A 72089-nucleotide genomic window follows, 5' to 3' on the forward strand; every position below is an offset into this window, starting at 1 on the left:
AATACTCGGGTCGGTGACCAATTAAGTGGACGGCTATTACGCTTTTAAACTTGTTCGGTGTTCGATTTAGGTCGAGGAGCAAGTTCGAGTTCATGGACTATGTTCTAGTAAGGACAATTCGGTTTGAGGATCAATGGATGGAGCTCAGAGCCATGCAACTATGGCTAAACTGATTTACCTGCCAACCAAATACGAGTAGCTTGTGAACTAGAAGGGGATAACATCATCTTTGCATATTTCAATTGTGAGTGGAGAATCTGGTGGGGCTTGGCTCGACTTCACCATCTCCACAGAGAATGACCTTCATTGCTGAAAAGTTCCTATCGACTTCTTCGAGTGCCTATACCACAACCAATACAAGCAATGAGAAGATGTACTTCTATCTCATTTATATTGCCCCCATTTTCCCTTTGGTCCATCCCAGAAAAATTGGCGTCGTCGTTCTATGTCTAGTAAATTAAAACCTAACTTATTCTGTCCCTAATTAAGTAACATGATGGCAAAGCTAACCTATATTCTTTTTAAGTCGTGGGATAGAGATGATACTTCCACTAATTCCTGAATAGGGGACAACAAAAATGGTATGGAGAGGGATCACTGCTATAGTGAACGCCATTTTAATATTTCCGTAGTACACCAAAGTTAATGTTGTTAATGGCCCACTTTTGTCACACATGCTCTTGAGCATTGGCCGGAACTCATTCACCGAAAAAAATGCAGTGTCAAGATGAGTTCGGCATAAACAATAGCTTGCTACTACATAAGACATTTCGAGATGCAACCACAAATTTGAGCTGAGACTGACAATTAAAGAGCCTGCTCAGTGTTCGTGATCCAGATGCAGGGCTTGTACTCTCTTTTATGTTGTCTACCTATCTTAATGTTTCATGGTTTGTTTAAATATTTTAAATTCTCTATACTCTCAACATTGAACTTCCTACACCATCTAAATTTCCAGTAAGAAATTTTGACAAATTCATGTCCGTCTTTAGATGACCATAGAGCTTGAAAGCTTCCTCTTTTCTGATTTATTATCTATAGTCATTAGTCAACCATTTTCAAATTTGCAAGTTAGAAACTTAACAACAAAAGCCGTCACAAAATACTCCCTGTTTAAGCAATGCCATTTACTCCCTACATATTCTCTCTTTCATATCTCACGTCAGGTGATCAATTAGTCGGACTCAACTAATGTACAAGCCAACCATATAAATCTTAAGAACTGCAAACTAAACTCATAAGCTAAGTTTTGAATAGACCATCCAAAAAACAAAGAGAAAGTGCGCATTATATTTCAATATCAATAGTTCAATACAGCTAGTCATAAAATCCCATCAAAAGAGATGGGCTACACAACATCATTCAACAAGCTACATTATATTTCAATATATAAAATGAAAATATACAACAGTACAGTCTAATGGCAGGTGAACAAGCAGTACGTGAAATAACAGGCTTGTTCAGGGAATGACCTTTAACTTCACAAAAATGCACATTGATTTCTCAGAGATTCCCAACAAATGATGATACCCAGGATAACCATCAAGAAACATAATCTCATGTAATTGTCTGAATTTCCCTGGATCTTCTCCCTTCTGCATCCACAACCAACGCAAATAAAAGTTAAATAAAGACAAGTAACAGATGAATATAAAAAACAAGAAACGGAGAAAGGGAGAAAGGCAGTCAAACATCAATCACAAACATAATTTTATCCTAGGATCAAGTTCCTATTACAATGGCTAGTAATATGCACATTAAAAGTCGAGAGGTCATTTAACAAAAGAATGAGGTACAAATCAATACGAAAAAAAATGAATGGAAGGGCGCCATAATCGATAAAACTCAAAAGCGGTTATTATTTACATTGAAACTAACATATACACTAGGCTAACAACAATACTACCGTAGTTGAGCTTGAATTTTACGAATTAATTAGGTCGATTGAAAGTTAGTGTGAAAAATATGGAGTGAAAGGTCAGCGATAATGGCGAATACGAGATTAATCGAAAAGACGGAATGAACGAAGATTTCCACTCAAATCGATCAAAACCTCCCTGAACAAGAACGAAAATCAGTAATCAAACTACTTGATTGAGAATTTAACAAAGTAAATAAATTGATCGAAAATTATTGTGAAGAATGAGGAATAAAATCGGGATGAATTGAAATAAAAAGTAGGTGATTGAAATTACCTAACTTCCGGATGTTAATGGAGGTCAAAAAGCTTAGTGATAATGGCGGAGGGAAGCTCAGGGATAAAATGGCGTCGAAATCTGAGTGAATGGCGAAGACAGAGCTCTGAAAAATGGCGAAGACGGAGCTCTGGAGAATGGCGAAAACGGTGCTCAGATGAAGACGAGATAGAGAGAGAGAGGGTGAGTAAATGATTTTGTTTTTGAGAAAAGGTGCGATTAGTCAGGGACACGTGTCAATATCTGGTGTCTCGTAATTTTTAGATCTAACGATTTAGAATGGGTACAGCTACCTCACCCTAAGAAGGGTGCCTCACATGATTCAATCTCTCTATATATATATATATATATATATATATATATATATATATATATATATATATATATATATATATATATATATATATATATACGGTCCTAGTCTAAGTATGGCCACACTCTCGGGATACACGTACCATGATTCGACAATCACCAAGCCTATAAACATCCGGGCTGATGATCCCATAGACTCCATATTAGCCTATAAACAACCGGGCTAATAGGACGACCCCGACCTGCCTAGACTGCCTATACAGACAGCTACTAGGATACAAGTGAAGCGGATAATAAAAACGATTCTTTATTACTCAAGCCGTTTAACCGATTAATACGAACCATGATTACATGTAAGTAACCAAGTCGTTTAATTCCAGAAGTACACTTACAAGTAATACCACTCATTATTATTATTATTATTATTGTTATTATTGTTATTATTGTTATTATTGTTATTATTGTTATTATTGTTGTTATTATTATTATTATTATTATTATTATTATTATTATTATATTAAGTGTACGAAAGTGAGAAACTTAGATAATAATACTATATTCATTAAATAAACACATTAACCATAAAAGTGATGCTATTTAAGAAGCCTCTGTAGGTAAAATATCCTACTGCAACCCAAGCCATTATTAATCATGAGATAATACTTGAAGGTGATCACATAGTGATTAGAAAAACTAGGGATTTTATCATCTAGAAATTAAACAAACACTCAAGCCATTTGTAAGCCCATGTACACACAATTCTGCTGTATATTAATCAAACTGAACTCATTGAATTAAAATTAGACAAACCAGGTTATATAATGAGGATGCAATTAATACTCATGCTCACAAATATATATGACTTTTGCGCATAATTTTCGACATACCAAGTACCGGTGAAACCATGCAATATTTACGCAACAAGTGAACAACTCAGGCCATCGAAGACCTTCGACAATCGAGTTTCCCATCAATACTTTTCAAAAATTTTAAGGAATTGACAAACACGGAACCATCAAAAGTAATGATCATAAGAACGCATTCATAGCATACAATATCTACAACGAAGATATTATCATTTGAGCAATTATCGACCAATCTAGCATACAAGGCAGCAAAACCGTGACGTAATACCGAGGACAGTTGTCGACGTTACCTTTTAGCACTTAATCTTAAATTGAATCGTCAGCAACGTAAGAGTCGGCGTCCGGGTCGTCTGGGTTTGAACCTATGTCGAAAACGGAACGAAACGGCGTTAATTTACACGTTTTATGGATACAGGGACACGTATAAAAGGAGGCGAAGTGGAACGAAAATAATACGAATACGATCCTTACCGCGAGATGAAGAGAATGGCGCAAAAATCGATAAAAACGGATGAGAAATAAGGGAGAACGGAGCTTGTGAAGATGAGGCTTTGATATAGAGAATAATGGAAGACGAGGAGTTGATATCTTATGCGAGAAGAACACTAGTGGCTTCCTCTTATCAAAATACTATTGCTAACTGAAACGAGAGATTAGCTACTATAATCTTGGGATGTGATATGATCTTCAACAACCCAAATTTACGAGTTGACTAATTAGCTCAGTTACGGTTTACATAAAAGCTTAGAGATTAATCTTAGCATCAAAATGGTCTTATACAACATTAAAATAATGAGGCCTATATAAACAAATATGTATCCCGATATTAAACTATGAGTTGAAAATAATTAGTTTTATACTTTATAACAAAAATCTAAGGTTTCGGAAATAAGAATAATTTATAAAAATAACTTACTTGAATAAATACGGCGGCTTATGAAATATTATAAAATAGTTTAATGAAATTAAAACTCCCTACTAACTAATATTATGACGGATAAAACGCGGGTGTTACAGTCACCCCACCGTTTAAAAACTTTCATCCTCGAAACTTGACAGCAGAAATGAAGGGCTATATAAAATAAATAAGGAATTTTGAAATCGGTAACCAAAACATTAAAAGGTTACTTACTTGTAAGAATTAAAATTCTTTCAAAAGGTTCAATTAAAATTTTCCGACAGAACCTGGTCGAAAGACAAATCATTGGTATAAATCAAAAATCAAGATGCTTTCAAAAGCATTAAAAGAGTTTTCAAAAGTGTAAGTCTCATTCATGGAACGAAATTGCTCTTGTTGTGCACACAAGAACGCTAACTTTCCCAGCCAAAGACAAATTTAAAACAAAATCAATTCGTCGACAAGTGTAGAACAAGTTATCAAACGTCTCCAATAACGAGTTCTAACATCCGATCAACGTCAAAATCAAAAGAAAAAAGATAATCCACTCAAATTTCCTTTTGCAAAAGCCAAAATGGAGATAAAGGTTTCACTTTTAACTAAAAAGGGAATCAAATTCCTGAAAATATAACGTTATACTTTGACAAAGAAATCATAAATGGATCAAAGTTAATAGAAATTGGGTAAAATTTAAAGAAATCTCGAGTTTAGCAATTAAAATCATGGTAAAGAAGTCTATACTCAAGGAACAAATATGGAATTAAATCAATTTTTTTTTTTTTTCAAATTTTTAAAACATGCAAGGTTTTGCAAAAGTAACATCAACTTTTAACAACGAATCAAAACTGGTAGCTTGAAAGTTTAGAAGTTGTACAAAAAGGAAGGTAACTTAGATAGCATAAAAACAAAGTACGTTAAGAGAGTTCAAACTTAACCAACAAGAGAGCTATGATGAACTTCCTAGGGTAAGAATTGAAGTCAAATTTACAAGGATGTAAAAGATAGAGCTTCACAGGTTACGAGTACCCAACTTAAAGGAGGGGCATGATAAAGAGAGGTATGAACGGTAACGCTTATGGTCAGAGAAGAAGGGGAATTAGACAACAAGGAAACGCCAGGTACTCAAACCTCAAACAATAACATCATCCTAAATGGTTCCGAAAACTTCCTAGCAACCAAACTTATGATCACAACGCTCCCAAGGATTTCTTCAAAACACTCATGTTACATCATGCTAATCTATTCCATGAGACAAGGTACTCCACTATAAGTGTGATCTCATCACTCCAAATCCTCAAACATCCACAAACAACTTCCACACGATCAAGGTTAAGGTTTTCAACAAAGCTATACTCATATCCAACCAGTGTCAACCATGGGTTTCTCAAAATGGTAAAATCCTCAATCAAAGATCCTAATACCAAGCTCAAAATTCCCAGAAAAGGTTTCTAAAAAATTCCACAAGGTTCTCCTATAGGGTAAGGTAGTAACAAGTCAACCTAAAACTCCTTTCATAAAAGTTCACTCTACTACACACTCTTTTGAGAAAGATGCATAATCACCCAAGTTTGAAAAATCAATAAGATCTTGAGTCCTTCTATCCTTTTACTTATTAGTGATCCCCAAGAACGGAACTACACTCATCTACAACATCGTCCCATCATCTCAGATACTCAATACAACCTCAAGGTTTATAAAACTATAGGGTTAACAAATACTTGTCAACAATGTAGCTTAGTCTCACTCTCATACCATACCTCAAGTAGTAATCAAGATCACTAACTTAGACCAACTAATAATCCCACAATTAGCATTTCTCATCTAGTAATATACACATTATCAAACTCTCATGTCCAAAGTGATTATGAAAGCCAATCACAAACTCGACTTACTTAGTCAATCCTACATCCTCAAATCCATCAATCAATTTCATCCATTTCAAGTCAAGCACTAGGCACTAGTATCCCAACACACGTCTCACTATACTTCCCGAGCCTTTCAAATCCCAAACATAAACACAAAGCCAAGTTCTATAACCTTAATAACAAATGCAACTCACACTTGACAACACAAATAATTCCACTAAACATCCACACTCACTTCATCAAGGAACTACGTATAGGAATCATTAAGTATGTCTCATCACGCCACCTAAGTCTTTCCAACATCACAACCTCTCAAAACCAGGGTTAAGGGTCAGACACAAACAATCTCCTCAAAAGTCGAATTTTCCAACCAAGGTCAACATTCCTCAAAAGAAAGAGTACTATCAAAAAGGCGTTAAGGGAGGATAAGCAAGGAACAAAGGACAAGTTAGGAAGGCACAAGAGTAACTTTCAAGGAAAGAGAAAAGAGAGTTTAGAAGAAGAAATAATCATCAAGAATTAGAAGAATGAGGCAAGATACACAAAGGATGAGAAATATCTTCGAGAAAGTAGAAGCATTCTTCAAAATTTGAACAAATCTTCAATTCCCGGCAATAGGCACCAAATCTTGATCTTCACATAGGTAAGCTCACGATCATTGATCCAAGGGTACAAAAATGATTGGCAACCAACAAACAGGTTAGAACCTAACAAAGAGCAAACACACTACAGACTACCACCTTAGGTCCTTAAGTCTACCCATCTCTCATTTAAGTCATTAGGGTTAAGCTTAAAATTTAATATTTTATTTGGGTTTACCGAGTGTAAGCGTCGGGAGCAACCATGCTCTGATACCAACTGTAACAACCACGGTAAAACAAGAATATAAATTATGTTCAAGGTGGCGGAAACACCCTGACACCGCGGTAGCTACAAAAAAAAGTTCTCAAAAGGAAATACATGGTCTACTGGGAATAAATACCCCTATATCCGAAATGAAATAAAGACTAAAAACAAGAGTCAAATAAAAATTAATAGAGTGCGCTAAACAAAGGCGCTCGCTGGCTCACTCGATGCAACCCCAACAAATAATAATAATAAGCAACTATCAACCACCTGCCAGTCATAAGAATGACAGCCACAGTCAGTGGGGAGTAACTCGGAGGTTCTCCCAGCCATATTACATCACGATAAAGCAACCAAGTAAATAAGATAGATAAATAATGAACAAATGACTTACCAATAAACATATTATACAATTAAAATTATAAGCTTATTATAAATTAATCACACTTTAAACTAAATAAATCAAATGACTCATTTAATAAAGGTAAACTTATTAAACCAAACATATTAAATCGGTTACCACTCAGTAAGCCGAAACGTCAAGGCAACCCGTCACTGTTACCTTATCCCTACGGTAGGACTACGATATATATATATACGGTCCTAGTCTAAGTATGGCCACACTCTCGGGATACACGTACGCCGATTCGACAATCACCGAGCCTATAAACATCCAGGCTGATGATCCCATAGACTCCATATTAGCCTATAAACAACCAGGCTAATAGGATGACCTCGACCTGCCTAGACTGCCTATACACACAACTACTAGGATACAAGTGAAGCGGATAATAAAAACGATTCTTTATTACTCAAGCCGGTTAACCGATTAATACGAACCATGATTACATGTAAGTAACCAAGTCGTTTAATTCCAGAAGTACACTTACAAGTAATACCACTCATACCACTCATTATTATTATTATTATTATTATTATTATTATTATTATTATTATTATTATTATTATTATTATTATTATTATTATTATTATTATTATTATTATTATTATTATTATTATTATTATTATTATTATTATTATTATTATTATTATTATTATTATTATTATTATTATTATTATTATTATTATTATTATTATTATTATTATTATTTTATTATGAAGGGATGCGCACAGCTTTCATTAAAATAAAAATAAAAGTTTACATGAAATTGGTGGGGAGCCGAGAGACAATCTGGGCTCCCACACCCTTAGCAATAGCAAAGCTAAGTCTAGTAAAAATGTAAGCGGCCACCCGAGCCCCCGCATCCCGAGATACCGAGAATTTCGGATCCGCTTGAGCAAGGCAACAACAGATCCAAACCCGCTCCCAAGTGAAGAGAAAGAGAAAGGGAGGAAACCATAACCCGCTACCGCGCACAAATCCCCATACTTAGCACACTTTCGCCGAAAGCAAGATCGGAATAACCCGGCCCGAAGACAAAATCGCCAACCCACCGAGTCAAAGGTGAAGAACCTGTCAGGTCGACGCACACATCACGCCCCCTGTTCCAAGAATAAAGCAAAATATCCGCAGGACGAAGAGAGCCCCCATGCCCATCCACCAAACCGATATCAACCTCCTTCCCCGCGAAATACCGGATCTATAACGGATGTCGAAAAAGAGTGTCCTGACAAGGTTATGCCGATGTTTAACGCCCACGATGCCGACAAGAAACAGCGTGGTCCCCAAAAACATCCCCAAAAAAAACCCGAGAGCAAGCGGGACGGGGCCTAGATACCGTGAATAACGGAACACCCAGACGATACCCCAACACACTACGGTAAGTCCTCCCGTTCATAGTCCGCCCCAAACCGGAGATAGGAACCGCACGTAACCAATCGGAGGAGTGAGAACCTGCCGAGATCGCCATAAAGCAAGGGGCGTGGTGTCAAAGAGAAAACAGACTACGAGGCGAAAGCAAGAACCGTCGTGAAATAAATATCTGCAAATTTCTTCATAAGTTTGGGGCGACAATTTCACTAGGGTGACCTAATATACGAACACAGTAGTCGCAGTAAAACACCACCACGGCATCATCAAAGCGGGGCCGCGGCTACAATACCGAAGGGCCGAGGAGCTTAGCACGCAAAAACCAACAGACCGCAAGCGGGGCCTTGCAATAAAAGCATAAAATAAAACATCCCCCGCCGCATAGACACCAAGACCACCAAGATGAAAAGGGAAAGTAGCAAGGCGCCACCGCCATTCCCAAAACCCGCCCCGATGCGGTGACAATACGTTCCAAGCTAGAACGAAGAGCGGCATCAAAAGGAAGATGGACAGACCCAAAAACACTAGGGGAGCAAGTACGAAGGGAGAAGTAGAGCTTAGAAATACCAGTACAAGCTCGAAGAAGAAGCAACTCACATTGCGGGTCCTCAATCCTCGCAACCAAGTCCATTAGCTCAATGGTCTTAGTTACTCTCGTCGCCACAATCTCACCGCTAAAACCAGGGCAAGTAATCTTGTGTCCTCCCAAAACAAGAACACCACACAATGGCCGAGAAATAGAAGTGGGGAAAACCCCAGGAAGCCGACTCCGTGGATCCTCAACGAGGCCAAAGACCTCCGTCTTGGAGACATTAAGATGTAATCCAAAACGAGGGCCATCCAACATAATCAAGTCCAAAACCTTCCCCACCTCCAAAGTATCACCCACAATGGTGCCATCATCTAAGTACCAAGCCTGTAAAGTGAGGTCAAAAGTGTCCCTGATCTTGCAAACCAAGGGATGCAAAACCAACGCGAAAAGCAAAGGCCCCAACGGATCACCTGCTTGAACACCCCCGACAAGACCACAAGCAGTGCTCCCCATAAAAAAGGCGGGCCGGGCTGGAATAACAAAACTCCACCCAACGGGAGAGAGCCGGGCAACGACGACGGACCTCCAGAAGCATGGTCGAACGGTCAACAAGGTTGAACGCATTCTGGAAATCAACCAGCAGCATAGAAAGCCCCTCCTGAGTCCCACGAGCCTCAATGAGCCGGTTTAAGGCATGCAAGATAGCCTCTCCTCCACCGGACACACCCACCCCGAACTGAAGCCCATCAAAATAAGAAGATAAAGACGGACCAACCATAGAAGCACCAACCTTAGAGACAAGCCGTCTCCAGACCGTACCAACAGCAATAGGACAAACTCCACCACCCGGTTTAACGAGTGGTGTGAGAGGGGCGCTGGCAATGTACTCACCCAGAGGAAGAGGACACCGACCCTCAAGAAAAAGATTAACCACCCTAGTAATAGAAGTGATCAAATCATCGGAAATAGCCACAGCAGCGCCACTCAAAGAGTCCATAAGGTGCTGGGCACGAAAACCATCCCTCCCACAGGAAGTACCACGAGGAAAGCTCCGAATCATATCCAAGACCACCGCCGAAGAGGCAACCAGAGGATGATGATCCCCAGATAGAGGAGGCAATGAATGAGGCGGGGCGACAGGATGCTTCTCACGCAGGGCCACGATAGTGGCATCGGAATAGGGGGCGACCCCAGAGGAAGAAAGCACCCGTACAGCAGCAGTATAATGGCCATCAGAAATCTTCCGCCGGCATTGGCGGAGGTTGAGGTCACTCAAATCCAGATCCTCATCCACTTAAAAAGAAGAAGGACCCTCATCAAAGCACTCCTGTAACAACTGCAAACCCCCCCCCCCCCCCAGAGTCCCCCAAGCAAGTATGGCCCTGACAATACTCTCCTCCTGATGCTGACGCCGAATAGCAGACCGACACTCATGATTACTCCGAGGAGCGAAAGTCCTGAGCAAACAAAGAGGTAAAGCAAGCAAACGAATCCAGCGGGAGAGATCAGTAGGGGCATCAAACACCGCGTCCAAGGCCCCTTTCAAAGCCCGAGCAAACCCAAGACGGCACTTGGGAGGAATAGATTTCACAGTGCGTAGGCCTAAAGACAAACAAACGATCCAAATAAGATATAGACCACTGAACGAGCTCCACACTATCATCAGAAGAAACCGAAATAGAAGGAGCCAAAGGTCTCGGAATACCATAAATATGGAAGGTGTAAATGCCATCAACACACCCCGGATGCTCCACAATATCACCCCGATTATGCCGACATCTTGCTCTAACAGTACGGGTCATAAAGCACACCCCACACAACCAGAGCCCCATCTGTCTCAAAGAACTCTCGGCATTGGAGTAAACAGTCAAACTATCAGAAAGAGTCTGACGCGTTAGGTCCAACGCACCGCCATGACAATGTCGGACCCGTAAATGTTTCTGCCACGCTGCCTTTGTTAGGCCATTGCCGAAACTATCCCGACACCCGTGAAGACTCGAAAAGGACAATGGTACCGTACCAGCTCAGGCATGTAAGGACAACAAAAACCCAACACCCTTCCTCGCACACGGTGGCGTTGAACAACCAAGGACCACCACCAAAACCGGCCCAAGACTCAGACAAACCCGAACCTCCACACCACACAAACCGCAACACCCACAACAAACCTAACCTCACACACCCAAGGCGGTGGCAGGAGTTGTGGCCGATCACTGGCAGGGAACCGGACCACCACAGCACGGCAAACAGGCAGCACAAAAGAAACAGCGAAAAGGGTAAAAAACAAACGGTAAAGAACAACCCACCAGCAGCGGAACCCACACCCCACAACAGCCTCAGCCCGTAACACCCACACAACAACCAGCGGCAGAGGTGGCCGGACAATGGCGGACAAGGAGCAGCAACCACCAGCACGGGAGAAAGAAAAATAAACGCTAAAATAAAAATAAAAAAGAACCCACGGTAAAACAAAACAGAAGGGACACTCACCGGACAAAGGAAGTCACAGGCAGTCGTCGGCCACCACGTGACGGACCGGCGACGTGAGGTCTGATGGCCCAGCCGTGGTGGTGCAGGTATACCCGTCGCAGAACAGACAACAAGGCTCCCTGAGAAAGACGACGGACTGCAACACCCTCGAAAAACAGACCCTCGCCGGAAAACGACCAACAAAACCTTCCCCTGACCGACGACGTAAGGTCTAAGGGTCGACGTGGGTGGATGTTGGAAGTCAACGGCGGCAACTCACCGGAAAAGGAAGCCCTAATGCGCGAAACCCGCCTGCCCTAAAACGCAGAACAGCCCTAATCGTGAAACTACCACCCCAACCGACAACCCAGCACTAAAGATCGAACGCCGACGGTGTGAGGGTGATGATGCAGATGCTGGTGGTGACGGAAGTAGGCGGTAGAGGCAGCAGCGCCGGCTAGGTTACAATCGCAAAAAAGCACGCACTTCCCTCTCCACTCTCCTCTCTATTATTATTATTATTATTATTATTATTATTATTATTATTATTGTTATTATTGTTATTATTGTTATTATTGTTATTATTGTTATTATTATTATTATTATTATTATTATTATTATTATTATTATTATTATTATTATTATTATTATTATTATTATTATTATTATTATTATTATTATTATTATTATTATTATTATTATTATTATTATATTAAGTGTACGAAAGTGAGAAACTTAGATAATAATACTATATTCATTAAATAAACACATTAACCATAAAAGTGATGCTATTTAAGAAGCCTCTGTAGGTAAACTATCGTACTGCAACCCAAACCATTATTAATCATGAGATAATACTTGAAGGTGATCACGTAGTGATTAGCAAAACTAGGGATTTTATCATCTAGAAATTAAACAAACACTCAAGCCACTTGTAAGCCCATGTACACGCAATTCTGCTGTATATTAATCACACTGAACTCATTGAATTAAAATTAGACAAACCAGGTTATATAATGAGGATGCAATTAATACTCATGCTCACAAATATATATGACTTCTGCGCATAATTTTCGACATACCAAGTACCGGTGAAACCATGCAATATTTACGCAACAAGTGAACAACTCAGGCCACCGAAGACCTTCGACAATCGAGTTTCCCATCAATACTTTTCAAAAATTTTAAGGAATTGACAAACACGGAACCATCAAAAGTAATGATCACAAGAACGCATTCATAGCATACAATATCTACAACGAAGATATTATCATTTGAGCAATTATCGACCAATCTAGCATACAAGGCAGCAAAACCGTGACGTAATACCGAGGAGAGTTGTCGACGTTACCTTTTAGCGCTTAATCTTAAATCGAATCGTCAGCAACGTAAGAGTCGGCGTCCGGGTCGTCTGGGTTTGAACCTATGTCGAAAACGGAACGAAACGGCGTTAATTTACACGTTTTATGGATACAGGGACACATATAAAAAGAGGCGAAGTGGAACGAAAATAATACGAATACGATCCTTACCGCGAGATGAAGAGAATGGCGCAAAAATCGATAAAAACGGATGAGAAATACGGGAGAACGGAGCTTGTGAAGATGAGGCTTTGATATAGAGAAGAATGGAAGACGAGGAGTTGATATCTTATGCGAGAAGAACACTAGCGGCTTCCTCTTATCAAAATACTATTGCTAACTGAAACGAGAGATTAGTTACTATAATCTTGGGATGTGAAATGATCTTCAACAACCAAAATTTACGAGTTGACTAATTAGCTCAGTTACGGTTTACATAAAAGCTTAGAGATTAAGCTTAGCATCAAAATGGTCTTATACAACATTAAAATAATGCGGCCTATATAAACAAATACGTATCCCGATATTAAATTATGAGTTGAAAATAATTAGTTTTATACTTTATAACAAAAATCTAAGGTTTCGGAAATAAGAATAATTTATAAAAATAACTTACTTGAATAAATACGGCGGCTTATGAAATATTATAAAATAGTTTAATGAAATTAAAACTCCCTAATAACTAATATTATGACGGATAAAACGCGGGTGTTACAGTCAGTCTATAACGCTACAACATTACAATTCTCAAAATTCATCCTATACTCCCACTAATCAAGATATTCATGTAATATTAACCATCGTATGATCCACTATTATCAAACAAGTCATTCTACTTAACCTTGCCATACACAAAAGAGTTCCACATTCATCAATCCTAATTTCTAATCACAACTCAGCAACCATTCCAACCAATTCAAGACTTCATCACTACCATCGTTACTGCATGTAAGACTCACATTCGGTACATGTGATACGATTAACAAACACACTTAACAAACACTCTTCAAGCAACTACTCCTATCGACTACCCTTTCCAGTGGCTGGCTTCAGCACGATGGGGCCGTGATTTTGAAATGAGGGCGCCTACTCACCCAAAATCTAGCATCGGCTGGGGCTCCCAACGCACATACACCAGTTTCATTTTAATTCGACACCCTATATTCATTTGATTCATTGGTTCAAGTTCCAAAATCGTCGGCTTTGATACCACTTTGTAACACCCCCGCACACCAGAATGCCTTACCAAGGGCCATCCCAGTGTACGTAGGTGTTACCATCTCGGTCACCCGAGGTAGTAGATCAAATAGACAATAAAAGAACACTTATAATAAGTTACTTTAACTCTTTACAAGCAAATACAAAATTGATTACAAGTGACAGCTAAGACTACTATAGAACTCATGCATCTGAACTCCTATGCCAGTAGCGTGATGACTCGATCCCTTCCATGCCCAACAGTTACAAACCAACAGTACCTGCTAAACCAACTGCTCACCATCTCGGAATGGATCACCACAATTTTGCAAAACAACAACGGGGTCAGTTACTGAACAATCAAGATAAAACAAGTGCATAAAACAAGTGCATAATAGTAACCAGCTGATCATCCTCCTTCCCCAGTCTCCCTATCTCACACAGTAACCGACTACACACCGAAGTGTGTAGCCCTGCCAGACTACCCATCGCAACAGGTAGCCCCCGCCGCCAGTGGGGGACCGCAGCCAATCCTCACCAAAATCCCGCTCATCAACGAGCGATAACCCTGTCCCTTAATGTGCACATCCCCTCCCGTGACGAGTTCCACGGAGGGCGAACTAGGGCGTGAAGCCACTCCCGCAAGTGACTCCACCACAAACATCACAACACAATCACAATCACAATCACCATCACCACCACAACATCAACACTCCGATGATCAGCAGATAACAGCAATACACAATACAATCACATTCTTAAATCAATTAACAGTAACTGAGTAGGGAAACTCTACCTTATCGTCAACCATGAAAATGCATCTACACACAGCCAAGCAAGACTCCGAGACGCATCCTACAACGATGACCACGTCCTATTATACAACCACTCCCAACAATCAACTGAAAAGACAACAAAACAACGACTTACTTAATAACGCAGACCGACGGTGACACAGACGACGACCACGCACACATCCTTCCTATGCAAACCCCGTCCTTCCCATGGTTGAGGTGTAGGCTACATATAATAGAGTGTATGGGGGTAGGGGTGATAGGTGAGAGAGGTAGGCTAGGGTTAGAGGAAGAGGAACTGTCGAAAAAGAGAAATGAAATGAATCTTGCGAACTTGCGTTTTTATATTGACGCGCCAACAACAGCCATACTCGGTCGAGTACTCTCATACTCGGCCGACTAGGCTCTACTCGGTCGAGTATTCACACTACTCGACCGAGTAGCCTCTAGTAGGTCGAATAAACACTCTCGTAAGGCACTTATCCTCACTTAGCCTCTCACCTATCTCCTCCTAAGGTCTTCCCTGGTCAAAGGGTCGGTCAAAAGAGTCCTTAAACATCGTGGGTATTACAAATATGGACTATGATTTTCATTGTTTATGTGCAAGGCAACAAACACGTAAATAAAGTTCGATTCATGTCAATTCTATTCGCAATGTCATTCAACACTAATTCTATTGATTCTAATTCAGTTCATTCTAAGACAATTCATACTAGTCCACATTCATAAGTTAATTCACATATAAATTTAATTCAAAGTAATTCGATTCAAACGTGAAAAAATAAGTTCATACCGATTATTTGTCGCTAGCCTTTGATTTAGGTGACTCGTTATTTGACATTGAATCCGAATAATATTAACAAAGTCTTGTTTTTTTTTTAATGTTTGTTCTTAACAACCAAGCCGACATTCACCACGAATCCTCACCAACAATCAATCGGCATCACCCAAATTCACAGTACGTCCCAACTTTTACAATAAACTTGTGTAAGATCACCTTACACAATTACTTTCTGCATAATGAGCGTGCTTAACAATCGAAACTTTTGGAGATTAATGTCAATTATTTATGTCATTATAATTCAATTCAATTTTTTTACTTTCAAGAAATAAAGGATAAATTGAAAAGGGACAAGTTAGAATTCGATTCGAACAAAACACAACAAAATAATCTATACAACTGGTATTAGAATTGCATGTGCCGCGAAAAATCGGAAGAATTTTCATAAAACTAGGAAGGAATTCACTGCTACTCTAGTAACATATCTATTTATCTGCAAGCTCAGACCATGAAAACGCTAGGTACTGAATAGAATCCAGATACCGCGAATGCAAAAGCCAATCTAATAACCGAAACTTTGTAGATTTGTGCTCAAAAAGCTATGTACACTCATTTACGCATATAAACCCCAACTGAGGGTTACTCATCAGTGGTCACTGGTCAGTCAACAGTAGCAAAATAGTCGCTTAGACGTTAGTTTTTATTGGTAGGGACGCTGCTGGAAACCGCTACCTCTCAACATTATTGTACTTGTTCCTGTCAAGGGCATTTCCTTGGCCTGCGTATCTGCCTCTGCCTCCTTGTACAACTGTCAAATGCGAGGACGACAAAGATCAGAGTTACAAGACAATCTTTCAATGAAGCGCACTTCTATTAAGAGGAACAACAGAATGAAAATCCCAATATATCAAAACAATTTACATAAAACATACCTCCACCTCTTGTACTGGTACTGCCGTACTGCTGCTTACTATCCTCTCCTCGATATATACTTGATTGCCCAGGAATTTTATAGTTGAAGCCTACAATAGTTGAACTCGAGATTGTTACAGTTAAACACATTAAATAGTAATCTTGATGGTAATACAGACTAAACACATAAATTTTATCCTGGAAGAATGCACTAGTAACAAAAATTAGGGGTATGCATGCCTTAATTGCGTTATGAAGACCAGACTTATCTTCGAACTCAACGAATGCATAGCAAACACCAGTTTCCTGCAAAATACCAGACATATGTTCATTAAATTTCTAACAGAAGTTGATTAAGAACGTTACACGTTGAAATAGTGAGAACTTACAGTTTTACTCCTGATGCTCACTCCATTACGTTTAATTTTACCGAAATTCTTGAATTCCTTCTCAAGATCAGCATTTGTAACATGTGGCGGTAAGTTCCCCACGAGCACTGATGTCAGCTCTACTGAATTATACAAGTAGAAAAGGAAAATAAGCGAAGAACCAAAAATCCAGGAGAAATACAGTAGCAAGTCTAACAACATTATATAGATATACAGCCAAGTAAAAACAGGCAAACCGAGGACAAGTCGCTTGATGAGACAAGTAATTCAATTAGAAAGAAGGCTTAATGAAATTATGTAGAATCTAGACAAAAAGATTACACATACCGACTTTGACTAAAATGTCATCTTCGCCAGTGACAGCTTTCTTAGGTACAAGTACTGATGATGTCGAAGAATTTAATTGTTGTTCATTTCCTTGTATCTTCAGCTGTAGATCGGATGCAGGCTTGCTCTGTCTTACGGAAGGTTGACGAGGAACAAATGATGGAGAACATTGTCTCTTCGTTGCTTGCAACTGGACCATTTAGATATTAAATATCAAATCATGGATACAATACAACTTTACTGACCGTTTCAAATAACTAGACCAAGGGAAAATTTAGGTTAATAGATTTCTGTACGTGCCAAATGTCTGCAATGAAAGTGTAAAAAATGAATACAAATAGCAGCTAAAATAAGGAAACATACAATGGAAGCATATGATAATCTTGCAGGTTCTGCAGCAGATTCAGAGGCAGGTTTAACAGCAAGCTCATCAGCACGAGCACTGGCTGGAGGAAGTGCTGGCCAATGTATAGGGTCTTCAAGGTGATTGACAACAGTCTGAAGGGGAGATGACTGTTCTACAGACGCTTCTTCGACAACAGTCTGAAGGGGAGATGACTGTTCTACAGACACTTCTTCGACAACAGTCTGAAGGGGAGATGACTGTTCTACAGACGCTTCTTCGACAACAGTCTGAAGGGGAGATGACTGTTCTACAGACGCTTCTTCGACAACAGGCTGAAACTGAAGATCTTGATGTTGCTGGTCATCAGGAAGGCTATACTTGTCAATGGGACTATCATCTTCCCTTGTCTCCTCCAACTCGTAACTTGAAACTGAGATGGCTAAAAACATCCATCCAAAGTTTCAGAAAAAGTTAGTGCTCAACATAAACAACTATAGAGAACCTAAAGTATCAATTACACTAACATCATAATGTTTGAAGACCCAGTTACTCATGAATGAGAAGACTGTGCATTAACGACAGCATAACTGTAGTCCGTCAATGACACCCGCATTAACAACAGCATAACATGTCATACACTCATACTAATGATTTAGCCACCTATACAGATGAAGAATAAAAGTGTAAACAAATTGTGAATACCTGGTTGCTCATCAACCATGATGTCTAGTAATTCAGGAACTTGATCTTGAATTTGAAGAATATCATTTAATATGTAAAAAAAGATACCCAAGGGGGCTAAGAAGAAGGTCTGCGAGAATTTTCTTTTCCCAATGAAGTTCCGGGACTCCATGTTGCCAGTCACAATAATCAAAATTCCACCATTCCAAGAAATTTGCACAGTAAGTTCTGACAGTCCAACTTCAGTAACACTAAGAAAAATAAGCAGCTCTCGGATATCCTGCCAAATAACACCAACTCTTTATCCAAGAATTACCATTTAAAATCGATTCTATCCTCGTTTACTCCAACAACTCAAGACCATGACTACCATTTAACACAATTATCCTAAGTATTGAATCCAACAGTAATCAAGAATCCAAGAAAATCAACCAAATAAAACAACAATGAAAATTGAAGGTAGAAATTAACCTGCCTGGTGGAAACAGTTTCGGTATGATCAGCATCTATATGAGTGACGGTGCTTGAATCACCGTAAAACCGATGAGAAATCTCAGGCGTCTCACAAAGCACGTGATAATAGTGATTGGTAAAGTAGTGACACATCGTCTATACATTTTCAAGAATCATCAGTAAACAGCAGCATTAACAAACAATGCAAAGTTAGCAACTTAATTAAATTATATACGGGCAAATCCGTCTTAAACAAGAATTTATGGAAATTACGTAGGAAGTAGAAGATTAAACATGAAGAGGTAAAGACGGAATTTGTGCTAAAACTACTGCTAACCTCGTAAGCATGAGCATCCATTGATGAATATGATGATAGCTAAAGAAAACCCTAATGTTGTACTATAGACCCAGTACCAGAAATAGAAATATCCTTTAAACAAATTTGGATGAATGTTGTAATTTTGCAAACTTGACGCTAAAGTTTGCAGAAATCTTTAATTGGTGTGATTAACTAATTATGAGTTAAAAAAATGGTGGAAATGTCAATCAAGAAATCTACTGAATTACTGAATTGAATGAACAATTGGGAATTTGAGATAGTTCGAGTATTATGGATTAGCTTCATTTTATGTTGGCATTACAGACAGAGTTGTTTGCAAGAATGCGGGAAGAGTTGGACGACTTCGGAAATTTTGGAATATTGGAGCGGTACAAATTATCATTTAAGATGGGTTATGTCCGTCGTCCGGGTCAAGTATTACAATTTTTTTTTTTTTTTTTTTTTTTGTTGATCAGGAGTATTTCGTACCGATAGCTGAGACAATTTCCTTCAGGTACTGATTTAATGGGTTAACCCCTTAACCCCTCTCAAGTAGACTTGGCAAAAGCAACCTGACTCGAAAAGGCTGGCCTGAGACCCGAAAATCCAAATTGACCCAACCCGACCCGAATATGACCCGAGCTTCCTTGTCCCGACCCGAAAATGGCCCGATTCGAAACCACCAAACCCGAAAATGACTCGACAAAATATAGCTCTAATTGAACCGAAAAGATTTGAAATGACTATTTCTATATTATTCATTAATCCAAAATGGCCCGACCCGAAATGACCAGAAACAGATCCAAAACCCGAAATGACCCGCCCCGACCAGAATTAACCCGAAATAACATTTGAATTAAGCATGTTTAAATAACATTTACTCCGCATATAGAGTCTTACATAAGTTAATGGGATGTTCTACGGTGTACCCTTGGGTTTTTCGGTTTTTTATGTTATATCCCTCCTTTTTTTTTATATATATATTCTACATTTTTTTTATAAGGAAAGGAAACTAGGTCAATCGAAATTGACCAATAACATCCCCGCGGATGAGAGCGGTAATCGAAAGTAAAAAACTTTTAAATTACCAAAGTCATAAATAAAAAGGGAAACAAAGGCTACAAATTAATACTCTCAAAGAAAGTCCGGTAAAACTTTGAAATCCAAAAAAAAAAAAGGATCACATGAGGAAAAAAAAATGAAGCTAAAGATACTCCATCTAAAAAAATTAACAACCTCTTGCTAGAGAAAGTTTAAAGACTCAGATAAGAACGAGTCTATTAATACTTCATCTTTAAATATATATTCTATATTGCATCCCTAAACTTCTTTCTTATTTCTCCATCATGCATCATGACCTTGTTTAACTCTACATTAACTTTATCACGATCAAACAACCGTACTTTAACCTTTATTCTGATTAATTAATATTGTATCACAATCACCATCCTATATGAGAAACGTTACAAATCACTTTTAATAAGCACCAAATGTCAATCGGGTCAACGGGTCGGGTTCAGGTCGGACCAGTTCGGGTCGGTCGGGTCATTTCGGGTTTACGGGTATGTTTCGAGTATGTTGGTCGGGTTATTTCGGGTCAAGTGGATCGGCTCATTTCGGGTCGGGTCATTTTCGGGTCAATGATTTAGAAGGAAAAAGGCATTTCAAGTCTCTTGGGGCCAATTAAAGTTATGTTTTATCGGGTCATTTTCGGGCTGGGTAGTTTCGGGTCGGGTTAATGCGGGTCTATGAAAGATCGAGTCATTTTCAGGTCAGGTCGGGTTAATTCGGGTTTCGGGTGTCATTCGGGTGCGGCAGTTCGGGTCAATTTCGGGTCTCGGGTCAGCCTTTTAAGGTCGGGTCAATCGGGCCGGGTTAATTTTGCCAGGTCTAACTGTACATATAATGCGACTAAGTGCGCGATTCATTAGACCCAGGAAAAAAACTACTATTAAAAACATGCATGTGGTATGATTCATGGCATAATAATGGAAATTTGATGACCTTTTAGATAGTTTCGTATAATATTTGGTGGGTTAATGAGTAATTCGGCGAACTAATAAGTAGGTTAACGAGTAATTAGAATGGTGAATAGATCGATTTAATATGTCATGTAAGAAATTAAATTAGCAAAGACAATATATAAGGTTAGACCTGGCTAAACCTGGCAAACAGGTCAGGTTCGGGTCGAGCCAGTTCCCCTTTTCCAGTGATTTCATGTTAATTCGGGTCGGGTTGGGTGTGGTCATTCGAGTTTCTGTAACACCCCCATAATTCAAGTGTCTTACCAGGACCACTAAAGTATGAAAGTGCTACCATCCCGGTTTCCCGAGGCAATGATAATCATCAGACAATAAAGAAACATACTTAAATAGTAAATAACGTTTAATGTGATTACATGCCAAAATCTAAAACTGATAAAGAAATACAAGTTCTCCAAAAACATTCTAGTATCAGAAGACTATAAAACTGTCAGACACAGCGGAAGACTTCTAAACTGCATCGTGGTGACTCATCCCAGTTATCCCATACACATCAGCTCATACCTGCTCAATAACTGCTCACCACCCCCGAATGGATTACCACAGTTTTCAAAACATTTAAACGGGGTCAGTACTAAATACACTAAAATCAAAAGCCGTAAAACAAAAATACAAACAACTCAATTGCAACCTCACAGTCACCACACTCCACATTATCTCTACACATCTGACTACACACTTCGTGTGTAGTCCTGCCAGAGTACTGCCGCAACAGATACTCTTCACCGCCAGTGGGGGACCGATGCCGTTCCCACCTAAGCCCCGCTCATCTTATCCAAGCGATAACCCATGTCCATTAATGTGCACATCCCTTCTATGGCGGGTTCCACAGAAGGCGAATCAAGGGCGTGAAGCCACTCCCGCAAGTGACTCCACTCAGCCAGGGACGCACCCCGAAGATCACAGACAGTTATACGACAATACAACACTTCTAGCCACAATCACCAAATCAGATTCTCAATATGATAATCACTCAACAACAACGATACTAACATCAACACCATCAAGCCATGTAATTAATACTGAGTAGGGAAACCCTACCTGAAATTCAAACACCACAGACGGTCTTAGCAGCTAATCAGAATCTTTCCTCTACGAAACCTCCTCTTATAACAAACATGCATACAATCACAACCATACCCTCATAAATCACCCAATACCCCAAAAACACCCTATTAGGGTTTAAGCAACATTAACAAAATCTAACATAAAAGGTACAAGGATCTTATCCTCGATGCAAGGATCACAAAGGTATAAAGAATGACAGAAACCGACACCCCTAGCTCCGGAATTTGTTAATAATGCGATGTGATAAAGCAACGTAACTTGAGACTTTCTCCTTTTGTGATTTTAGGTTTGTGAAAGTGTTTAGGAAGAAGATGACGAAACAATATATATTAATCCACATTATTAACAAACCCGTCGCAAATCACCCGTAAACTCACTTACTCGATCGAGTAAGGTACTTACTCGATCGGGTGCCCCTTACTCGATCGAGTACCCAACCTACTCGATCGAGTACCTTACAGGCAGACTACTGTTTTGCGTCAAAAACTACTTACTCGACAGAGTAAGCCCCACTTGATAGAGTACCCACAGACTCATAAAACCATAGTATTACAGTCTTCCCTCCTTAAAAAGAACTTCGTCCCCGAAGTTCAAACCACAAACAAAAACAAACATACTAACACCTCCCCGACACAACAACATAAACAAAACTCAACACCAAACTTCCCATCACACCTCTCAAAACAAAGCTCAATCCGACTCAAGGCAACTAATACTAATTGTACCAAAACCAACATAAGACATACAAAACTCTATGAAACATGCAAAAACCCTATGCGACCATCTCCTACCCGCCCTAAAAGAAACAAGGTTACGTTCCCGTAACCATACATACCTGATCAAACAAAGACGGGTACCGTTCCCTCATAGCCTCTTCCGCCTCCCAAGTAGCCTCCTCAACCTCATGGTTAGACTAAAGAACCTTAAGCAATACCGTCTCACCATGTCTAGATTTCATAACCTTTCGATCAAGAATTTGTTTTGGTACCTCAAGATAAGACAAAGACTAATCCAACTCGATGTTCTCAACCTCTAACACATGTGATGGATCACTAACATACTTCCGCAGCTGAGACACATGAAACACATTATGCACTCTATCCAACGCAGACGGTAAAGCTAACCGATAAGCAACCTCACCCACACGATCCAAGATCTCATATGGTCCTTTAAACTTCTGACTGAGCTTCCCTTTCTTCCCAAATATCATGACCCCACGCATAGGAGACACCTTTAACAGAACTTTGTCTCCAACCTGGAACTCTATGTCACGACGATGCAAATCGGCATAACTCTTTTGACGATCTTGGGCCGCTTTCATCTTCTGTATGATCAGCTTAACCTGTTCCACCATCTCTTGTACCATCTCTGGACCCAACACTACTGCCTCAGCTCTATCATCCCAACAAATCGGACTCCTACATCTCCTCTCATATAAAGCCTCAAACGGTGCCATGTCAATACTGGTGTGATAGCTGTTGTTGTAAGAAAATTCAATCAAGTCTAACCTCTGCTCCTAGCTACCACCAAAATCCATCACACAAGCTCGCAACACGTCCTTAAAAGTCTTGATGGTCCTCTCCGTTTGGCCATCTGTCGCAGGATGAAAAGCTGCAGTCATCTTTAAGGTAGTTTCCATCAATTCCTGCAACTCTTTCCAAAACCTTGATATGAACCGCGCATCTCTATCAGACACTATATCCTTAGGCACCCCATGCAATCGAACCACGTTTTTCCGATAAGCCATAGCTAACTGTGTCTTAGACCAAGTATCTTTCATTGGTACAAAATGAGCTGACTTGGTCAGGCGATCTACTATGACCCATATCATGTTATTACCCTGCTGACTCCTCGGTAAACCCACGATAAAATTCATAGAAATGGATTCCCACTTCCACTCAGGTACCTCAAGAGACTGAATCTTACCTTGTGGTCATCGCTGCTCCCCTTTAACTCTCTGACATGTCAAACAACGGGCCACAAACTCAGCTGTTTCTTTCTCTATCCCAGGCCACCAGAAAGTCTTCTTCAAATCTTTATATAACTTGTCACCACCTGGATGTACGTAGTATGGTGTGCAATGAGCCTCTGTCATGATTATCTTTTTCAACTCCTCATCACTAGGAACACACCACCTCTCATCGAACCTCACACTACCATCTGTATGAATAGAGAATCTAGACACTGTCCCTTTCTCTACTCCAGCTCTCCACTCCTCAATCTTGGGATCCAACGTCTGTTTACTGCGAATATCATCATAAAGGTCTGGCTCCACTGTCAAATCCCCTATAGCATCCCCTTTCTGGATCATATGTATCCCAAACTTCCCCACCTCATCTCTCAATCTCATCAAAGATACAGCCGTGCAAAGAGAATTCACACTCTTCCTACTCAAAGCATCTGCAACCACATTAGCTTTCCCCTCATGGTATATAATATCCATGTCATAATCTCCAATCAATTCCATCCACCTCCTCTGTCTCATGTTCAAGTCCTTTTGAGTGAAGATGTACTTGAGACTCTTGCGATCTGAAAACACCTTAAAGGTTGCCCCATATAGATAATGCCTCCAAATCTTAAGAGCAAACACAACTGCACCCAACTCCAGATCATGCGTCGGATAATTCTCCTCATAAGGCTTCAATTGCCTAGAAGCATAGGCAATCACTTTCTCATTCTGCATCAACACACAACCCAACCCATTCTTTGAAGCATCTGTATACACCTCAAAGTTCTCACTCACCTCAGGCAATGCTAAGATTGGAGCTGTGGTCAAACGCTCCTTTAAGGTTTGGAACGCCGTCTCACAACTTTTATCCCAACGAAACTTGTTCTCTTTCTTCATCAAAGCTGTCATAGGTCTAGCTATCTTGGAGAAATCCTTAACGAACCATCGATAATACCCTGCTAAACCCAAGAAACTCCTGATCTCTGCCACATTCTTTGGTGCTTCCCACTTGGTAACCGCTTCAATCTTTGCAGGATCCACAACTACCCCTTTCTTTGAAATCACATGCCCCAGAAAAGCAACCTCCTCTAACTAGAACTCACACTTGGACAACTTTGCATACAACTGGTGATCTCGCAAGGTCTGCAACACAATCCTCAAATGCTCCTCATGCTCTTTCTTAGTCTTAGAAAAGACTAAGATATCATCTATAAAAACCACCACAAACCTATCCAAGAACTGACTGAAGGCCCGGTTCATCAAATCCATAAACACTTCAGGTGCATTAGACAACCCAAACGGCATAACCACGTACTCATAATGACCATACCTCGGCGTGAAAGCTGTCTTTGGCATGTCCTCCTCTCTAATCTTCTCCTGATGGTAACCCGACCTCAAATCAATCTTAGAAAAGACTGCTGCACCGCTCAACTGAGCAAACAAATTATCTATCCTTGGCAAAGGATACTTGTTCTTTACTGTCACTCTGTTCAACTCCCTATAATCGATGCACAACCTTAAGCTCCCATCTTTCTTCTTCACAAACAAAACTGGTGCTCCCCACGGTGATACACTAGGTCTAATGTATCCCTTCTCAATCAGATCATCCGACTGCTTCCTTAGCTCCTCCAACTCCTTAGGACCCATACGGTACGGTGCCTTAGAGATTGGCCCGTCCCCGGTTTCAGCGCAACACTGAAATCTATATCCCTCTTGGCGGCAACCCCGATATCTCCTCTGGAAAGACATCTGGAAACTCTCCCACCACCGGTATCTGCTCAACTGACGGACTCTCTACTCCGTGATCTCTCACATGGCATAAGATCAACGAGCACCCCTTCCTCAGATAGGACTTCAAAGTCACTGCTGCAATCAACTTAACTTTGGGTTTGTTAACCCACGATAAGACACACTAATCCCCTTAGGACCTCTCAAAGAAACCCTTTTTTGATGACAATCTATCTTTGCCCTGTACTTTCCCAACCAATCCATCCCGGCTATCATCTCAAAACCATCTAAAGGAAACTCTAACAAGTCTACAGGTAGATCAACTTGCCCAACTATCATAGGCACACCTCTATACAACCGCCCGCAAGATACAGACTCACCCGAAGGTATACAAACTTGCTCTCTCACAGACTCATACTCACTCAAACCCAACCGTTTAGCATGACTCGACGATACAAACGACTGTGACGCTCCCGAATCAAACAAAACAAAGGTAAAAACTCCATTAACAAGAAATGTACCAGTGATAACGTGAGCATCATCCTCAGCTGCTTTCTTCTCCATCATAAATAGCTTACCGCTGGTCTTCTGTCCACCTCCCTGGACAGTACTAGCTGAAGTAGTCGGCTTAGATGCCGACCCCTGGTTGTTGTTCTTAGCCGGTCTCTGGTATGAATTACCGCCATTGCGGTTAGCCCCACTGTTGTTATTGCTATGACCACCCATGTTGTTCCACGACCCAGCCGGCCTGTTACTAGTATAACTCTGCGAAGGACCCTGAGAAAAACTCCCCTGTGACGGTCTCTGGAAACCCCTACCCGCAGCACTGGTACACTCATGTCTCTTGTGGCCCATGCCACCACAGTTGAAACAAGCTACTCCCCAACTGTTGCTACTACCACCACGGCCACGCCCGTAAGAAGCTCTTGTACTAAACCCTGAACCAGAAGAGTACGCTCTCGCCTGGTTGTGACCACCCCTCTTATAGTTAGAGTGACCACCACCCTCACTCTCAGTCTTTCTCTTTTCGGACACTCTCTCCTTGGTCATATCTACCATCCTCTCAGCCCTCCCAACTCGCTCAAATACCTCCTTAACATCTATAAGGACCCCCACTGGTAACTTCTCCATAATCTTGGGTGTCAACCCCTTCTCAAACCTCAGCGCTAAATTCTCTTGGTTCAGCCCCACGTCCTCAGCTTACCTCGACTTCTCATTAAACTTATGGTAATACTCAGCAACAGTCATGTCAGACTTTATCTTAAACTCATCGAATTCCTCCCTCAGCTTACTGCGCACATGCTCCGGTATAAACTCTTTCCTCATGGCTTTCCTGAACTCATCCCAAGGTATCGCAAGTACCCCCTGCTTCATATACAACTCCCGAGCACTCACTTTAACCTTATCCCACCACTCACCGGCCATTTCCGTCAAGTAGAACGCAGCTTGTTACACCTTCAACTTCTCCGGGCAATGAAGTAACTCGAGAATATTCTCTATCTCCCTATGCCAATTATCCAGCAGAATTGGCGCCCCTGTACCTAAGTACTCCTTAGGATTAAACCTCGCGATATGCACGCTGATCTTAGAGTGATCAGGTTTCCCTTCCTTATCATTTCCAACCCTCTTCAAAGCCTCAGTGAGAGCATCTTGGTGCTCCAACATCTTTACTATCTCATCAACAGTCATGCTTTCGGCCCTAGCATACAAAGCGTTTCTTTTCGGCGGCATCTTGTAACTATATGAGAAAGGATAAACATAAGCACACATCCCAAAACTCAAAACACGAAACCAACCTGTTCAACACCTACTCGATCTAGTTTCACCACCCACTCGATCGAGTTCCTTACCTTACTCGATCGAGTGCCACAAATCCAGAATCTGACCAGAAACTTTTCTAAGACACACTCGATCGAGCCTATAACCCACTTGATCGAGCTGACCCCACTCGGTCGAGTGCCCATCGTACTCGGTCGAGTGCCCCAAAAACAGGCTACGGTCTATAAAATCACAGAACCACCTACTCGATCGAATTAACCCCACTCGATTGAGTCTCTCACCTACTCGATCAAGTGCCGTCCACTCGATCGAGTCATGCAGACTCATATACTACCCACGTGCTTTTACTCAAACTTTAGCTATGTAAATTCATACAAACGACAACCAACAACATATACATATCTATATAATTCTTTATATATATAACTCAAGCAAAACAACTTCCTTCCGTATCTCTATAATGCCACATAATAAAACAGTTACGATGCTTTCAACCAACATCGTATGACTCACATCACCATCATCTTTCTTCACTCTTTCCCATCCTTCTCATACATACATCCTCTAATTCATGCCACACATCATGATATAGATACATAACTCACAAGATAAACACATAACGATCCCGACCCATATCCCACGATAACCGGTTCAAAATTGTAGGGCGAGTTCGCGACTTTAGGACGTCTCCCAAGTCTTTGCATTAGCTCCTACAACTTCTACCCCGGGTTCATTTTAGTTTGACTCTCTATGTTCATTAGGTTCATTGGTTACAGGTTTCAAGATCTTCGCTCTGATACCACTTTGTAACACCCCCATACTCCAAGTGCCTTACCAGGACCACTAAAGTATGAAAGTGCTACCATCCCGGTTTTCCGAGGCAATGATAATCATCAGACAATAAAGAAACATACTTAAATAGTAAATAACGTTTAATATGATTACATGCCAAAATCTAAAACTGATAAAGAAATACAAATTCTCCAAAAACTGTCTAGTATCAGAAGACTATAAAACTGTCAGACACAGCGGAAGACTTCTAAACTGCATCGTGGTGACTCATCCCAGTTATCCCATACGCATCAGCTCATACCGGCTCAATAACTGCTCACCACCTAATGTGTAAGAATTAATGATAGGGTCAAGTCTCTTACCATCAACAATATATAACCCAATTTAGTGCGTAAATCGGGGTCGAACCATAAGGATGGAGGGGTTTCTACTTAGTCTAAATAGGAGTCTAGTCTAGTCACAAATGAAAGAAAAGGAGTTGATTTAAACTACTAGATGCAACTAAACAACGATTGAGGAAAGATGTATTCGATTGATTAAAGGCTAGGGTTTTCGGGTTTATCTAAATGGTTTAAGGGCAAACAAGTCGATTCAAGGAGTCTATGATGAGGGTTTATCCTAGGATGAAAATCAATCTCTTGATTATCCTAAAGGTGATTACCAACTCTCATTAAGCAACACACCATTCTAAAGCATGCAACAAGACCACCACAAACTCTCATTCAATGGAGGAATTAAGCAATTATGACAAAAAGCACAAGTTCTCACTCACACAAATCATCAAACACCTTGTGTGCATTACTAAGAAAGACAAACATTTCACCAAAGACTCAAAATAATCAAACTATCATGCCCAAAAATCCCATTTAGACTCCCCCTAAACCCTAGAAGGGTTGCTACTCACTCATGTTCAAATTGTTCAAGAAAATAAACGGAATAGAACAAATAACAAAAAGAGATGGCATGGTAAATATTCCAACAATTATAAAAGACTACTTAAGATGTAAATAATTGATTAAGCAAGTAAATAAGAGAAGAGATGTACCAACAAGAGTAAAGATGATTGCTTTGATTGAATAGATGAAGGAAATCCTCCAAAATCTCTCAATACAATCCCAAAAACCAAGTGTAAACAATTGATAATTACTAATACTAACTAATTTTACTAAGTAATTAATAATAATTATGGAAAGATTAAAGCTTGATTAGGGAAAGATTATAATAATTAGGGAAAGTTTTCAGATCTAGGGTTGTGTGTACAAATGGTTAAGGGAGGGGGTATTTATAGTCTCCCTTTGGATTTAGAAGAAAAGAGGAGAGAAGCCCAAATCCGTCTACTGTTGCGTCCTGCCGGTGGACCGGCTACCGGTTCGCCTACCGGTAGCGAGGTCAAATAAACTTGAAGTTGGATTTTTTTGGAAATAGCTGGCAAGTGTGTTCTGCCGGTGGACCGTCTGCCGGCCTGCCGGCAGAACACAGTCTTCAACTTCTTCAATATCTTCCTTGTGGTGCGCTCTACCGGTGGGCCGGCTGCCGGTGTGTCTACCGGTAGCGAGCCCAAACTCTTAATTTCTTCTAACTCCAATATAGCTTGTGCTGATGTGATCTGCCGGTGGACCGGCTGCCGGCAGAACACAGCAATCAACATTTTCCCTTCTTTTTCTTCTCAAGCAGTGCCGGCCTGCCGGCAGAGGACTACCCTCAGCTCCTTAACTCCCTTTTCTTCATGTAAAGGCATTGGAATGCCTTCCTTGCCCCAATCCCTCTATACTCGACTCGATTCCTGCAAGAGGATACACCAAATCACAGGTACGGGGATTGGGCACAAAATACAAGGAAATGCATATAAAATCGACTCGATATTAGTCGGAATGCGTAAAAGAAAAAGGGAAATTCGGTGCAAATAAATCATATATCACCACCCCCAAATGGATCACCACAGTTTTGTGGACATGGGCCACGGGGGCGCTTGGGAAACAAGCGTTTGCATTTTGTGGAGTCGCCACCAATTTTTATTGGAAATTGGAACCGTTCGAATACCTCGTGTCATGTCAAGACACAAAGTAGTGACATGAACACCAAGAACTCGTTACCCTTAGCATTCTATGTCTAGAATGACTCTCGTGGATGCCAATGAACATGGATGTTCACAGAGATCTGGAGTAATAAGGTGTGAGGGTACGTATTAGGAAGCTCTTTTGATCGAACACCTAATCCCGCCCGCCTCGATAGCGGCCTCTACTAATGATTAGGGAAAATCGTCTATACTTGATATATTGTCGATTATATGCATGCAATGCAACATCCAACGTTTTAATCCTAACATGTGAGAATTAGACTAAGTCGGTGAACAATTAATTTAGCATACAATTAATGTCAAAGTAGGATTTAATGCTCAATTACATGTGAAGACATACAAATGATACAAGAAATATGCTGAATATAATAAAAGAAAATTACAATAATTAAAATTACAATAATTACATTGGATTCAATTGATTTATGTCGAAAATACCTTTAAAACGGATAATTTTGAGAAAAAGAATAAATAAAGGAATTAACGAACAGAAATTAGGGTGATAATACGAATAATAGTTAATTATACGTAAGCTAATTAAACTAGGTCAAGGCAGAACGGAAGTTCAGAGACAGAAATCAACCTGGAACAGGCGCAGCAGAGCTGCGTCCCTTGGAAGAGGCGCAGCAGTTGCTGCGTCCGTTCCTTGGTTCAGTTCTGGCTGTGAAGCCGGAATTGCAAATCGTTAATATCAATTGGTGATTTTAAGGCTTGATTATATTATTTGACTCGGATGAAAGTGATTAATAGATTATTTACATATGATTAACGGTCATAAAAGCAATAAACATGGATGAAAACTAATTAGGACGAATATTACAAGATTAATAAGAATTAATTAATGAACTAAACGAATTAATTAGGCTAAATAGATTAATTAATGACGAACTAATGGCAAATAACAGGTGAGAATATATCAAAGGTCGAATTCCAGAAACTCGATATGAATGAATCGAATCTCTACAACCCGGATTGATTTTAATGACGAAAACCCACAAATATGAATTACTTGGGATTTAAGTCGGGACTTATGATGAATTATATATGTTAATGAACATGTGAAATTATTATGCTATTGTACCGAAGAATTAAAGAAAACAAACGAAAGAAATAAAAGTTTGACGAATTACAGAGGACGAAGGAAGAAGAAAGGAAGCAGGAACTGCGGCAGCCTCACGAAGAGGCGCAGCAGGTACTGCGCTCCTTCGAAGAGGCGCAGCAGTTGCTGCGTCCTTTCTCGACGGTTTGTCTTCTGGTAATCCGTAAAAAGGGTTTTAAACGAGGTTTTATAAATCGGTTTTAAGAAGTATTTTCGACATAAACCTTATATTAGTGATACAAAAATAAAGAACAATAAAATAGGATTTACACCCTCAGACTTGCATGTTTGACGAAACGAGATGAACTAAGTTATCGATTAGGGATGCTCGACTCGAACTATAATGTAACGAAAGTGCCCTCGTAAGAGGAAAACGATTAAGATTAATTAAGTTGATTGATGTGGTGTTGGTCAAATTGGTCGGTCATGCAAACGAGGCTGGTACTCAGAAAGATCCGAGCTTACGTGGTCGAATGTTCAAGCACGTAGACGCCAAAAAGTAAGAACAAAGGTCTAGATTGCAAAGGGAGAAGAGAAGGGCGGACACTCGCGTGAGAAATATGAGGAACGAAGGTCTCTATTTATACTAATCACGGAATTAGGGTTTAGGAAAGGAGAGAAAGATTCGGAAATAACCGACTTAGGTTAAACACGGAAACTTGGACAAAAAGAAAACCTTGAGGAAAAGGCGCAGCAGGTGCTGCGTTCTTTGGAAGAGGCGCAGCACTTGCTGCGTCCTTTCCTCAGCGAGTTCCTTCTGCGCAAGAAAGCGCGTTTGACAGCCTGTCGTATTTTAGGCATAACTTTCTCTACAAGACTCGGAATAAGGTGATTTCGGTGGCGTTGGAAAGCTAAGAAAGAGATCTAGAACTTTCTGTGAAATAGGCCTGATCCAAAAAAGTAGTTATCACCTCGTAAAACGGGCCTAAAAATCGGGTTGTCATTTTATCTAAATGAAATGCACATTTGTAATGTAAACTTTTAGTTTAGCCTAATGAAGTGACATCAGACTCAAAATGAGATATAATCTCAACATTTTATGACATCCTAACCTTAGGTAGACAAACACATTGCTTTGACTCGGGATTTGACGGTTTTAGGAAATGAAGACGGTTTTTGATCCAGACTCTAAATATACTCTAATTACTGCCAAAACGACCGTAATGACACCTAGATAACAATTATGAGGTAGACACAAGTGTTTGAGCTATCACTTGACGATAAACTTACGAACTATCACAAATCGTTCCGTATACCAAACATGCGGCCCAATCATCACCGGGTGGTTTGCGAGAGGTGCAGAAATGAGGTATCTACAGAGCCCCCACTTTGACTGAGGCTTGGACAAGGCGAAAGTCAAAGTATAGCCATCAGGTCAATCGAAGATTACAACCTGACGACTATGGCGACGCGAGGCGGCTCAAAGGGTCTGAGCCAAGGACCTGTCGTCGGGAACATTTTAGAGTCTGTCGACTATCGGGGAGGGTCGTTTAAAGTCCATTAGACTACGTATGGAAGCTCGCCAGCTATAAGAAGAGACCATACTTGAGATACCCCTGGGTAAAACGGGACCGAAGACGCTTCGGCAAAACTCTTTGGTCTGAAGATAACTTGGTGTCTGAAGGCATTAGGGGTCACAGGGATACTGAAGAAACTTCTTAACACTTCTGAAGGCTAACTCTGAAGGCTATCTCTCACTAAAGAAAAGGTGAAGGATAATTCTCTCTGAAGGACTGAAAGGAGACTTAACTGAAAAGGGGTTATCTGAAGGTTACTGAAAGGATTATCCTGAAGTGTCTGAAGGAATAAAGGATTATCTGAAGGGAGGAAGGCTCAAGGAAGGATTATCCTAAAAGGGTCATCTAAAGGGTTGTCTGAAAGATAAAGGTAAGTTTCTGAAAGATCTGAAGGGTTTATCCTGAAAAGGGTTATCTGAATAATATGAAGGGTTTATCCTGAAAAGGGTTACCTAAAGATATGAAGGATTTATCCTGAAAAGGGTTATGAAGGTTTATCCTGATAGAGGGTATGAAGGTTTATCCTGAAAAAGGTATGAAGGTTTATCCTGAAAAAGGGTTACCTAAAGATATGAAGGATTTATCCTGAAAAGGGTTATGAAGGTTTATCCTGAAAGAGGGTATGAAGGTTTATCCTGAAAAAGGTATGAAGGTTTATCCTGAAAAAGGGTTACCTAAAGATATGAAGGATCACCTGGGGGTATCTGCCTCTCTCTGTCCTCAAGCAAACTCTCACTGGGGAATAAAACGATGATTTTGGGGAATCTGCATGTTTCTGTCCTCAAGCAAACTCTCGTTGGGTGATGATTCTAGGGAATCTGCCTGTCTCTGTCCTCAAGCAAACTCTCGTTGGGGAATAAATCTGGGGAACTGATCTCCATGTCTCGAGAGGGAATGTCTGTCCGTGTACTCTCGTTGGGGGAACAGAATAGAGGTGTGTCGAAACACCTGTCAAAGAATATTCGTTCGTTGTGGCAAGTGAGGTCTTGATGAAGTACTGCTTCTGATACTTACCTGCATGGTTAGTAGCCACACAAGAATACAATCTAATATATGCACGTAAGCGATTATCACATGGACCTCAAATGAGGGAACACAAAGGCTTTGCAAAAGTCGTTTCTTTATAAAAGTTGTTTAAAACTTGTTCAAAGAAGTTTGTCGTTTGTAATGCGTTATGCATATTCAAATGGGCTTTAGACATAAGACTTGACATGACACAGACCTTATATGGACGCGACATATAGACTTAGGTTGGACTGACGCGACACTAACTTAGGTTTAACGGGACACCGGGATGACTTTGACAGACTTTGTTTAAGCATGCGCAACCCCTAGCCAAGTGTGGGTGACAATACGTATCAGTTCCAAAGGTAGAAGAATTGCGAGAACGATGGGGACATATAAAGGCATGAGCCATAGATCAGCTGTCTACTTGGACGTATTTATCGTTTGTTGTAGAAGAGAACCCTCTTGAGGCACGATATATTGGAGAATTGATCTAAGATCTTTGTCATTGCCCGGACCGAGTACTAGCTAGACTTAGAGGATTAAAGGAAGGGTGGCATCTTGGAAGAGAAGCCCTCGGGATGAGAAGATGACTCTGGACTTTGGTAAAAAGAGACTAGGCGACAATAAGGAGCCCCCAGTATAGAGGTGTTGGTTGTGGAAGGGATGTTAATTGAGGTTGGAAGGTTGAGAATTGGGATGGTTGGTAATTGAGGTGGTTGAAAGTTGTTAATGGGGATGGTTGATGGTTGAGGACTGCCTACGTATTCACGTGAAGTGAAATCAAACCAGATCGTAGTTCTGAGGTTTGGTTAATTTTGTTTGGTTGTTGTGGTTGTATCCTTCTTGTGTAAGAAAGGACTGCCTACGTATCCACCTGAAAAGGTGAAATCAAACCATGCTCGTAGTTCAAGCGTGTGCCTAAGCTATGTTGTTAGGACCTTAAAGTGCAGGGGTCACAAGGGTAATATTCCTTTGTTGACTCGAAGAATCGATTTGAGATAACTCCCTTTGATCATCGACCAAAGAGGTATAACTAATTTTGTAAAAAATTTCCTTGTCGCGTGAGCACACCTAAAAGTGGACCCTAAGGATGAATTGGGTATGTCCCGTTCCGGGTAGCAAAGTATTGAAGAATCCGTGTCTGGGTCAAGGTAAAACTGGATTGGATATTTGGAATGTGGGGCTCGGTAATAAGAGGCTTTGATGAACAAATCTCTGGAGCTTGATTTTGTGGAGTTAAGGCTTTATGGGGTTACGGCTTGTAATATGGCTTGGAAATGGAGTCTATTGGCTTGATGTAGCCTGAGCACATAAAGGTAGGTTAAAATGACGTGGGATCAAGTTTCCATGTCTTGGCTCTAAAGGATGGGTATACTTGACAAGCTTGAGAGGATTCTCAAAATTCCTAGCTATCTCCCTGTAACGGTCTCGAGAAGGACTTAGGGTGTGTGATGTGTAAAAGGCTAAGTGAGGGTGCTAGCTGACCATCTTCATCGATGTCTTGATTCCATATAGACTTCAGCAGTATTTTGTATTTGATTTTAGGCTTGTTCTTGATTCAGACTCGGATTATTGGTCTAGAGTATACCTCGGATTTTTGCTCAGATTCTTGATTCGGTTTTTGAGGATAACTTTAACTTTGGATATTGACTTGCTTGATTGAGCCTCTTCTTTTGACTCTTTTGTCTTGGATATTGATCTTGGTTCATTTCTCTTGATTGAGTCTTTGTCTTTGATCATGGCTCGTATTGTCTTGGATTTTCTGGTTACCATGGATTTGGGTTAGACTAGCACCTTTGGTGTGAAACGGGTTGGTTTTTAGTAACACAGGTTGTTTATTGTGGGGAATGGGCTTGCCTTCCGTCATGGATCGTTAACAAGGGAGATGGTCTGGATTCGTCCTAGAATCTCTTGAGATAGGCTCGTCCTAAAGTAGGGTTATATTGTGGTTTCTATTGCCAGACATGGAATAGGTAAGAAAAGAACACGGAGTTTCGGGTCCTCTACAACTTGGAATGGAACATCATCTAAGTGTACTCACATTGAATGTCATGTGTTGTTTTTGTTGTTCGTTTTTAAATCTCTCAAACCAATTCTTGTTGTCACAGGAAAAGGTGAAGGAAGAGATAGGATACAATATGTGGAGTGAAAATTGTATTTTTATTGCAATGATTAATGAATGTATTTAACATAGACTCAAGAAGACATGTGACTCGTGGGACAGCCCCCAGGTTATCACTAGAAACGAAAATGGACACGAAGAAAGACACTATGACAAAATTATGGGATAGAAAGCCTAAGACTCGGACTCGGACTCGGACTTTGACTCGATTTCAGATCTAGACTCGTAATCATCGGCCCATGCTTGAACTTTTACTCTTCCAGCAACTGGCTTTGGCGTGTGACTTTGAGCATTCACCCATTTGAACACCTCGTCCTCATTATTGGGAACACTGAAAGGATAATAGTCAAGAAGAGTTTCTTGATAAGTGGTATATCCATGAGGATCGCCTAAGCTACCTTGTGGGTTAAAGGTTGAGAGGGACAACCTCCCGCTTTCAATCATATCCTGGATGACATTTTTTAATTTGTAACATTTCTCTGTATCATGCCCTTTGCCTCTATGGTATTTGCAGTAGGCATTCTCATCCCAGAATTTGGATTTCTTCTCTGGATTAGGCGCAGGTCCTATAGGCTTCAACATTCGTTGTTCCATGAGTCTCTGAAAGGCATCGGCGTATCTAATACCAATGTTGGTAAATTTCCTAGGGGGTGTATCCTTCTTTTCGGAAGCCTTTGTAAATGACCTTGGAGAATTGCTAGGTTTCTTTTACGAAGGGTCCATGAGGTTGTCTTTGTTGATTTTGATTCCCGGATGAGAAGAACTAAGAATAGATTGTCCACTCGTTGCTTTAGGACTATTAGGTTGAGGGTTTGTCTTGGAACTTTTCATCTTGAAAGATTGGGTCTCGAGCTTCTTATCCATTTCAGCGAATTGATTCCCCATGTTGGAAAGTCGAGAGTTTAAATTATCAATGGCTCCCTCTATCTTGGAAAGCAGGAGCATTCCACTTTGGACATCGTCCTCCTTCAGCGCTTTGATTTCTTTGTCATCACGAGGATCGAGAAGATGAGAAAAGTCTAGGAACGATCCTTCATCGTATTTAGTGCTGTTAGACCCAAGAGGGTCGGTCCCATCGAATTGCTCCACAAATGGTGGCATTGGAAGCTTGCCATCCTCGATCATATCTTGAATAATATGCTTTAGCTTATAGCATTCCTCCGTATCGTGTCCCCTACCTCGATGGTACTGACAATACGAATTGCCCTTCCATCTAGGGAATATCTTTTCGGGATCTGGGGTTGGGTCAATTGGATGAAGTTTTCCTTGGGAAACTAGTCTTTGTAGAGCTACTTTATATGTGGTTCTGAGGTCAACGAATTCCCTATGACCTCGTCCCAGCCTTCTGGGTGGAGTTTGCAAGAGGTTAACTCCCTTGTCTTCATTGGCCTTTTTAGATGGGTGAGTCGTGTTGAAGCTATAACTTGGCCTTGGGGTATGAGAGGATGGTAAAGGTTTCATCATGTCTATCTTGTTTTCCACATTGATGACATGAGTGCTCAAGTCTTCGACGGTGGCCTGAAGCTTAATGACTGCAGCACTTAGTCCCTCGACTTCGACAGATAAACGTTCTTGAACACTTTCATTGGAAATTGCAGAATTCCTACCGAGAAGAAAATGATGCGCATTACAACTTGATTTGACCTGGGATCACGCATACTAAGGCAACAAACAAAGGATACATGACGAGACGAGATGACTAGACTCTTGACTTGTGAATCCAGGAAATGTCGTGAATGACTTCTCGTGTTTGAATTCATGGTGTTTGACCTTGACCTTTAGACTCGAGTGTTGACTTTGACAGAGTGGCATTTATGTGGTTGACCTTATTGACGGGATTGGCGACACGTGTTAATTCTAATTCGTGTGTTTAAGACAGACTTGACTCGAGGTTCGGGTATGTGTGTCCCAAACGTGTCATTTGGAGAATTTAAGAGACGGATTTTGGAATGACTCGATGTGTTAGCCTCGAGTGCGTGAGTCGAGGTGTGGAAATGTTTAGATCCTAACTGAATTGGGGTAGGGAGTCCAAAATGACGGCGTGACGCCTTAGGACTTGACTTGAATTTTGAAAAGACCCAAAATGTAAGGGAAGACGAGTTTATGACCCGACAGAGTTCCGACTAGGACATAGTCGGTTTGAATTTTGACTCTAACTTAGCCCAATTGAATTTACACATTTACATTTACACGGTTTGAAAAATATTTTGGTTTTTCTTGTTTTTCTTTTTTTTCTTTTTCGGACTTTTTTCGTTTTTTTTTTTGGTTTTTTTGTTTTACACGGATTTTGAAATGGGTATTAGGCCCGAAGTTTGACTCGATAATTGGACAGAGTTTCGACTGGTTTTGCGCTAATGTTAGGCCTATGTTTCGAAAATTTTACACTTTAAAAGGGATTTTGATTATACAAAAATCGTCATGGTTTTGTTTAGAAATGGTGATCACGTAAGGTACAAACATATATACATGTATTATAACGGGATGCTGAGTGCATTTAAAAGGGTTGTGGTTTAAAGGGTGCGTTTCCATACCGAACAATCAAACCCAAAGTCTGTGGAGAGGCTCGTACCAAACAAGAGTAAGGCCGATTCTTAGTCCATTTCCTCAAGTAGTGAAAGTCCTTGATACAAACAAGAGTAAGTACCATGTTATGGATGACGTCAATCCCTATCCATCCTTAGGCCCAAATAAAAATTAGGACCGTTTAGACGGGACGATTGGTCGAATGGGTTGGGTTGGGCCTAGGAAGGCCGAATGAAACGATCTAGGAAGACCGAGTTATGAAAACCGACAATTGTCTCGTACAAACTATTCCCTAACCTTGTTCAAGTTTCACCCTTTTGGCTACACGTAAGTGTATTATTCCCAGCGGAGTCGCCAAACTGTGGACAATGGGCCACGGGGGCGCTTGGGAAATAAGCGTTTGCATTTTGTGGAGTCGCCACCAATTTTTATGGGAAATTGGAACCGTTCGAATACCTCGTGTCATGTCAAGACACAAAGTAGTGACATGAACACCAAGAACTCGTTACCCTTAGCATTCTATGTCTAGAATGACTCTCGTGGATACCAATGAACACGGATGTTCATAGAGATCTGGAGTAAGGTGTGAGGGTACGTATTAGGAAGCTCTTTTGATCGAACACCTAATCCCGCCCGCCTCGATAGTGGCCTCTACTAATGATTAGGGAAAATCGTCTATACTTGATATATTGTCGATTATATGCATGCAATGCAACATCCAACGTTTTAATCCTAACATGTGAGAATTAGACTAAGTCGGTAAACAACTAATTTAGCATACAATTAATGTCAAAGTAGGATTTAATGCTCAATTACATGTGAAGACATACAAATGATACAAGAAATATGCTGAATATAATAAAAGAAAATTACAATAATTAAAATTACAATAATTACATTGGATTCAATTGATTTAGACCACTTTCCCGGATAACTTGTATAAATATTACTAGTTGAGATTCATGGCTTCGTTCTTTTATGGACAAATATGTTTTAAAAGCCGACGGTAGTAATTTTAAAGATTGGAAAGAACAACTTCGATTAGCTGCCGCAGGTGATGGCAAATTACGTTACCTTGTCGATCCCTCTCCCCCTTCGCCTAGTACTAGAGCCACTGCCGATGTAAGGGAGGCTTTTTCAAATTATCAAAAGGAATCCGCTGCAATAAAAAATATTTTGATTTTTTCAATGTATCCTGCTTTACAAAGGCAATGTGTCAAGTTTCGTGATGCACATGAAGTATTCTCGAGGCTTTCAACTATGTTTTCTCAAGCCCCGAGAATAATTCAGTATGACACCGCTGTTCGTTTCTTTGAGGCTAACCTCAAAGATGGTGAACCTGTAAGTTCACATGTACTTAAAATGATTGAGTACGTGGAAACTTTAGAGGGGTTGGGATGCAAGATCCCTGACGAACTTGTGGTGGACCGAGTGCTCCACTCTCTCTCGCACTTTAAGGGATTTACCCAATTTAGGGTAAATTACAATATGACGAACATGAAAAAGAGTTTACACGAGCTCCATTCTCTGCTTGTGCAAGCAGAGAAGGACATGGGATTGAGTGGGAGTACAAGGAAAGATGTGCTTGCGATTAACGTGAAGGGGAAGAAGCAGTTTAAGAGGAACGCAGGTAAGAAGCCCGTTCAGGTGGAGGGCAAAGGTAAAGCAATTGCGAATTGCTCTACCAAGCCAAAATCCATAAAGGGTAGTCCTCTTAAAGATACTTGTAATTATTGTAATAACAAGGGACATTGGAGACGTAATTGTACAAAGTACCTGGATGACATAAAAGCTGGCATTGTGAAGCCGACATGTAATTTCTCAACTGAATCTTTTATGATAGACATAAATTATGCTTCAAATACAACTTGGGTATTAGATACTGGTTGTGGTTCTTACTTGTGAAATCATTTGCAGGGCCTAAAAAGCATAAGAAAGCTAAACAAAGGTGATGTCGATCTCCGAATGGGAAACGGGTCTAAAGTTGTAACAACCCGGATTATAAGACAAAGGAAAAACTTATATAAAATGAATATCAGAGTACGATACTGATAAAAGGGTCAAGGTGGCGGAAACACCAAGCCCAAATCCGGTTCGCTACTAAATCCAAAACCAACTAATACATTATTCAAGGTTCTTAAACATAAAGTAAAGTCCTAATTTATTATTAAGCTCGCTTCGCACATTCCCCAAGCAAGCATCAACCAAACAGCAACAATCTGATCAACCTGAGAAGGGGGTCGACAATCAGTCGGGAGTAACTAGATGCTCTCCCAGTCATGTTTACAACAATTGAATATAACTAACAATCAATAACAATTGAAATGCAAAACTAGTAAACATGTGAGACCATCTACACTCATGAAAACTTGACAACAACTCACTACCAAAACAATGGCATAAAAAGATAAGTATTCGAAACGTCTACTCCAAATCAGATAACATGTGACCAAACCAACAACCTACTAGAGCGTATAACAACTGCCTCTAATCACAAGCACGGTGTATAAAACGAACGCCTTAGAGCGTATAACAACTGCCTCTAACTGACGGAGCGTATAACAACTGCCTCCATCGGTGTGGATCGTATAACAACTGCATCCAAGGTACTATGTATAGCGTATAACCACTGCCTATATGTCTAAGACCTGGCGAGACTCTCGGTGCAATAACTGTACACCGAACGACACTCGGGGAATAGAGCGTATAACAACTGCCTCCATTACCCCCCCGACCATAGACCATACACCAGACCCCGAAGGGTTGCATTAGTTCATTCCGTTCGGTATGTAACTGATACCTCACGTCATCTATACAACCAGCCCACAAACAATGCACAGTATAACTGACCATACACACATATGAATAACATCACTATCAAATCATAGGATAATATAACTGACTATCCTACAATTATATAAACAAGAGTAACAAACGATATATGCAAACATAGCGTTATATAATGAAACTGAACACCACATAACATGTGAAACAAGTATCAACCATTCAATGTTATAGAAACCCTAACCATAACATAAACTCTGAATGCGAGGTTATAGTAACCTCTACAATAACTTTAGTATATATAACTTGAAGTTATACATACCTCAACTATAACCTTGATACGAAACTCAAAGTTATACTAGCATTAACCATAACCTTGAGCCATAAATCTCAGGGTTATATTAGTTACAGCTATAACCTTATCTCGTACTTCAATGTTATAGTAGGTCCAGCCATAACTAGAGTAGCTACCCAAAGTTGTATTAACTTAAGCTATAACGCTTGAATCATCATCAATGTTATACTAGCTTTAGCTATAACTTTGGAAAGAACCCTTGGCCGCCTATCATGCCGCCACTAGGGTTTATTCGTAAACCCTAATTGCGCTCATGACACCCATAATTTAATGCATAAGCAACATATGATACATAATTAATGCACGAAAACATATACAATCATGCGAAACATATTTAATCACGATAAAAAATAATCAAACATGTACCAATCATGCAAAACAATCATTAAGTCATATTAATTACATCAATTGGCATAAACACAATTAAAAGAAAACACCTAGTTACCTTATTAAGCAAATAACCCTAAAGATCGTCTTCAACGATGTAAACGTCCTCTCCAGGAGCAACTTCCACGCCTTCATTAAATCATCCACGTGCCAAAGATAACAAATCTAATAAATATACTAACTATATATATATATATATATATATATATATATATATATATATATATATATAAACTATAAAACTATAAAAACTACGCGAAACATAAAACTTACGAAGAAGATAGATAAATCCAAGAAGTAGGATCGATCTAAGCACGAAGAACGATGAAGAACGAAGGAGGAAGAAAGACGGCACGAAACCCTAGGTGAGGGTGGCGCGCGGCACGAGGAGGAAGAGAGGAGGAGAGAATTAGGTTTAGGGTTTTGTGAGATTATGAGAAAAGAAGAGCAAGGGTTTGGTTTCCCCTTATATTTATAGAGAAGCTCATGGGTTTATTCTAGGTTTAGGCCCAAAACTCACCCATACACACTAAACCACACGTGAGACCCAAGAGAGAAACGGGTCTTCACCGTTTTTCGAGCCCAACGAGCCCAAAAGACGACAAACGGATATTTTCCCGAAAATAAAATATAAAATATGGGAAAATAAAATTATAGAATTATATTACGGAAATTAGGGGTGTTACAATCCAACCCCCTAAAAAGAAGTTTCGTCCTCGAAACTTGATAAGAGAACTACCTCACTCGAAAAGATGTGGATGCTTCTCTCGCATAGACGCTTCGGTTTCCCAAGTCTCTTGCTCAAACTTCTGACTCCTCCACAGAACCCGAACCAAAGGTACAACCTTATTCCTTAACCTCTTCTCCTGACGTTCCAAAATGCGAACAGGACGTTCCTCATAAGTCAGGTTAGGTTCAACCTCGATAACATCAGCCTGGAGAACATGAGAAGGATCACTGCGATAACGACGCAACTGCGACACATGGAACACATCGTGAACCTTCGACAAGTTCGGAGGTAAAGCCAACCTATAGGCTACCTCACCAACTCTCTCAAGCACCTCATATGGTCCAATGTACTTAGGGCTAAGCTTGCCCTTAAGCCCAAACCTCTTAACACCTTTCATCGGCGAAACCTTAAGAAAAACCTTATCGCCAACCTCAAACTCAATCGGCCTACGCCGCAAGTCTGCATACGTCTTCTGTCGATCCTGGGCTGCCTTAAGCTTCTCGCGGATCAACCTCACTTGCTCAATCGATTCTTGAACCAACTCTGGGCCAAGAACGACAGCCTCACTAGAATCGTCCCAACACAAAGGACTACGACACTTCCTTCCATAAAGTGCCTCAAACGGAGCCATCTGAATGCTAGCTTGGTAACTGTTGTTGTAGGAGAATTCCACAAGCGGTAAACTCTTCTCCCAACTAACATGAAACTCCAAAGCACAAGCTCGCAACATATCCTCAAGCGTCTGAATCGTACGCTCAGTCTGACCATCAGTTGCAGCATGAAAAGCCGTACTCATCTTAAGCTCACTACCCAAAGCCAACTGGAGCTTCTTCCAAAACTGAGAACAAAACCTCGGATCACGGTCGGAGATGATATCCTTAGGAACCCCATGAAGACGAATGATCTCACGCTGATAAGCATTCGCTAGTTCCTCGAGACTCCAAGTCTCCTTCATTGGAATGAAATGCGCGACCTTAGTCAAACGATCAACTACGACCCAAATCGCATTCATCCCTCTCGGCGACCTCGGCAAACCCATAACGAAGTCCATCGAAATCGAATCCCATTTCCATAAGGGAATATCCAAAGGTTGCAGTAGACCACCAGGTCTCTGATGTTCGAACTTAACCTTCTGACAAACCAAGCAACGGTTCACAAACTCGGCGATCTCTTTCTTCATACCCGGCCACCAAAACTTTAGCTTCAGGTCCTTATACATCTTATCACCACCAGGATGAACCGAATAGGGAGTACTATGAGCCTCTTTGAGAATCTTACATTTTAAGACCTCACAGCTAGGCACACACCAACGACCATGGAATCGTAGACCATCATCAGGTCCAACGTCGAAGTCTTTGGCACGTCCTTCGCTTATAGCGACTCGAACTCCTTCTAAGTATTCATCCTCTCTTTGCTTAACTCGGATCTCATGAAGGATCTCGGGTTCAGCAACCATCGCACTCAAATCTAAAGTACCAGGAAGAACTACCTCAAGGCTCATCTTCTGGAACTCTCGACTCAAGTCATCAGGTAACACCAACACAGATCTCATACCATGGCACACCTTGCGACTCAAAGCATCGGCAACCACGTTTGCCTTACCTTCATGATACTGCAACTCGATCTTGTAGTCGTTAAACAACTCCAACCAACGTCTCTGCCTCATGTTAAGATCTTTCTGAGTGAAGATATACTTCAAGCTCTTATGATCCGTATAAAAGTTGCAAGAGACCCCATACAAGTAGTGTCGCCATAGCTTAAGTGCAAACACCACCGCTGCTAACTCAAGATCGTGAGTCGGATAGTTCATCTCGTGAACTTTCAACTGACGGGACGCATAAGCCACAACTTTACCCTTCTGCATCAAGACACAACCCAACCCAAACTTAGACACATCGCAGAAAACATCGAACTCAACGCCCTCTTCTGGTAGCGTCAACACAGGAGCGATAGTCAACCTTTTCTTCAACTCCTGAAAAGCAGCTTCACAAGCCTCAGTCCAAAGGAACTTGGATTCCTTCTTCATTAACTGAGTCATCGGTCTCGCAATCTTAGAGAAGTCATGAACAAACCGACGATAATACCCAGCTAGACCAAGGAAACTCCGAACCTCATTCACATTCTTTGGACTTTCCCAATCGACCACGGCTCGAATCTTCGACGGATCAACCATAACTCCATCGCCAGATATCACATGACCCAAGAAGGTAACTTCCTTTAACCAAAACTCGCACTTTGAGAACTTAGCATACCACTACGCTTACGCGAGAATCTCCAAGATAACACGAAGGTGATTCTCGTGTTCAGCCTCATCTCTCGAGTAAATCAGTATGTCGTCTATGAACACCACGACACACTTATCCAAATACTCGCTGAAAGTGCGGTTCATCTGATCCATGAAAACGGCAGGTGCATTCGTCAAACCAAACGGCATCACCACGAACTCATAGTGGCCATACCTTGAACGAAAAGCAGTCTTAGGAATATCCTCATTCCCGATCGAATCGATGGTAACGACCTCGGTCGATCTTCGAGAACACACTAGCACCACGGAGCTGATCAAACAAATCCTCGATCCTCGGCAAAGGATACTTATTCTTGATAGTAACCTTGTTCAGCTCACGATAGTCGATGCACAAACGCATACTACCATCTTTCTTCTTGACGAACAAAACAGGAGCACCCCACGGCGAAGCACTCGGTCGGATAAAACCCTTATCGATCATCTCCTCAAGTTGCTTCTTAAGTTCCTGTAACTCAGCTGGTGCCATACGATATGGAGCTTTCGAAATGGGACCAGTTCCAGGTAGCAACTCAATCGAGAACTCTACATCTCGCTCAGGAGGAATACCAGGTAGATCCTCAGGAAAGACATCAGGGAACTCCCTAACCACAGGGATATCCTCAAGCTTAGGTTCAACTGAAATACCATGAACACTACACAGATAGATCTGATGACCCTTTCTACCCATGTTAACCATCTTCATGGCAGAGACCCACTTGACTGTAGGTGTAACCCTAACACCCTGATAAGAAACCCTCGAACCTGTAGGACTCTTAAGCACGATCTTCTGATCACGACATAGGAACCTAGCGTCATAGCGAGATAACCAATCCATACCCAAAATCACATCAAACTCTCCGAGTTTGAATTGAACGAGATCGGCAGGAAGGATCGCCCCTGCGATTCTGACAGGTACGTCCTTGAAAAGAACGGAGAAAGAAACAATCTCACCCGTAGGAAGGGATATAGAGGTATGAACAGATGAAGAAGAAGAGAGTCCAGCACGGACGGAAAAGGATTCGGATACGAAAGACATCGATGCACCCGTATCAAAAAGAAAAAAAGCAGATAAAGAGTGAACGAGAAAGGTACCCGTAACCACATCAGGATTAGCATCAGCCTCAGCACGACTCATGACAAACACTCGCCCAGTCTTGGGAGCATCAGCCTTCGGCGCACTAGTCTTCGGAGCATCAGTCTTCGGCTTTTGAGGACAGTCAACAGCTTTGTGACCCGGTGACTTGCAAAGATAACATGTAAGAACATTACCGTCAGCCCCTTACCGGATGGTAAGCATTTCCACACCGGAAGCAAGACCAGTCCTTCTTAGCTTGACCCTGAACACGCGGGGAAGACGAACGAGCCTCGAACTTCTGCTTCTTCTGGGAAGCATAGGGAGCGACATACGGTCTCTTCACAAACTTACTCTTCGCACCCTCCTCAGCCTCGGTAGCAAGAACAGAATCGTAGATGCTAAGAGCACGATCATAAGCCTGTTGGAAAGAAGTTGAAGGAATGCCAGACATAGCAGTCCGGACCTTAGGAGCTAGATTCTTCTCATAGCGACGAGTCCTCGAAACCTCGTCCATAGCTACAGAAGTAACGAAACGTGACAGCTTCACGAACTTGTTGGTGTACTCCTCGACGGTCATGGAACCTTGTTGTAGACGAAGGAACTCTTGCTCCTTCTGCCAGCGCATCTCTTCAGGATAAAACCTTTTCTTCAGCGCTTCAGAGAAAACAGCCCAACCATAACCTGGTTGAACTTCCAGACCAGCTCTAGCGAGAGCCCACCAGTTGTCGGCCTCGTCCTTCAGATAATAGGTGGCGATATCCACCTTCTGATCCTCAGGACATCCGGTAGCGAGGAACAACTTCTCGATCTCTCGAATCCAAGCCTCCAAAGCAGTAGGATCATTCGCACCATCATAAGTAGGAGGACGATGACGAGCAAAACGATCAAACACAGTCGGTTGCGGATGGTTGTTGTTGTTGTTGTTGTTGTTGTTGTTGTTATTGTTGTTGAGGTGGTTGGTGAAACCTTCGGCCATAGATGCCAAAGCGGCCTCTAGTCTTCTGATGCGGTCAGCATCGGTCTCACCATTAGCGTTACGCACCATCTGCAAGAACGAAATTTCGTTATAAGTGGTAGAACCTAAGTACCACTCCAAACAACTACTCATACACTTTACAAACATAAGAAAACCAACGAATCCTATTGGTTTCTACCCCATTTACTCTCACTCATTAACTAGGTCATTTATTTTAGTCATCAACTAAGCGAGAGTTGGGAGCGTGTTCGCTCTGATACCAACTGTAACAACCCGGATTATAAGACAAAGGAAAAACTTATATAAAATGAATATCAGAGTACGATACTGATAAAAGGGTCAAGGTGGCGGAAACACCAAGCCCAAATCCGGTTCGCTACTAAATCCAAAACCAACTAATACATTATTCAAGGTTCTTAAACATAAAGTAAAGTCCTAATTTATTATTAAGCTCGCTTCGCACATTCCCCAAGCAAGCATCAACCAAACAAAGAACAATCGATCAACCTGAGAAGGGGGTCGACAATCAGTCGGGAGTAACTAGATGCTCTCCCAGTCATGTTTACAACAATTGAATATAACTAACAATCAATAACAATTGAAATGCAAAACTAGTAAACATGTGAGACCATCTACACTCATGAAAACTTGACAACAACTCACTACCAAAACAATGGCATAAAAAGATAAGTATTCGAAACGTCTACTCCAAATCAGATAACATGTGACCAAACCAACAACCTACTAGAGCGTATAACAACTGCCTCTAATCACAAGCACGGTGTATAAAACGAACGCCTTAGAGCGTATAACAACTGCCTCTAACTGACGGAGCGTATAACAACTGCCTCCATCGGTGTGGATCGTATAACAACTGCATCCAAGGTACTATGTATAGCGTATAACCACTGCCTATATGTCTAAGACCTGGCCAGACTCTCGGTGCAATAACTGTACACCGAACGACACTCGGGGAATAGAGCGTATAACAACTGCCTCCATTACCCCCCCGACCATAGACCATACACTGGACCCCAAGGGTTGCATTAGTTCATTCCGTTCGGTATGTAACTGATACCTCACGTCATCTATACAACCAGCCCACAAACAATGCACAGTATAACTGACCATACACACATATGAATAACATCACTATCAAATCATAGGATAATATAACTGACTATCCTACAATTATATAAACAAGAGTAACAAACGATATATGCAAACATAGCGTTATATAATGAAACTGAACACCACATAACATGTGAAACAAGTATCAACCATTCAATGTTATAGAAACCCTAACCATAACATAAACTCTGAATGCGAGGTTATAGTAACCTCTACAATAACTTTAGTATATATAACTTGAAGTTATACATACCTCAACTATAACCTTGATACGAAACTCAAAGTTATACTAGCATTAACCATAACCTTGAGCCATAAATCTCAGGGTTATATTAGTTACAGCTATAACCTTATCTCGTACTTCAATGTTATAGTAGGTCCAGTCATAACTAGAGTAGCTACCCAAAGTTGTATTAACTTAAGCTATAACGCTTGAATCATCATCAATGTTATACTAGCTTTAGCTATAACTTTGGAAAGAACCCTTGGCCGCCTATCATGCCGCCACTAGGGTTTATTCGTAAACCCTAATTGCGCTCATGACACCCATAATTTAATGCATAAGCAACATATGATACATAATTAATGCACGAAAACATATACAATCATGCGAAACATATTTAATCACGATAACAAATAATCAAACATGTACCAATCATGCAAAACAATCATTAAGTCATATTAATTACATCAATTGGCATAAACACAATTAAAAGAAAACACCTAGTTACCTTATTAAGCAAATAACCCTAAAGATCGTCTTCAACGATGTAAACGTCCTCTCCAGGAGCAACTTCCACGCCTTCATTAAATCATCCACGTGCCAAAGATAACAAATCTAATAAATATACTAACTATATATATATATATATATATATATATATATATATATATATATATATATATATAAACTATAAAACTATAAAAACTACGCGAAACATAAAACTTACGAAGAAGATAGATAAATCCAAGAAGTAGGATCGATCTAAGCACGAAGAACGATGAAGAACGAAGGAGGAAGAAAGACGGCACGAAACCCTAGGTGAGGGTGGCGCGCGGCACGAGGAGGAAGAGAGGAGGAGAGAATTAGGTTTAGGGTTTTGTGAGATTATGAGAAAAGAAGAGCAAGGGTTTGGTTTCCCCTTATATTTATAGAGAAGCTCATGGGTTTATTCTAGGTTTAGGCCCAAAACTCACCCATACACACTAAACCACACGTGAGACCCAAGAGAGAAACGGGTCTTCACCGTTTTTCGAGCCCAACGAGCCCAAAAGACGACAAACGGATATTTTCCCGAAAATAAAATATAAAATATGGGAAAATAAAATTATAGAATTATATTACGGAAATTAGGGGTGTTACAAAAGTAGCTGCCGTCTCAGTAGGAACTTATGTACTTAGTTTAGCTTCGGGTTTGGAGTTGCATCTTAATAATTGTTATTTTGTACCAACACTATCTAGGAATATAATATCCGTATCTGTGTTAGACACAGAAGGGTTTTCTTTTGTAATTAAAGACAAGTGTTGTACTTTTTCCCTTAATGGGATTGTATATAGTCAAGCTATTTCAATCAATGGTATTTATATTCTAGATACTTGCAACGATGTTTATCATTTAGATAATAAAAGACTCAAAACAGGTGATCCTGATCTATCTTATTTATGGCATTGTCGATTAGGACACATCAACGAGAAGCGCATTAAAAGACTAGTGTCGACTGGTGTAATTAAACCTTTTGATTTCGAATCATTTGGTACATGCGAATCTTGTCTTCTTGGCAAGATGACTCGTTCACCTTTTCTAGGAATATGATCTCGAGCTAGTGAGTTATTGGGTTTAATACACACCGATGTGTGTGGCCCAATGACAGTCACTGTTAGAGGTAATTATGACTATTTCATTACTTTTACCGATGACATGAGTAGATATGGGTATATCTACTTAATGAGGTATAAAAGTGAAGCTTTTGATAAGTTCAAAGAGTTTTAGAATGAAGTAGAAAACCAATTAAATAAGAAGATTAAAGCATTACGATCAGATCGTGGTGGGGAATACTTAAGCAATGAATTTAAAGATCACCTTATAAACTGCGGTATTATATCTCAGTTAACTCCTCCTGGCACACCACAATTAAATGGTGTGGCTGAAAGGAGGAATCGAACTTTATTAGATATGGTTCGATCGATGATGAGTCAAACAGAACTCCAACCCCGAAGCTAAACTAAGTACATAAGTTCCTACAGAGACGGCAGCTACTTTAGACCCGTTTCCCATTCGGAGATCGACATCACCCTTGTTTAGCTTTCTTATGCTTTTTAGGCCCTGCAAATGATTGCACAAGTGAGAACCACAACCAGTATCTAATACCCAGGTTGTATTTGAAGCATAATTTATGTCTATCATAAAAGATTCGGTTGAGAAATTACATGTCGGCTTCACAATGCCAGCTTTTATGTCATCCGGGTACTTTGTACAATTACGTCTCCAATGTCCCTTGTTATTACAATAATTACAAGTATATTTAAGAGGATTACCCTTTATGGATTTTGGCTTGGTAGAGCAATTCACAATTGCTTTACCTTTGCCTTCCACCTGAACGGGCTTCTTACCTGCATTCCTCTTAAACTGCTTCTTCCCCTTCACATTAATCGCAAGCACATCTTTCCTTGTACTCCCACTCAATCCCATGTCCTTCTCTGCTTGCACAAGTAGAGAATGGAGCTCATATAAACTCTTTCTCATGTTCGTCATATTGTAATTTACCCTAAATTGGGTAAATCCCTTGACGTGCGAGAGAGAGTGGAGCACTCGGTCCACCACAAGTTCGTCGGGGATCTTGCATCCCAACCCCTCTAAAGTTTCCACGTACTCAATTATTCTAAGTACATGTGAACTTACAGGTTGACCATCTTTGAGGTTAGCCTCAAAGAAACGAACAGCGGTGTCGTGCTGAATTATTCTTGGGGCTTGAGAAAACATAGTCGAAAGCCTCGAGAATACTTCATGTGCATCACGAAATTTGACACATTGCCTTTGTAAAGCAGGATCCATTGAAAAAATCAAAACATTTTTTTATTGCAGCGGATTCCTTTTGATAATTTGAAAAAGCCTCCCTTACATCGGCAGTGGCCCTAGTACTAGGCGAAGGGGGAGAGGGATCGACAAGGTAACGTAATTTACCATCACCTGCGGCAGCTAATCGAAGTTGTTCTTCCCAATCTTTAAAATTACTACCGTCGGCTTTTAATACATATTTGTCCATAAAAGAACGTAGCCATGAATCTCTAGCTATGGTGGCGGTTTGACTAGTAGAAGCCATCGTGATTACTACAAAGGAAATAAAGGAAAGATTAACATTTATCGTCTAGAAATATTTAACTTGTGAAACTATTTAACAAGTTCCCATTTATATAATGATCTCCCACTGAATTATATAAATGATTCCAAAATCCAATTTTATATAAACACGGGCACGGTGGACCGATTCAACCCATATTTATATAAATTTGGGGAGTCAACAACTTTGACTGATTCTACGACTAGAACTCTTGGTTGACGGATTTTCTTAAAATCTATCTTTTAGCCCCAGAATAAATATGGGCACGGTGGACCGATTCAACTCATATTTATCCCGTTGAGTCCAACCAATTTTCACGCGTAATAACTTTTATTACCCTACATACCCAACGTAAAAAGAGTGTACCTCGGTGATCCGAACCTACCTCTAATGAAGAAGGGATTCATAGGTGCTATTATTTGGTAAGGCTTAATCTCAATTTTAAACAAATGTGAGAGATCTTATCAATTTAATTGTCTATCACTTTTAAGTGATTTAAATTGGTGAATGCTAGACAATTAAATCGATAACAACAAAAAAATAAAACATGTAGTGACGATTTGGCATGAATGCATAAAAGAATTAAAACAAACAACTCCTAATATGGCCACCTAGTTAATCTAATTAACTAAAATTATTACACTTCGGAAACCAACTCCTTGGTCCCTTGAGTCTTCATAAATAGGTGTAATACTCCGTATTTATAAGTCTTTGGGTACTCTATCGAGTAGGCCTTACTCTGTCGAGTAAGGGTAAGTTACAAAATAAAATGGTTTCTGACCTGTTGGGTACTCGATCGAGTAGTTGGGGCACTCGATCGAGTAGGGGGGTACTCGATCGAGTACCTTGGGTACTCGATCGAGTGTCCGGTTTTACGGGGAGTTTTCTCGGGTTTTGTTAATTATGCGATTAAGGTATTTAAGTATCGTCGTCATTGTTTTAAATCACTTTTACAAAACCTAAAACCCTGTTTAAGAGAGAAAGCAACAACTTCATCTTCCTAATCACATTCTTAGCAATTCCCGGAGTTCAGACGGCCAGTTCGTATCGTAGTTCGTGTCGTTGGATTCCTTGCGTCGAGGGTAAGTTTTTAATATAATTTCTATAATGTTTTGTTAAGATTGGTGAAACCCTAATTTAGGAATTGGAGGTTTTGGTGTGTAGTTTGTGATGTGTAGTCTTTATGTGCTGTATGAAAGGAGGAGAATTCGTAGAGGAGCCGTTTTGATACAGCTGTAGATACCGTCTGCGTGTTGTGCTTTCCAGGTAGGATTTCCTACTCACTATTAGTCCCATAATGGGATATTGGTGATGTGCTGTAGATTAGTTGCTTGATATGATGATTGTGATTGTGATTGTGATTGGTTTCTATGGCTCTCGAGATGCGTTCTCGGCTGAGTGGGGTCACTTGCGGGAGTGATCTCACGCCCTAGTTTCGCCCTTCGTGGAACCCGCCACGAAAGGGGATGTGCACATTAATGGACAAGGTTATCGCTCGTACGATGAGCGGGGCTTAGGTAGGAACGGCTGCGGTCCCCCACTGGCAGGGCTGGTCCAGTGGACAGTCAGTATTGAGATGATGGGAGTTGGTGGTGTGTGTGTGTGTGTGTGTGTGACAGTTCAGCTGTCTGTTTATTTTGTTATTGTTATCTATATTGATTGTGTGATTAGTACTGACCCCGTTTAAATGTTTTAAAAACTGTGGTGATCCATTCGGGGGTGGTGAGCAGTTGCTTGGCAGGTATATCTTGGATACGCGTGGGATCTAGCTGGGGATGGAGTCATCACATATCAGAGTCTTTAGTCTTCCGCTGTGTTTGTTAGGACAGTTCCTTTCAGTTGGTTTATAGTTTGAGAACAGTTGTATTTTGCTTCAGTTGGTTTTGTAATGTAATCACTTAAACTTATTTAATTAAGTATGTTTCTTCATTGTCTTATGATTATCATGCCTCGGGTAATCGAGATGGTGGCATCCTTATACCTAAGTGGTCCTGGTAAGGCACTTGGAGTATGGGGGTGTTACAAATGGTATCAGAGCGACGATCCTGAAACCTGTAACCAATGAACTTAATGAACATAGGGAGTCAATTAAAATGAACCCGGGGTAAAGGTTGTAGGAGCTAATGCAAAGACTTGGGAGACGTCCTAAAGTCGCGAACTCGCCCTACAATTTTGAACTGGTCACCATGGGATAAGTGTCGGGATCGTTATGTGCATATCGTGTGCTGTGTGTATCTATGTAGTAGTATGTTGCATGAATTGATGATGATGACGTGAATTATATGTTGGTGGATTGTAAAGCATAAAAGTATAATGATTGATACATGTAATTTGGCATGTTATAGTTATGTAAGGGAAAAGTGTTTTGTCTATATATATATATATATAAAGCGATGTGTAAGTCTACATGTTGTTGTTGTCGTGTTGAGTAAAAGTACAGAAGGTTGGGAGTGTGAATTGAACATGTGCTGAGTGAATATGTTGAACGAATATGGTGGATAAATATGTGGTATGATGGATGAACTAGTGGAAAAGATGAATCATCGTGGTAGTAACATGTGAATAGGGGACTTGATGTCATGTATTTGTGATTTTGTTTACGAAAAGTGATGGAATAAAAACATGTGGGTAAGTCATAATTGGCAAGTTAGATAAGTTATGTGCATGATGAATGTTGTTGTTTGGCTTTTGAAAATAGTAACATATGATTATGAATACTGGTTTTATGTGTTTTGGACTGGTTTTGCTTGCTTGGTTGTTGTTTAAGTTGTTTGGAAGTAAAATCAAGTAGTTGTGTTTTTCGATTATAAAGAGGTTGTCTTTAAACTGTTATAACTTGAGATGCGTAAATGATTTTAATGTGATTCCAATTGGAGGTGATAGCTTGTTCTTTTACGATTCTAACGATAGGTCACACGCCCAAAATGACTAAGAAATGAGTGAGTTATGACTGTTTCACGAAAACTGGACAGTGCTGAGAATTGGGGTACTCGATCGAGTATCCTTGGTACTCGATCGAGTAAGGGGGCACTCGATCGAGTACGTTAGTTACTCGATCGAGTAGCCCTGGTGATTTGTTTTACGTGCTTCTGATCTTGACCTACTCGATCGAGTAAGTCCCTTACTCGATCAAGTGGCCTGTACTCGATCTAGTGACCCTTGTTTTGGGTCATATGCTTATCTTTTGACTTCGTTGCATATTATGTTTAATTCAAAGTTATTATTTTGCTTCTTTATGCATTGTTTTACATGTATGTTGGTCTTGACGCGTAAGTTACCCAATCTTGTGGTGTAGTGAGTGACACCTGTGGTGAGTATGAGTTCGGTGGGAGGACATGAGTTATACGTGGTTGTAATAGATAGTGGAAAAAGAAAAGGAAGATTGTTATGGCTTAATTGAGACATAGAGCATGTTTTCTGAGAGGAAATGAGATGAGTAATATGAGTGTGTGTTGAGTAACGTAAAAGTAAGTTAATGTGGGCAATGGATGATGTGAGTCTGAGGAACGTGAGAACGAAAGGATTGAGAGTAAGGATATGGATAGTGACAACTTGAGATGTGTAAAGAATTATGGAGGGAGGTAGTTAAGAGCCGTGTGGGTTAAGAATATACATAATGAAAGTTCGTTTTAAAGGGGTTGAGAAGAGTGGTATATAGTGAACTTTGTGGTGACATGTCGCGGGGTGGAGATTTGGCTTTTTAAGAGATGAAACTATTGTGGGTTTTTCTTGGGCAATTAGCGGTATGAAAGGAATTTTGATTTCTAGAGATGTAAGAAGGGAGATGCAATTGTTGAACAGTAAACGTTGATTATATGGATGGATTAGTGGCAAGGGTGATTGATGACATAATAAGAGAATATTTGTGGTAAGAAAGAGGGAGATGATATCGATATAAAATAATGGGATTTGAGTTTTGGAGCGATGAGAAGTTAATTGGTGCACTAAAGGGTTAGATAGAAGTATTAAGGAGTTGAGCTATTAAATTGGTATTATTGAGTGTAAAAAGAAAAGAAGGATAAAAGTAAGCTGAGGAAAATGTTCACCGGAGTTATGTGATATAAAGGTAAGGAATCATCGAAATGTGTGATAGTATCACGAGGATGTTAGCTGAAGGTCATATAGGAGTTTCAGGACAACATGATTGATAATGAGTTTCGAGGAATTAAGGGAGTAAGAAGTTGGTGGAGTATTAGCACGATACGAGATATTTGGTGGAGAGTTGGATGACAATACAAATAAGATAGTATTGGGAATAATATTGAGGTAATTTTGTGGATGGATTTGATGTTCGTTATTTGGAATGTTAACCAAAAATAGAAGAAAAACCATGTTATTTGATATGAGTGTAAGAGGTTTGATATACGAGCAGTGGTGGCATTGTGGTGTTATCACTAGTGGTTAAGAGTGATGGTATATTAGAAAGGTAGCAATTCTAAAGAGGCTGATTTGGTAGGGACCTGATTGTTGTGTATGATTGTGAGAGGGTATAAGATGTGGTTAGATGAGGCGGATGCTAATAGTTGAATAGTAAAGGTATGGTTATATTTGGCAGGAAGTGATGGTTGTGCGAATGGGGGAATATGTTATGAGGGGCATATGAGTTAAACTCGGGCGACAGGTAACCTTTATCGAGTGGTAACTTACGTGGTCAGGATTGACTAGTTGGTTGTGATTACGGGTCTATGATATGTGTAAATGTTTGTGTGAGGTTCTGACCTCACAAGAAGTGGTATGGTGTGATAATTATAAAGTTGTTTTATGAATGTTCTGTAATATATATGTTGGACACGGTAATTTAATTGAATAATATCCAAAAAGGTAATAACTTGATTAATTGGACATGGCTAGTTATAATTTTATGTGTATTAATAACACATGTGTATTCCGTGAAATGGTAGAGATGATGTTCATGGGATGCTTATCTGTGTATCCATATAATATGTTGCGTGGTGACGTAATAAAGTGGTTTTGAGTAAGTTTTTCTTGTCTGAGAAGTTATGTTGAGTCAGTACTTATGGGATTGTGTATGTTGTGATGTCTATCGATGCGGTTGTGGTGCCTCGGGTGGTGATCCGGGCACGATATTCAGTGTGGTGATGCGGGTATTTTCGCACTGCGGTGTGGCTGTTGGTGGCGGTGTTGTGATGCCGTCACCGGTTGTGATGGAGTAGGCGGGATGATTATGATTCGAGTTTCGAAAGTACATACCAAATATACATAGATTGTTGTTTCGTTTGTTGTTGTTTCCTGTGAGTTTCAGTTTGGACAGATAGACAGTCGTCTTGATCATTGATGTTTTCTTTACCAGGTTAAGTTGGGAATGAGGGTATAGTATGATATGAAATAGAGTCGTATATGTTTTCGTTGTTGTCATGGTATAGTGATGTTCTATTGATGGGACACGGTTGTGAGAAGTTGTTACAGTAATTTTGATCTTGTTCTAGATAAGGCTTTAGTGGACATGGTAATGGCAAATGATTCGCGGAACATGTGTTGTAATGATCTGAAAGCGGCAGGTAGTTCATAATCTTTTGTTGAGACAATGAGTGTAGGGTGTTGGGGGAATTAGTGTCATGTTAAGTTGTGTATGAGTTTTGCGGTAATGAAAGAAAGAACTGGAGGATCTAGTGTGAGTGTACGTAACGAGTGTGAATCGTGATTTATGCGTGTGGGAGATAGGTGCTTTACATAGAGAGATATGTTGTTTTGTAGTAATAATGGAGAGTTAGTATGGTGTTCTTGCTACGAGTTTATGGTATAGGTTAGATGCTATGCCGAATGAGTTGAGGAATGAGAAATGTTTATGTACGGGAGCCTTGGATATAAGAAAAGTGAGTGTTTGGCTTATAAACGGTTATCTTTGACATGTGGTGGTAAAGAGGGTAATGAGTTATTGATAAGGTTTGGTATTAGTGAGTTACGAGGACGTAACATTTGTCTTAAGAGGAGTAGGATGCGATAAAAGAGATTTTGATGATTGTTCATATGGTAGTATATTTGGAAGTAGAGTGTTGGTGTAGCATAAGATATGGATTTGTATACGTTGTGGTTGATAGTGTTAAAAGGTCACAGACGTGCTTGTAGTAGTTTGATGTTAGGAATGCGAGAATACTTCGATAGTGTTGACAGTTGGATGATGAGATTAGGAGTGTGAGAAAACTTCGAGGACGAAGTTCCTTTTAAGGGTGGTAGAATGTAACATTCCGTTTGATGTCTATGAGTGTCTTGATTTTGGGTTTGATAGTGGATGATATTATGAAGCTAGCAGCGTTAGAGGATGGTAGTTGGTTATGTATGGAGTGGGTGTCGTGAGAGATATATATGTGGTGGATACGATATCGTGAGTCATGTTAGGGAAGTAAACATAGTTGGTAGAATGGGGGTTAAGAGTTCATGTTCTATGTTCGGTCGAGTTCTTGAGTCCTTAGCTAAGTTGTTGTGTCTTGGTCGAGTTAGTACGGTTGTTTTTGGAGTATGGGTTGAACTTCGGGGACGAAGTTCTTTTTAAGGAGGGAAGACTGTAATACTCCGTATTTATAAGTCTTTGGGTACTCTATCGAGTAGGCCTTACTCTGTCGAGTAAGGGTAAGTTACAAAATAAAATGGTTTCTGACCTGTTGGGTACTCGATCGAGTAGCCGGGGCACTCGATCGAGTAGGGGGGTACTCGATCGAGTACCTTGGGTACTCGATCGAGTGTCCGGTTTTACGGGGAGTTTTCTCGGGTTTTGTTAATTATGCGATTAAGGTATTTAAGTATCGTCGTCATTGTTTTAAATCACTTTTACAAAACCTAAAACCCTGTTTAAGAGAGAAAGCAACAACTTCATCTTCCTAATCGCATTCTTAGCAATTCCCGGAGTTCAGACGGTCAGTTCATATCGTAGTTCGTGTCGTTGGATTCCTTGCGTCGAGGGTAAGCTTTTAATATAATTTCTATAATGTTTTGTTAAGATTGGTGAAACCCTAATTTAGGAATTGGGGGTTTTGGTGTGTAGTTTGTGATGTGTAGTCTTTATGTGCTGTATGATAGGAGGAGAATTCGTAGAGGAGCCGTTTTGATACAAACAGATACCGTCTGCGTGTTGTGCTTTCCAGGTAGGATTTCCTACTCAGTATTAGTCCCATAATGGGATATTGGTGATGTGCTGTAGATTAGTTGCTTGATATGATGATTGTGATTGTGATTGTGATTGTGATTGTGATTGTGATTGGTTTCTATGGCTCTCGAGATGCGTTCTCGGCTGAGTGGGGTCACTTGCGGGAGTGATCTCACGCCCTAGTTTCGCCCTTCGTGGAACCCGCCACGAAAGGGGATGTGCACATTAATGGACAGGGTTATCGCTCGTACGATGAGCGGGGCTTAGGTGGGAACGGCCGCGGTCCCCCATCGGCGGGTCCAAAGTGGACGGTCGGTATTGAGATGATGGGAGTTGGTGGTGTGTGTGTGTGTGTGTGTGTGTGTGTGTGTGGTTCATTTGTCTGTTTATTTTGTTATTGTTATCTATATTGATTGTGTGATTAGTACTGACCCCGTTTAAATGTTTTAAAAACTGTGGTGATCCATTCGGGGTGGTGAGCGGTTGCTTGCGGTATATCTTGGATACGCGTGGGGATCTAGTCTGGGATGGAGTAATCACATATCAGAGTCTTTAGTCTTCCGCTGTGTTTGTTAGGACAGTTCCTTTCAGTTGGTTTATAGTTTGAGAACAGTTGTATTTTGCTTCAGTTGGTTTTGTAATGTAATCACTTAAACTTATTTAATTAAGTATGTTTCTTCATTGTCTTATGATTATCATGCCTCGGGTAACCGAGATGGTGGCATCCTTATACCTGAGTGGTCCTGGTAAGGCACTTGAAGTATGGGGGTGTTACAATAGGCCTCCTTCTTTAGGATTTCGGAACACCTTTCCGAAAACACGTCTTCATGAAAACTCCGTCTTTAGAAGCTTCATCTAATTACTAATAATTAAATTACATAACAATACCCTATTATACAATTTGTAATAAAATTAAAATAAAAACTATTAATTAATTACAAATTAGGCGATACGAAATCGCAATTAATTACAAAACAAGTCGATATTCCCTTACATTTCGGGAAATACCAACTTCTACCTATGGCCATATTAGGAAAAATTACATAATTAGGATTCCTAATACCCCATTTTTAATAGCAGCAGATAAACTTGACACATTGCCTTTCTACAATTACGTCTCCGTATCTGTGTTAGACATAGAAGGGTTTTCTTTTGTAATTAAAGACAAGTGTTGTACTTTTTCCTTAATGGGATTGTATGAAGTCAAGTTATTTCAATCAATGGTATTTATATTCTAGATACTTGCAACGATGTTTATCATTTAGATAATAAAAGACTCAAAACAAGTGATCCTGATCTATCTTATTTATGGCATTGTCGATTAGGACACATTAACGAGAAGCGCATTAAAAGACTAGTGTCGACTGGTGTAATTAAACCTTTTGATTTCGAATCATTTGGTACATGCGAATCTTGTCTTCTTGGCAAGATGACTCGTTCACCTTTTCTAGGAAAAAGATCTCGAGCTGGTGAGTTATTTGGTTTAATACACACCGATGTGTGTGGCCCAATGACAGTCACTGCTAGAGGTAATTATGACTATTTCATTACTTTTACCGATGACATGAGTAGATATGGGTATATCTACTTAATGAGGTATAAAAGTGAAGCTTTTAATAAGTTCAAAGAGTTTCAGAATGAAGTAGAAAACCAATTAAATAAGAAGATTAAAGCATTACGATCAGATCGTGGTGGGGAATATTTAAGCAATGACTTTAAAGATCACCTTATAAACTGCGGTATTGTATCTCAGTTAACTCCTCCTGGCACACCACAATTAAATGGTGTGGCTGAAAGGAGGAATCGAACTTTATTAGATATGGTTCGATCGATGATGAGTCAAACAGAGTTACCTAAGTCATTCTGGGTTTTGCCATTTTATCTGTTGTACAATCACTTAATAAAAGTCCCACTAAAGCAACTGACAAAACTCCATATGAGATATGGAAAGGGAAAGTCCCCAATCTGCGATACATGAAAGTATGGGGTTGTGATGCTTATGTCAAGAGTAAGTCTGACGATAAGCTGGCATCTCGTTCTGAAAAGTGTATTTTTGTAGGCTACCCTAAGGAAACTTGTGGATATTACTTCTACAATAGTAACGAGAACAAAGTGTTTGTGGCTCGTGAAGCTGTCTTTCTAGAAAAAGAATTTATTTCTAGAAGACAGAGTGGGAGAAAATTTGAACTTGATGAAGTTCAAGAGCCACAAACTGATATGACAATACAGGAAGATGTTCCTTCTACGTCCGAATCGAGTTATTGTTCCTTCGAACCTAGGAGGTCGAAAAAGGGTTAGTCGTCAACCTGATAGATACCTTGGTATTATCGAGGAAGATGGTGACTATGAGGTTTTACTTTTAGAAAGTGATGAACCCAAGACCTATAAAGCAGCTATTATGAGTTCTGACTCTAAGCTATGGCTCGAGGCCATGCAATCCGAAATGGATTCCATGTACGATAATCAGGTATGGGACCTGGTTGACTTACCTAAATATGTTCGACCTCTTCAGTGTAAGTGGATATTCAAGATTAAAATCGGCATAGATGGACATAAAGATGTCTACAAAGCTAGATTGGTTGCAAAAGGTTTCACTCAGGTTCATGGTTTACACTATGATGAAACTTTTGCACCAGTTGCTATGCTTAGATCTGTTAGGATAATGTTAGTGATTGCTGCATTTCATGATTATGAGATATGGCAAATGGATGTCAAACCCGCTTTCCTGAACGGGTTTCTAGAAGAGGAAGTGTTCATGACACAACCTGAGGGTTTTGTGGATCCTAAGAATCCTAACAAAGTATGCAAACTTAAGAGATCCATTTATGGTCTTAAGCAAGCGTCAGGGAGTTGGAATCATCGTTTTGATCATGTTATTAAACAGAATGTTTTTTCTCGAAGTGTTGAAGAACCATGTTTATACATAAAGTTTAGTGGGAGTAAAGTTGTTTTCTTACTTCTTTATGTGGACGACATATTACTCATTGGGAATGATGTTGATATGCTTGCTTCTGTTAAGAAGTGGTTGGGAAATCACTTCCAAATGAAAGATTTGGGAGAAGCTGAGCGCATCTTGGGTATCCGGATCTATAGAGATAGACCCAAAAGGATATTAGCATTGAGTCAAGAAGCATATATCGATAAGATTCTTGAATGATTCAATATGAAAAACTCCAAGAGAGGTTTTCTACCTATGGGTAGTGGGATCACTTTGAGTAAGTCACAGTGTCCTACTGAGCCTAAGGATATTGAACGCATGAAATCGATTCCCTATACTTCCGCTGTTGGATCGATCATGTATGCTATGATTTGTTCTCGTCCTGACGTCTCGTATGCTTTGAGTATGACGAGTCGTTTTCAGAAAACTCCAGGTGAGAGTCACTGGATAGCCGTCAAGAATATTCTGAAGTACTTGAGAAGGACTAAAGATTCATTCTTAGTGTTTGGAGAAGAATCTGAATTACGTATAAGAGGTTATACGGATGCCAGTTTCCAAACCGATAGGGATGATTTGAAATCCCAGGCTGGTTTTGTCTTTATGTTGAACGGAGGGGCGGTTTGCTGGAGAAGTTTCAAAGAGTTTGTGACTGCTGATTCTACAACGGAAGGCGAGTACATTGCGGCCTCGAAGGCCGCAAAGGAAGTCGTTTGGATTAGGCAATTTTTAGAGGGACTGAAAGTAGTTCCGACTGCCGAGGATCCTATCACTTTGTATTGTGATAACAGTGGGGCTATTTTTCAAGCAAAAGAGCCCAAGTCTAGTAACAAGTCTAGGCATGTACTTAGGAAATTTCATGTAATTAGAGATTTAATCGAAAGGAAAGAAATTACAGTTTGTAAGGTTGGGACAACTGACAACATCGCTGACCCTTTAACCAAGCCATTGTCTCAATCTAAACATGATAGTCATGTAGTTTCGATGGGATTGAGACGAATGCCGAATCATTTGTAAATTATATGATATGTAATAATCAAAATATTGTATTTATTATTTTATATATGATAAGTTGCATTTATCGTTATATTCAGTTTTATGTCTGAATTTATATACTTTGTTTTCTGCAAATAGGTTGTAAAGACAATGTCGAACCCTATTAAGTGAACTGGATTAACATTGTATTTTGTCCCTAGTTACTTAATGAGGTGACATCTCGGAGTGACTAGATTGTAAGGCGATAGATGACAGGTTCGACTGTCATATGGTCATAGTGATGACTGGTCGATTACATAGGCATATTGTGAGACAATTTGTCGGACAGTGACCGTTTAGAGAGTCCTTTTGTTGCTAGGTCGTAGCGAGGATTTCTATTTATTCCTTCGAGTCAATTCTTTAGACTGGTGACTATTTGTCTGAGTTGGTACGGTTTTCCGGTGACTTTGGTTTTTGTTATAGGTCGCACCGTAAAAGGAGGCCGATGAGCATTTACTGGGTCATTGTGATCTGTATCGAATGAAGAAAATAGGTCAACAGGATTGTCCTTTTAAGTCATATTTTATCTCAAGGCCACTCGAGGAGAGATGACTGTGAATGCGTGGCCACGCTCAGATGAGATCTATAGTAGATTATCCGGTCAGACAGTCATTCTCCTGATCGAGGAAACCACTTTATGATATGATCACGTGCAAGAACGACCTGAAAGACATCTTGCATTGAGTGGGAGATATTATTGGACAAGAGAATTGGTAACGCACACTTGTGTCAGACAAGTGGGAGATTGTTGGAGTAGTGTCCTCCAAAATAAGTGCGTTTACATATTAAATCTCGTAAAAGGAATATCAGGGATTTATTTATTTATTTGTCAGCTGATCGTCGTTAATCGGTAATGATTGGCTGACTAGAGTTTGACATTACTGTCGTGTGACGGCGGTGATCAGCTGATCCCTTTAGGTCACACCTATAGGATGATGCCCAAATAGAATAAATTAATTGTTTGTATGAGATACGAGATAATTAATTCCTTGTATTATTTGACTCTTAGTAAGTCACATAAATGTATTATTTGATGACGGGTTACGAACTCGGGACAATAAGATTTATTATTTAATTATGAGATATTTAAATAATAAATGATTAGAATTTATTAATTAATTGTTAGTTAATTAATTTTATACGATATGTGTATATGTTTTGAGGTGGAATTTATTAGCTATTTATATTTTACAAGAGGTTGTAAAATTAGCTAAATGGGTTAATATTGACACATTGTATGTTGATAATATGGTCTTATGATTACTTAATAGTTAAGTAGTCATTGGTAGTTAATTTATATTATTTAAGGGTTAAATAGTTAAATTAATATTTAATTATGTAAGATAATTAAATATAAGACTTATAAGCATTTGTGGGGCAAATGTCGAAAACCGAAATGGACCATAAATAGTCCACTTGGACCGGTTTTTATGAGGACATAACAAGTGTCCTATATGTGGCATTTTACCACTCTTATTTGTCTCCTAATTTGCCTATAAATACCCATAACATTCCACTTGTTTTGTTGTTGAAAAATTGAAGGAAAATTTGGTCTTGGTTGCTCATACTTGGCCGGTTTCTATACTCTTCCTTAGACCAATTTTCGCTTCTTATTTTTCTTCATCTTTTTATACAAAAACACATATATATTAACTAATAATATTATCAAAGTAATAATATTATTTAGTACATCAAATTTACATTTATACAAGGTTATTAATTACTTCTATTACCTAGTTAGTGATTCTAGTAATATTTTGGGTTGATTCTTGGGTGCTACCTTAGGAGATTACCAATTTTGGTAATTAGTGTTCTTGGAGGATCATCCTTGTTGAATTAGCTCAAGAACAACATCAAGGAAGGAGTCCATGAGTTGTGCTCATATTTGCCTTATAGCAATGTAAGGAACTTTTGTCTTAAGATGGTTTAATACCATTTTTTATACATTTCTTTTGCATGCATGTAGATTTAGACCATTTTTAATTAATTTGTTATTTTAATATCATAAGATGAGTATTAATATGGTCTAAATAACTAACAAGTGGTATCAGAGCATTGTTAAATACATGCATGTTGTCTTAAGACGATTTTAGTAATTTATGAAATAAATTAATAAAATTGATATTATGTTACTAAAATTCGTTTTATCACATAATATAGTCTTGTATGTAAATAATCTGGTCTTAGGATGATATGGGACGAAAATTTGTTTTTTGTTAAATTTTTCCAGTTTTTATAACTTAAATTGGCATAAAATTGAGTAAAAATGCATTAAAATTAATTAAGAGTTAATTAAAATTGATTGCATGTTAATTTTAAGCATATTTATTTATAAATAACCACATGCATATTATATTTATGAGATAAGTAGATACTTTAGGTTAATGTGATTAATTTAGGTAGTTTATTGATTTTTATTTGATAAAAATGGGTAAATAATGGTTATTTTGTAAATAAATATTGATTTAACTTTAGGGCTCGAAATTTCTGAATTTTTAGCTCCTGGAAATTGTTCCAAAATGTACAAAATTTTATTTTAAGTCATTTCAATTTTTATGGTTTGATTTAGAATTAAATCGTAAAAATTGTCGCTTTACCGATTAAATTGTGAAATCGATTTAAATAAATTTTAAAAACAAAAATTTTCACTTGCATGGCATTTTTGGTGTAAGACCAGAATGTTCATGGTTTTGAAATTTATTTTTCCATAAATTTTTTATATTAAATGGAATTTTATATGATAATTGTGAATTATTATATCATTTTTGTCACAATTGTGTTTTAATTCCCATATAAATTCAAGATAATTGTTGAGAATAATTATTTTGATATTAGACCAGATTAGTATGATAAATAAGTCTTAAAAGTGTTTTAAGAATTGATTATGAATTTTTATTGGTAAAAATTCCGTCAAGGCAAGCTCAAATGATCGTTGTTGGTAAGTTAGACGATTTGGCATGTCATTTTCCATAATGCATTTTATTATTCATTTAGATGAATGTTTTTTTTTAGAATTATTGTTATGTAATTTTTCCTAATATGGCCATAGGTAGAAGTTGGTATTTCCCTATTTATTTATTTGTCAGCTGGTCATCGTTAATCGGTAATGATTGGCTGACTAGAGTTTGACATTACTGTCGTGTGACGGCGGTGATCAGCTGATCCCTTAAGGTCACACCTATAGGATGACACCCAAATAGAAAAAATAATTATTTGTATGAGATACAAGATAATTAATTCCTTGTATTATTTGACTTTTAACAAGTCATGTGAATATATTATTTGATGACGAGTTACGAACTCGGGCCAAGGGGATTTATTATTTAATTATTTGATAATTAATTAATAAATTTATTAATTTATAGTTAATTAATACGAGATGTGTATATAAGTTTTGAGGTGGAATTTATTAGCTATTTATATTTTACAAGAGGTTGTAAAATTAGCTAAATGGGTTAATATTGACACATTGTATGTTGATAATATGGTCTTATGATTACTTAATAGTTAAGTAGTCATTGGTAGTTAATTTATATTATTTAAGGGTTAAATAATTAAATTAATATTTAATTATGTAAGATAATTAAATATAAGACTTATAAGCATTTGTGGGGCAAATGTAGAAAACCGAAATGGAGCCATATTTGGTCCACTTAAATTCGGTCTTATGAGAGGACAACAAGTGTCCAATATGTGGCATTATGCCACTTACATTTGTCTCCCTTTTGTTACTTCAAATACCCATTATCAATCCCACTAACTAAAGTGGTGGAAAAATTGAAGAAAAAAATTTTGGTCTTGGTTGTTCTTCATTGTTGGCCGAATTACTCTACTACCATAGACCACTTTTTTCCTTCTTATTTTTCATCATCATCTTATATAAAACACACATAAATACCTACTAATAATATTATCAAAGTAATAATATTAATTAGTACATCAAATATACTATTACAAGGTTACTACTATTATTAACTAGTTATTAATTTTAGTAGTTTTTGGGTTGATTCTTGGGTGCCACCAAAGGAGATTACCTATATTGGTAATTGGTGTTATTGGAGGATCATCCTTATTGCATTAGCACAAGAACAACATCAAGGAAGGAGTCCTTGAGTTGTGCCCATTTTGCCTTATAACAATGTAAGGAATTTTTGTCTTAAGATGGTTTTAGACCGTCTCTTTTATACATTATTTTGCATGCATGTAGATTTAGACCACTTTTAATTAACTTGTAATTTTAATATCATAAGATGAGTATTAATATGTGAATGCTAGACGATTAAATCGATAACAACAAAAAAAAAAACATGTAGTGACGATTTGGCATGAATGCATAGAAGAATTAAAACAAACAAGTCCTAATATGGCCACCTAGTTAATCTAATTAACTAAAATTATTACACTTCGGAAACCAACTCCTTGGTCTCTTGAGTCTTCATAAATTGGCCTCCTTCTTTAGGATTTCGGAACGCCTTTCCGAAAACACCGTCTTCATGAAAACTCCGTCTTTAGAAGCTTCATCTAATTACTAATAATTAAATTACATAACAATACCCTATTATACAATTTGTAATAAAATTAAAATAAAACTATTAATTAATTACAAATTAGGCGATGTGAAATCGCAATTAATTACAAAACAAGTCAATATTCCCTTACATTTCGGGAAATACCAACTTCTACCTATGGCCATATTAGGAAAAATTACATAACAATAATTCTAAAAAAAAAAAACATTCATCTAAATGAATAATAAAATGCATTATGGAAAATGACATGCCAAATCGTCTAACTTTTGAGCTTGCCTTGACGGAATTTTTACCAATAAAAATTCATAATCAATTCTTAAAACACTTTTAAGACTTACTTATCATACTAATCTGGTCTAATATCAAAATAATTATTCTCAACAATTATCTTGAATTTATATGGGAATTAAAACACAATTGTGACAAAAAAAATATAATAATTCACAATTATCATACAAAAATTCCATTTAATATAAAAATTTATGGAAAAATAAATTTCAAAACCATGAACATTCTGGTATTCCACCAAAAATGCCATGCATGTGAAAATTTTTGATTTTAAAATTTATTTAAAACGATTTCACAATTTAATCGGTAAAGCGACAATTTTTACGATTTAATTCTAAATCAAACCATAAAAATTGAAATGACTTAAAATAAAATTTTGTACATTTTGGAACAATTTCCAGGAGCTAAAAACTCAGAAATTTTGAGCCCTAAAGTTAAATTAATATTTATTTACAAAATAACCATTATTTACCCATTTTTATCAAATAAAAATCAATAAACTACCTAAATTAATCACATTAACCTAAAGTATCTACTTATCTCATAAATAGAACATGCATGTGGTTATTTATAAATAAATATGCATAAAATTAACATGCAATCAATTTTAATTAACTCTTAATTAATTTTAATGCATTTTTACTCAATTTTATGCCAATTTAAGTTATAAAAACTGGAAAAATTTAACAAAAAACAAATTTTCGTCCCATATCATCCTAAGACCAGATTATTTACATACAAGACTATATTATGTGATAAAACGAATTTTAGTAACATAATATCAATTTTATTAATTTATCTCATAAATTACTAAAATCGTCTTAAGACAACATGCATGTATTTAACAATGCTTTGATACCACTTGTTGGTTATTTAGACCATATTAATACTCAACTTATGATATTAAAATTACAAATTAATTTAAAATGGTCTAAATCTACATGCATGCAAATTAAAGTATAAAAGATGGTATTAAACCATCTTAAGACAAAAATTCCTTACATTGTATAAGGCAAGTTTTGGGCACAACTCAAGGACTCCTTCCTTGATATTGTTCTTGAGCTATGAAAATGGATGATCCTCCAAGACAACAAACTACCAAAAAGATGGTCTCCTAAGGATACACCCAAGAATCAACCCAAAATACTACTACAATACTAACTAGATATATGTAGTAGTAAACCTTGTTTAATTGTATATATGATGTACTAATAAATATTATTACTTTGATAATATTATTAGTTAATATTTATATATGTTTTTGATATAAAATATGAACAAAATAAGAAGAAAAATTTGGTCTTTAGGTAGTGTATATGAACCTAGACCAATTTTTCTTCAAATTTTTCTAACTAGAGACATGGTGGAGTTTCAATGGTATTTATAGGCAATTTGAGGGGACAATTATAAGTGGAAAAATCCACCTAAAAGACACTTGTGATGTCCTCAAAAAACCAGTATATGTTGACTACTTTTGGTCCATTTCGGTTTTCGATATTTGCCACACAAATGCTTATAAGTCGTATATTTAATTATCTTACATAATTAAATATTAATTTAATTTATTTAACACTTAAATAATATAAATTAACTACCAATGACTACTTAACTATTAAGTAATCATAAGACCATTTTATCAACATACAATGTGTCAATATTAACCCATTTAGCTAATTTTACAACCTCTTGTAAAATTTAATAGCTAATTAATTCCACCTCAAAACATATACACATATCGTATAAAATTAATTAATTAACAATTAATTAATAAATTCTAATCATTTATTATTTAAATATCTCATAATTAAATAATAAATCTCTTTGTCAAGAGTTCGTAACCCGTCATCAAATAATACATTTATGTGACTAACTAAGAGTCAAATAATACAAGGAATTAATTATCTCGTATCTCATACAAACAATTAATTCATTCTATTTGGGCATCATCCTATAGGTGTGACCTAAAGGGATCAACATCACCGCCACACACACGAAGAATGTCAAACTCTAGCCAGCCAATCATTACCGATTAACGACGATCAGCTGACAAATAAATAAATAAATCCCTGATATTCCTTTTACGAGATTTAATATGTAAACGCACTTATTGAGGAGGACACTACTCCAACAATCTCCCACTTGTCTGACACAAGTGTGCGTTACCAATTCTCTTGTCCAATAATATCTCCCACTCAATGCAAGATGTCTTTCAGGTCGTTCTTGCACGTGATCATATCATAAAGTGGTTTCCTCGATCAGGAGAATGACTGTCTGACCGGATAATCTACTATAGATCTCATCTGAGCGTGGCCAAACATTCACAGTCATCTCTCCTCGAGTGGCCTTGAGATAAAATATGACTTAAAAGGACAATCCTGTTGACCTATTTTCTTCATTCGATCTGAGATCACAATGACCCAAGAAATGCTCATCGGCCTCCTTTTACGGTGCGACCTAGAACAAAAACCAAAGTCACCGAAAAACCGTACCAACTCAGACAAATAGTCACCAGTCTAAAGAATTGACTCGAAGGAATAAATAGAAATCCTCGCCACGACCTAGCAACAAAAGGACTCTATAAACGGTCACTGTCCGACAAATTGTCTCACAATATGCCTATGTAATCGACCAGTCATCACTATGACCATATGACAGTCGAACCTGTCATCTGTCGCCTTACAATCTAGTCAATCCGAGACGTCACCTTATTAAGTAACTAGGGACAAAATACAATGTTAATCCAGTTCACTTAATAGGGTTCGACAGTGTCTTTACAACCTATTTGGAGAAAACAAAGTATATAAATTCAGACATAAAACTGAATATAACGATAAATGCAACTTATCATATATGAAATAATAAATACAATATTTTGACTATTACATATCATATAATTTACAACAGTTCTGGCATTCGTCTCAACCCCATCGAAACTACATGACTATCATGTTTAGCTTGAGACAATGGCTTGGTTAAAGGATCAGCGATGTTGTCAGCTGTCTCAACCTTACAAACTGTAATTTCTTTCCTTTCGATTAAATCTCTAATTACATGAAATTTCCTAAGTACATGTCTAGACTTGTTACTAGACTTGGGCTCTTTTGCTTGAAAAATAGCCTCACTGTTATCACAATACAAAGTGATAGGATCCTCGGCGGTCGGAACTACTTTCAGTCCTTCTAAAAACTGCCTAATCCAAACGACTTCTTTTGCGACTTTCGAGGCCGCAATGTACTCAGCTTCCATTGTAGAATCAGCAGTCACAGACTCTTTGAAACTTCTCCAGCAAACCGCCCCTTCGTTCAGCAAAAAGATAAAACCAGCCCGGGATTTCAAATCATCCCTATCGGTTTGGAAACTGGCATCCGTATAACCTCTTATACGTAATTCAGATTCTCCTCCAAACACTAAGAATGAATCTTTAGTCCTTCTCAAGTACTTCAGAATATTCTTGACAGCTATCCAGTGACTCTCACCTGGAGTTTTCTGAAAACGACTCGTCATACTCAAAGCATACGAGACGTCTGGACGAGAACACATCATAGCATACATGATCGATCCAACAGCGGAAGCATAGGGAATCGATTTCATGCGTTCAATATCCTTAGGCTCAGTAGGACACTGTGACTTACTCAAAGTGATCCCACTACACATAGGTAGAAAACCTCTCTTGGAGTTTTTCATATTAAATCGGTCAAGAATCTTATCGATATATGCTTCTTGACTCAATGCTAATATCCTTTTGGGTCTATCTCTATAGATCCGGATACCCAAGATGCGCTGAGCTTCTCCCAAATCTTTCATTTGGAAGTGATTTCCCAACCACTTCTTAACGTAAAAGCATATCAACATCATTCCCAATGAGTAATATGTCGTCCACATAAAGAAGTAAGAAAACAACTTTACTCCCACTAAACTTCATGTATAAACATGGTTCTTCAACACTTCGAGAAAAAACATTCTGTTTAATAACATGATCAAAACGATGATTCCAACTCCTTGACGCTTGCTTAAGACCATAAATGGATCTCTTAAGTTTGCATACTTTGTTAGGATTTTTAGGATCCACAAAACCCTCAGGTTGTGTTATGAACACTTCCTCTTCCAGAAACCCGTTCAGGA

At 39.1% G+C, this 72089-nt stretch overlaps 1 protein-coding gene across 2 annotated transcripts; it reads right to left on the minus strand.

The window, feature by feature from the left end:
* Nucleotides 1–16229: 16229 nt before the first annotated feature.
* Nucleotides 16230–19680, minus strand: LOC141587524 (nuclear transport factor 2-like). 2 transcript variants are annotated; one of them, XM_074409059.1, is made up of 9 exons: nt 19333–19680; nt 19014–19151; nt 18564–18822; nt 17879–18300; nt 17516–17705; nt 17189–17307; nt 17040–17105; nt 16820–16909; nt 16230–16695 (listed from the first exon to the last, which is right to left on the minus strand). In XM_074409059.1, exons 1-9 carry the CDS (start codon nt 19351–19353, stop codon nt 16588–16590), a joined length of 1413 nt encoding a protein of 470 aa, XP_074265160.1. In that variant the 5' UTR covers nt 19354–19680; the 3' UTR covers nt 16230–16587. The 2 variants fall into 2 exon arrangements, with proteins under 2 accessions (XP_074265160.1, XP_074265118.1); XM_074409017.1 differs by having other exon boundaries at nt 16275–16695; nt 17189–17310; nt 19333–19593.
* Nucleotides 19681–72089: the final 52409 nt, after the last annotated feature.

This window comes from Silene latifolia, chromosome 1 (genome assembly GCF_048544455.1).
Source record: "Silene latifolia isolate original U9 population chromosome 1, ASM4854445v1, whole genome shotgun sequence".
Classification (NCBI taxonomy): Eukaryota; Viridiplantae; Streptophyta; class Magnoliopsida; order Caryophyllales; family Caryophyllaceae; genus Silene; species Silene latifolia.

Bases quoted from the DNA above. Each gene is read 5' to 3' on its own strand.
- LOC141587524 (XM_074409017.1), bottom strand. From the start codon at position 19,353: ATGGATGCTCATGCTTACGAG. The intron at 19,152-19,332 runs GTTAGCAGTAGT...GAAAATGTATAG, and splicing joins TGGATGCTCATGCTTACGAG to ACGATGTGTCACTACTTTAC. The intron at 16,696-16,819 runs GTATGTTTTATG...CGCATTTGACAG, and splicing joins TACCAGTACAAGAGGTGGAG to TTGTACAAGGAGGCAGAGGC.